The sequence below is a fragment of the Nymphalis io genome, chromosome 13, assembly GCF_905147045.1.
Source record: "Nymphalis io chromosome 13, ilAglIoxx1.1, whole genome shotgun sequence".
In the NCBI taxonomy this organism is placed as follows: domain Eukaryota; kingdom Metazoa; phylum Arthropoda; class Insecta; order Lepidoptera; family Nymphalidae; genus Nymphalis; species Nymphalis io.
Window position 1 is genome coordinate 10,959,476 of NC_065900.1, and position 72,089 is coordinate 11,031,564.

Consider the following 72,089-nt stretch of genomic DNA (forward strand, 5'->3'; position numbering starts at 1 on the left):
AATACGTAAATAGTTTAAAGATAAATAAACCAAGACAATACATAAAAAGTAACAATAATACTTATTCGCAGCAATCTACTACAACTAAATAATGAAGGCAGTTTAAGACTAAATATAAAAGTATCATGTATTCACAAAGCATACAATTTAGTGAGAGTTTCAAATCGTGCTTCATACATTTATTATTTACAATATTTAAATAAAACATGATAGCAATCAAATATATCCTTATAAACGCATTATGCGTCCCTCTTTATTCTTAATATATGTCCTAGGTTCATGGGAATGTTGGTTGTCAAGTTCCGTTATAAAGCCATCGATTAATCTCAGCCTTGCCTTGCAATTCGGTAGTTTTGCGGAACAGTACCATTGCGTGGTGGTGGTTTGTGAAAACGTATAACCTCCAATTAGAATCATGGGCTTTCCGCGTTGTGACAACACAGTCTCGTACTTCACCCCTTCATTTTTATCATCGTCATTATACTCATCAGAGCCAGAATCTATTAAAACAAATATAAAACTAGAAAAGGTTAGGTTACCGTCGGTTTAAAATATTCCCAGACTTTTTGAAATATCAATATTTAAAATATAATTATGTAATAAATAAGTATTTAAGAATTGAGTAAAATAAAACATAAGTATCGTGTAAATATTTAATCATTTAGAATCAGAAGGCATCTTATTGCAGTGATTTATGGTAACTGTTTAAGCGGCTCTTTAGTTTCCAGCAACGGCCTTAAGAGTCAAAATTCATTTCAATTTAAATAATTAAAAGGATTTCTAATTTAAAACATCGTCAATTTACGAACTCAAATCTAATATTAAATCCATAAATAAAACTAATTAAATACAAAGTATGTAAAACGGTTTGCGCTTTTTTTTTTGTAATTTGGTTATGTACTATTAGAGTTTTAGTTCTAATTCATAAACATAACTTATACCTAATAGTCCGTAATAAAAGTAATCGATAGCAATTAAAAAGCTAATATTAGCATACATTTGTTCTTTTTCGTTCAAGTCCATATGTTTGGGTATCGCCCACCCACCAGTTATTTTACCAGCAAACATATATCATCCACATTATTATGTAGTGCTGCTTTCATGGCATGGGGCATGGGAAATAATTCTAGAGTTATATTTTTAAAAGTCCCAATGACTATGAGTGAAGGTGACCAGTTGGCATTATTGGTGCATTTAGCCGTTAGCGTTCGTAATATTTAAATAATAATGCATGATTAATACTCCATTAAAACTAATTCCTCATTAATTTAGCGTGGCAAGAAAACAAAACTTCAAAAGCGAAAACCACAGAATTATATCCTTGAAACCTATGTATATTTAATATACGTATACTATATATATTTAAAACTTAATATATTCATATTTTTTTATAACATAAGATATATTGATTTAATATAATCAGAGAGTCGCAGAAGGCACAAAGCACTATGTAAAAAAATTACCAAAATAATGTTAGTAACATTGAATATGGCTACTTAAGAACACAAATCAGCAACTTCAGACTTTCAACTCGATTATATCTTTAGGAGAACCAAGAATCAGATGATAAATCTTCGTCAGATTTGAGGTGTCCAGTTGTGAACATTTTCATAAACTCATCGATTGATATAAAGTACACCGTACACAGGCCAAAAACATTAATCTTATGAGTCTCAACAACAATTTTCTTGACACCCGTAAAATTATTAAACAAAATCATGCGATTAGATTTTGTTTTCAAATTCAGTAAAATCATTTCAATCTTTTAAAAATTGATGTTCTCTTTTAAAACCTGTAACACTGGCCGGTTTGTGTACGAAATATTTTTTTAGGTTGATGATTGTGGTTATTAAAATAAAGTTCGATGCGGCCTTCCTTATTTAATTTAAGCTTCGCTTTACAGGACGGATGGTGGGTAGAACATATCCAACGATAAAGCCCACTTCTAGCATACGTAAAACCTTCCACTAGTAGGAGATCTCTTCCTCTCTGAGATTTCACAACATCGTATTGCAATGTTCCTAAAAATTAAGGAAATTAAAGTTAAGTATCATGTTTGTGCATTTATATTAAAACTTCTAAAATTCAACGAAATTGCAATAAAGCCCTCTTTGCAATATAGGCCTTTGAATACAAACAAACTTGATATATATTATTTATTAAGAAAAAAAGTACATCATATGTTATATCACCAAAAACATTTAAAGAAAACATCCACTTATCTAGCATTTAGCACTTAAACGCGACGTATTTCTCCATTCTGCATTTGTATAAATTTTTCTTGGAAGTGATTGTGTACTCCGGATATGTTCGATAAGATTCCATCAGGTCGTCGGCTGATCTTCGCTTTGCATTTTGGGTATTTTGTACAAATCCATCGACTGTGGGTTTTTCGGGAGAATGTGTATCCATTTAGCAGAATCAAATCCTTGCCTCTTCTGGATTTTACGAAATCATACTCGATCACGTCTAAAAATAAATTAATGTTACTTAAATATTTATTAGTTATATGTATATATTATATTATATGTATATATTATATTATGTGTATAAATTATATTGTAAAACTGACTTAAAGCAATAAACTTTTTCGAAAAATTATTTTTTCGATTAGACGATTTCACATCAATTGTTGACTTTTTTCAGGTAGACAATTGTGATTAGAAATAAAGTACATTTATTCCCCCTTTATTTAATTAGAAAAAAATATATTTACCATGAGTGAAACATCGAGACACACTGACCACTTTATAACATTGGACAAATTATTTTATGTTATTCAGAGAAATTATGTATCTCATGTTGTTAATGCCACATTTAATGCAAAGTTTCTTTGATCAAACGAATTGAAATAATTATCACTCAATATTTGTTTATTGTTTTATTTAGGATAGCTCTGGGTATTTTGGTGACAATCGTTTACCAAATATTCGATAAACTATTTTTTCTTTATATTAATTAATTATCGATATAATTCATTAAATAAAATAATCATTTTAACTACTTATCTTTATTTTTTTAGTACAAAAATATATTAAAAAATATTCATAAGAACTAGTAGTGATCATGACAAAATGCTAAATCAGTAGTTTGAAGACTAATATCTTTTGGTTACGTAGCATTTACGTGAAGTATAAATTAAGAACTAAATACAAATAAACCATTAAATTTTACACAAACATTTTTGCAGGTTACACAAATGCCTTCCTTACGTTCTCTTATGACAGAATGATACTTGTCGAAGAAGCAGGATGGCCATCTTTATTCTAGTCAAGTAATCATTCACCAGACTACGATTTATCTGAAATGCAAGCTACTACTACTTTTCTTATGGTCGTTTGCGAAGTAAGACGTTGACAAGTAAGACATTGTTTACATATAGCTTTATGTAAACAATGTCTTACTTGTTAACTGATAAACCAAATAAATTGACTCACACAAACTCGCAGCATTTAGTATTTCATTTACTATTTCGTATTGAAAAAAGTCGACTTGAAAAATATAACGTACAAATCGCAGTGTAGTAAACCAGTATTTACAAATTATATATTTAATTAAATCATACACCAACGTCAAATAAAATGTATCTATTTTTTACATTCAGACGATAATATTTTTTATAAGAAACTTATTAATATATCAAGGCTATTTAAATAAATAGTTATTTCCCTGAAACTGAGTTAAATTGTTTTATTTTATATCCTCTTCATTTTCTTTAATACCTGAAACAATGGCCCGTCTTTGTTCGAAATATTTTCTTAGGTTGATGATTGTGGTTATTATGAAAAAGTTCGATGCGATCTTCTTTACTCAATCTGAGCTTCGCTTTACAGGACGGATAGTGGGTGGAACACACCCACCGGCAACCACCATTCATAGCATAAGTATATCCTTCCACTAAAAGGAGATCCTTACCTCTCTGAGATTTCACAATATCGTATTGTAATGTTCCTAAAAATTAAGAAAAAAAAAAGTATTTTCGGTTAAATAAATTAAAATGAATTATAATTTTAGAATAAGAACAAAGATGTCTCAATAAATTATTATATTTATTGGAAATAATAAAACATCACATTTTACACAAACACATTAAAATATCAAACAATTAGATACGAAGTAATTCTCCATTCTTCAATTTTACAAATTTTTCTTTGGAATGATTGTGACATTCTGATATATTCGATAAGGGTCCATCACGTTTTAGACTGATCTTTGCATGGCATTTTGCATATTTTGTGCAAATCCATCGAGTTTTGCATTTTCGTGAGAATGCGTATCATTATACTTTATTAAAGAAAGATTCTTTAATAAAGTATAATGTGATATAAAGGAAGATAAGCTATTAAAGACAATTAAGCTATTAAGTTGTATAATATAAGTTTGCATTTTTTTTTCAAATAAATAAATAACGAATATATCATGTCATCTCGCTCTCATCACTATATCTAAATGATCTTGAATTTATATGCGAACAATTTTTCCATCCTTCATCCTCACGATTTTATCTTGCAAATGATTATGGTTTTCTGAAACATGCGATATAGTGCCATCGAGCAGCCGACTGACCTTCGCCTTGCATTTTGGATATTTAGTGCAAACCCAAACACGTTGCGTTGATTGTGAGAATGTGTATCCATTAAGAAGAATCAAATCTTTGCCTCGTCTTGATTGAACGATATCGTACTCGATCGTATCTAAAACATCTTAGAAATTAAATTTATAGCTTACAATATATTTCAATCTTATCAAGAAATTTAATTTAACAATTAGTGCATTAATATTTTCTGTATTTATATTTTCAATAAATTAATTAAAATATAAAACAAACGTAACATACAATAAAATCGAATATGCCAAACGAATGATGTAATGAATGTTATTGTTATAATGTGCAGATAATATTATATAACAATAACAATTAAAAAAATCAAAATTAAAACGTAATGGAAGTCTAAAAATAATATAACAATTATTATAAAATTATTAAAAAAACACCGATTACAACCATATCGTTTTATTTATATATATACTATTCAAAATTTTTGGTATTTTTAAACCCTACTTTTATATATATATAACAATAAATCAAAATAAACAAGTAAGAAAAGTCACAAAAAACAAGACTCATTAAAATAAAAGTTCTAGTTTATTAATTTATTGGAAAGGAACGTAATCTCAATATAAAGCAACTTAATATCTATTTATAAAGACGGATTATTTCACCGTCAGCTGTTCGAGCGTATTTCCTAGGAGGGTGAGAATGTTCTCTGCATATACTGGTGATTTCGCCGTTTTCATTAAGTTGCAATCTTGCTTTACAATCGGGGAACTTGCTCGAACATATCCAGTAACACTTTCTGATTTGCGAGAAGGCATAACCGTCGATCAAAAGTAATCTCCGACCTCTTTGCGAAATACCAACTTCATATTTTATCTCTAAAGCTAAAAACAGAATAAATCAAATTACAGAATTAACTTCGGCTGTGTTAAGTTACTTTATCGCTGATGTTTGTAATAAGACCTTAAGGATCAAAGATATTGGACAATGTAAAATAACCACACGATCGGCCTAAATAACTGCAACGCAATTCGATAATTACCTTCAGCATCCTCCTTTCGTTTTTTGGGCGGATGAGAATGATGTCTATTGAATTTAATAATTCTTCCATTCTTAAATCGAATGGTCGCGTCACATTTTAAGTTCTTACTCTTACTAGAACATCTCCAATAGTCTGGTCGAACCTGTGTATACGAATAACCTTCTGCGACCAACAATTTTTTTCCTCTTTGGGAAGGAATCAATTTGTAATCTAAATCTGGAAGGTCAGATAAATAGCTATCAAACTGCGTTAATGAGTTCATAATTTATAGAAAAAAAAAACAATTGTATAGGATGAAACTGACCCTGCACTTTTAAAAAATGCAATAGTTTTGAACATTGGATTAAAAAATTGGTATTTATCGGAAAATTAAACAAATTTCAATAAAGTTGTTTACTGAATTTACTTTTATTAAACATCACATTGGAAATTCCCTTCGAAGCTAAATTTTTATGTAGCTACCACTAGTAGTGATCATATATTTAGGTGGTTCGTGAGTATGGGGTGTGGTGGTACTCTTTAGCAATATCCCATCACGACTAACTTTCACTCGAGCTCTACATCCTGCATTCTTTTTCGAACAGTAATAATTATCCGTGTCTTTCATTTGGGAATATGTATAGCCTTCGACCATTATAAGAAATTTTCCACGTTGCGTCGGTATTTTGCGAACACGTTTGCTCTTGTCAAACAATTCTGAAACGAAATTATACTACCAACATTTTGTTTAAATTAACACAGAGATTTTAGAGGTATTAAAATTTGAAAACAACAGCAAAACTTATTACATAATTGATTTATTATATCATATTTTTCAAACAACATACAATCTATTTATGCATTAAGCTAATATCAGGCTAAATCCTACAAATATAAATGTAGTTTTTTACATAGTAGATTAAATAGACATATTCAGAACCAATTTTTTATATATGTTATGTCACAGCAAATATCCATAAAAATAATTAAATAATATTAATTGTGAATTTTTACATAATGTCCATTTGTTGTAATCAAATACTTGGGTGGCGAGTGAGTGTGAGTGGTGATTGACAATGGTGAAATTTTCCCATCCACTAGCAATTTAACTCTGGCTTTACAACCCGAATCTTTCTTGGAACAATAGTAGTTTTTGCTTTGCTTCATTTGAGAATATGTGAAGCCTTCCAACATTAGCAAATATTTACCACTACGGGTCGGTATAAACATATATTCATTGTTTCCTGAAATCACATTAAAGTCACAATTGCAGCGTCTTCATGACATATTGACATTTTGACTAACAATTTCTAGAAAAACTTTGTATTACATTTTATAACTAATATGGTAATATAGTCTCTATCTTTAAAATAAATTGACTAGATAGAATTATATTTATTAGCATAAATGTTACGAATCTGATGGTACGTGGTCACCAACGCCCATAGACATTAGCATTGTAAGAAATGTTACATCGCTTACATCACCAATGCGCCACCAACATTGAGAACTAAGATGTTATATCCCTTGTGCCTGTAATTACACTGGCTCACTCACCCTTCAAACCGGAACACAACAATACCAAGAATTGCTGTTTTGCGGTAGAATATCTGATGAGTGGGTGGTACCTACCCAGACGAACTTGTTCAAAGCTCTACCACCAGTAAAAGTTTTAAGTAACGGTCTTAAAAATAGATATAAAGCATATATATTTCTTATCTTTTATATTATTTTGCATCGGTAAATCCAGTTCAAATTTAAAAATAAAATATTGTATGTATTGTATTTATTACAGATATTGTAAAAGGTTGTGTCAAATTAGAAACAAAAGAATCAAAAATCACCGAAATGTCTTCTAAGCTATTTCTTTCATTTATGCTCGTAATGCTATATTTAATTGAAAAAGAGAAAGAAATAAAAAGAAAAAAAATAGGAACCATAGAAATGATTTCGCCTGTCAAGAGGGGCATGTAAGGGACGGGAGGGTGGAATCTGACATTTTGCTAGCTTTAGATGCGACTGTTCATCACAATGAATCACATTTTCTGAAACGCTGATCAAACTCAAATTAATTGATTTGAGTTTTATCTGAATGACAGCCAATGACGAATGTCTGAATGACGCAATAGACGACCAATAGTATTTAGTCAGATTAGTAAATCTAACTTTGATTAGCGTTGTAATAACTAGAGATAAGTTATAAAAGTGTATCTAAAAGTCACAAAAACATGTTTACACTGTAAATATTGTATTTATTCCACATTCTGAATATATACGGTATGGATAAATATATATGTATAGCAATAAAAAGACAACCATTCAAATCACGTGTCACACGATTCGAACTTTATTTAGAGAAATATCTTTCTTTATTAATTTGATAATCCAAACTATAATGTAAAAAATATTTATTAGGTACATAATTTATTATTTACCTGTTTTAAATATTATAACAATTTTAACAATACAATAACGGCAAAACGATTCTTAGAATAACAACCAGAATTAGCGAAAGAATAAATAGGATCACAATAATTAAAAGAGATCAAAAAACTTTGTTCGTATACTGGAAAAGTAAAGTTATTCATAATATATGTTTAAACTTCATGTTTGTAGACGTGCATAGAAAGCTATTGAATATTTAACAAAAATAAATAAACAATGTTATATTACTACTAAGATTCTAATTCTACTTATCATCATCATATATATATATCATCATGATGAGTATAATATATATATTATACTCATCATCAGATTATTTAAAGATAAGATTTCTATGCGACGAACAAAATTAAATATTTAATTAATATTTATGGAGCTAGGCCTGCAATCCCAAAAGTACTTAACCTAAGTTAACTTCTGTAATAATTTTATTTAATATATTAATTTCTCTTAAAACAGAAGTAAATAAAACAATTTTCGAACAAATTCAACTCGGTAACTCTTACAAACAAACATCGTGACATTTTTCGTTTAGTATAATTTTGTAAGCAACAAATTTAATCGATACAAAATATCAGCAAGCCGACAAGCGATACTCGGACACATAGATAATTCAGGCATGCAACTTAAAATGATGTGCTAAGAATATGTCAAACCAGTAAAAAGTAGTAAATTGTCTATTGGTTCATTTTAATATCATTGCCACATTTGTAATATCACGCCAGAAGACTGTGTATGAGAAGGGTATATACCGGATATATCGGTATCTAGTGAATTAAAATAAGACTAAAGTCTAATAATAAAAGTAATATTAAAAAATATTATATATGTATGAGTTATAACTATGTAGAACCCATAATTATAGAGGCCACAATTACGTACGGATAAAAATAATTATAATAAACGTGTCCTTAAAGAATAACAACGATCATGTATATTGTTTTATCACGTACTTGTACTATTAAGTAAGGTGGCGAATTATTTTACCACGATTAAGCTAATTAAGATAAAATCAAAGCTGTATTCTTAAGTGGATTCCATCTGAACTTTTTATGTATTTCGGTGGTGGATGGTTATGAACTAGATTTTCAATATTTTTAACTACGATGAAATTGTCATCCAATTTCACCTTCGCTTTGCATCCCTTCCCTCTCATAGAACAATAATAATTCTTCGTTGTATTATGCTTTCCGTATGTATAACTATTCAGCATCAGCAAAACTGATTTTCTTGTTTGAATAAATTTATAATCAAAGTCTGAAATAAAAACAGATACCAAATTATATAATATAATTTTTTTGGAGTTTCGGCTGTGCGAAGTTCGGCTTGGATTGTGATGAGAATTCGGAATAAAATAATATAGTCGAATTTTTTTCGCGTATTTTCATAAGTAAAGCTCATCATTTATTAATTCATTAATAAAGTCACCAGCATCAAGAATATGTGCAAAATCTCGGCTGAAAATAGTCAGAACTGGTATAAAATTCAGACGCAAGATTAGACGTACACATAATACCAGATTCAGTTTAATAAAAGCTTGTAAAATATATTATATGAACGGAATGGTACACGATAGGTACATAGTAATAAAACATTCTTCCTATTGTATTATATATAAGTTCTTTAAAAGAAATAAATAAACGATATTACCAGCATACTTAAATACACAATGTATTGAGAACAAGAACAAAAAACAGGGAATAATTCTTCAAACGTGGCAGAAAAGAAATTAAAATTAATATAATTATTTAGTATTTATGGAAATATAGTAAATTTCGTAAATTACTTAACAAAAATAAATTTCTCTAACATTTTTAACTATTTGTTAGATTCTCGTAATGATTAAGGAACTGGTGCACATATCGATGATTTTGTCATGTTTTATATCGATAGGGATTTCAGTTTAGTGTCGTTGAATTTTTGCGTTTTGAAATTCGAAACAATATCGTGGTACTGTAAATAAATATATTTATGGATATGTCTTTGGAAATGAAGATCGAAGTCATCCTAAACGCGAAGACAGTCAATGAGGCGCATATCCAAAACTCTCGTATCTTAGGACTGTATGGAGGATGTATATATATACATATGTATGTGTAAAAATTTAAAAACACTGTCCTAGCTGCATTTATTTGATTAATTATGACACCTTTTTGGCACACACTGAAAAAAGCAACGCTATTAATTTTTTTTAGAATTTACGAAGCTAAAATATTATTTTCGGTGCAATTTTAAATATGTAAAAATTAAAAAAAAAAAAAAAAAAACATATGATCCGCACGTTTTCTTCGTTTGTACGATGATTTTGACCACCAGTTCTAGTTTATGTTAGAATTCATAAAAGCTCCTTGCGTTTATGAATAAACAATAATGTGACAAAATTTTGTTATCTAAAATTAAATAGAAAATACCTGTCAATTTTACTATAATATAATATAAAAACTCGTTTTCGTACATCGTAAGCCCCTGTTATCTTTAAGCGATAGTTAGACCAATGTCCTGAGCTGAGATAGATAGGTTATAACTTAGATAGATAGATATTTAGATAGATAGATAGATAAGATATCTGAGATACTTAGGTATAAGATATGTTCTTAATTTCGAGGCATTTTTCATTTTGACCATTTATGTAATCAAGTAACGAGATTGCAGAAACCTTCCTCATACCAATTGTGGTACCAGATCATAACTGATATCACAAATAGCATTGGAGACAACACTTTAGATATCATCATAATTGAATTTCAACGTAAACAACCGCGTGCTTATAATTATGTATTTGCTATCCATATACATCCATAATGAACTTGATTAATTTAAAATAATCTCTTATCCAAAATAATAAAATATACTCCAACTTAATAGTACTTTCATTCAATAAATTATAAATATTTTTTCCCAATTTTACCGAACTAATAAATGACATTTTATGTCTGTATTTTTAAGTAAATCCCATCTGGATCTTTTATATATTTCGGCGGAGGATGGTTATGAACTAAATTTTCAATATTCTTGATTACAATGAAGTTCTCATCTAACTTAACCCGCGCTTTGCATCCTTTCCTTATCATCGTACAGTAATAATTCTTCGTTGTATTATGCTTCCCATACGTATAACCATTCAGCATCAGCAGATAAGATTTTCTCGTTTGAATAAATTTAAAATCTGAAACGAAAATGACATTTCATATCATTCATTATCAGTTAACGATAAGGTATTATTATATATTTGGTCTTCATGTTGTACGTCTTTGTATAGTCACCATCTTGGTTTTGTTTATGGAACTCATTTTAATAAAAAATTAAAACGACGAAAGATACATACCTACGTCAAACACTACGTCACTATTGCCGTGGACATTAAATAACAAAACAATTTAAAATCAAAATTATTTATTCTATTATTAAACTAAATTATCAAGTTTTATAAGTAAATGATATGTATCTAAATATATGTGTATAAATGAATAATGACTGGATAGTATGTGTAGTAAAAACATAAACACATGAAGAACACATATTTTTAAAACAAAATAAATGTAAAAAAACAATTATTAAAACCTTCACGTTCACGTTCACAGATTAAAAATAAATCATAATGTACATTGATTTATATTATTATGCATATAGTAAGACTGAAATAAAACGATAGAAAATAATTTTCTTTTAATTGTTTACAATATTTATTATCTGGGTAATTAAATAACGGGTAAAATGCATACAGAACACAATGAATTGATATAATTAAATCATACTTTGTAAAGCTTTCAAAGTTATATATTTATATAGGTAACCACACACTTTATTTTATGTTATCACACAATTTCATTATTCCTAGGTATGAAATTATAAGTATAAACTACGCGTAATCTAAGTTAGGTTACGGTAACTAGTAAAAAATAACAAAAACCGACTATTTTTTCTAACCGCAAAAACTGCATCCTAATTCTCATGAACTCGAGCTTTTTGTTTTTTTCATAAAGACTACCCATTTTAAGGTGTATTTTATTAAGTTCTAACATATTCACTTAGATTTCGCTCATTGTATTTAATGTACTTAACTAAAATAAAAACTTGTAATTATATACGTCTTCATTATTATCATTTATTCATATCATAATATTCTGTTATTTGATTTTTGAATGTGTTCGAAGTAAGTTAGTTGTATCCTATCGCCCAATAACAATGTTTCCTATTATTTATTTAAAATCGCGTATTAAATCTGCTAAACAAATTAATATTTTAAACGCATACAAATGTATTTATAAATAAATAATAAATAGTAAATAGTTTGCCGATTTGTATGCGGAATATGCGGATACATTGTACAAATAAATACAATGAATACATTAAAAAAAAGTTATACATTAGTATAAAAGAACCGTTTCACATAATTTTACTTATTATTGTACTAATTCTCAAATTAACAAAGTTCAAACCTTAATTAAGATGATTTAAACAAACAAGTCAAGGGTGTATTTTTATATATAATCCATCTGAACATCGCACGTACTTCGGCGGCGGGTGGTGGTGTACGAAATACTCTTTACTCACAAGTATATCTATAATACCATTTTCTTGAAGTTTCACCTTCGCTTTGCAGCCTTTCGATCTCTTCGAACAGTAATAATTGGTTGATCTATTATCTTTCGCATAGGTATAATTATTGAACATCAACAAATTAGCTGTCCTGGTTTGAATAAATTTGTAATCAAGCTGCTCTGAAATAAAATATATTTCTATAATCACACCTGTTCATTTCAAATGAAACTCCAACTAAATTCATTATTTATTATAATAATAATAAAATGACATTCATTAGGAATTAATTATTAAAGCGATTACATAAAAGGAGGATTATTTTGTTTTGTCGTCATCTAAAAAGTTATTTTCATCATCAAATATAACTTTCCTTTATTGTTCTATAATTCCTTAGATTTTATTGGAAGAGTCATCATATCAGAAGATCGTTATAATAAAATATATAATTTTTTAGTAATCTTTAACATTGTTCAGTAACACCGTACAACAAACTAGAACTATACGACGTTACCATGAAGCCAGTTTTGTTCGTAATAAACTTTCACCAAAATCACACTTATCAACTTATTACACCCAAAAATTCTGAATATTGGATTTTCGTTTTGTTTCATAGAAGTCATTACTACCGTTTCTGAGAAATCAAAAACACATATTTATATAAATAACATTCCTTTAATATTGTTGTAAATATAAAATACATTTATAAATGTTATCCCGATTTTTTCACCACAAGATGATAATTTCATGACGATATTTTCAAATATTCTCCAGATGCCATTTGGTAATATTTTGGAGGAGGATGTAAGTGCTTCAAGTCGTCCATTTTATTTATTACAAAACCACTTCTATCTATTTTTAATCTTGCTTTACAGCCTTTATTTTTCTTTGAACAGTAGTAGATTGGACGTCTTGAGTTCTTTGCGTACGTGTAACCGTTCAACATTAATAATGACGAATGCTTTGTCTTTATAAACTTATAATTATAAGGTTCTGGAAAAAATTGCAATAGGATTTTTTTATATATTTGTTAGTTTATGTTTTATGAGGTTTTAACTTTTAACTATTATTCAAATGTCATATATAATAAGAGATAAATATAATTACTCAGATAAGAATAACGTCTTTTTTGTATAATATTATTAGTACTTTATTTAAAACACTTTTAGGTACAAGTTTTACGAGATAAGATAGCTGTGTAATTGTCAGGACGTCTTTAGACGTTTATTGTTCCATAGAGTTTTAAGAAATATTATTATATAACCTTCACAGCACGTTATCAATTAAAATATAAATATTCTGCCATAATAAGGCATTATTAGAACATTGTTTTGTATTTTGGCAACACTTTTTGTCATTTAATTTAATATACGTATATAAATGTATATGGAAGTATAATTTTTCGAACACGTTTAATAATTAGATAATTACAATCATGATGACAGCTTTATGTATATCCCTGATTCCGTGACGTGGTATTTCGGTGGGGGGTGTTTATGGGTGAGTAAACGTTTAAATATCAATCTTCCATTCACATCGAACTTGACGCCGACTTTACAACCTTGGTCTTTTTTCGAACAATAATAATTTGTAGTGTTGTTACGTCTCGAATATGTGTATCCGTTTACCATCAGCAAATTGCCACCTTGATTCGTTTTAATAAATCGGTAACAATAATCACCTGAAATATACATTACATGTGTTATATTACAAATATTTTTAACATAATTTCATTTAGATCTATTTAGATTAGTTGTATTCCTTATAAGAATTATTTATTTAGAACTTTTAAAAGATTTTTTTCTTATAAACCATACTATAGAAAAATTTCATACGTCCTAAAAATATGACGAGAGTTTTTTTTTTTACTTAATAATAAAACATGCTGTAGACTCATGATTTTAATACATAACTGAAGTTTAATATATACTTGTGTCATTGATACGATAATATTTACATTTTACGAGGAAATCTTAACGTACTCTCCCGTAATTGTCACAGCATACTGTGGGGGTGGATGGTGATGCGTAGCATAGTAGTAAGGTATTACATTGCCCGAAAGATCCAACTTCACTTTAGCTTTGCATCCTTGGTCCTTTTTCGAACAATAATAGTTCGAAGAGCTGCTGTGCTTTGAATACGTGTAGCCCTTGTACATAAGCAGATGTCCACCTTGCCTTGTTCGAAGAAATTTATAATCTAAAAATTAAAAAACAAAAAGGCACTTTTTTTTAAATTACGAATTATAATTAAAGGATATTTTGAGATTGAGTAGAACATCAATTTAGATTTTTATAGTTATTTATTTTTAATAAAATTTTATTTTATTATAAATAAATTGAGACTTATAATATATATGACTAATTAAATATTATATATACAGAATAATCTTAAAAATAGCAGCATGACCTCTGATTCAATAAAGTTTGGTTTAAAATTTAATAAATAACAATGAAAATAAGTACATACATTGTACTTATTTTATAATACTTAGTTGTATTTAATTTTTTTTAATGTTCGTTCATAATGTATAGTGTGAATGTAGCCTTAAATATTTTTCTTAAGATGATAACTTGAAGTAGGTCCCGTTAGGGGTTACAACGTATTTTGGCGGACTATGGTTATGAACACCTTGGATAAATAACATTCTCCCATCAGAACCCAATTTAATCTTGCATTTACACTGACTATCTTTTTTCGAACAATAATATGATTGCTTGGCGCGATTGTTCTGTGAAAAAGTGTATCCATTATGCATTAGCAACCACCCACGCAGTGATGGTATTAATTTATAGTTTAAATCTGGAAATATTATAAACATAATTATCATGATTGGTGTAAACACACATATGACGAAATGTATAACTTACAAAAGGCCGAACATGTTACAATATATAATAAGTATTATGTATTTTTATCATTATTTTCATATACCTATACATTGAAGTATATTATATTTATTTTATTAATATTACTTTAGTGTTTACACTTCCAAACTACTAATATTCTGGAGTCCTAAGCCCAAAGGTTGTCTGGAAGTGGTCTTTCCCTTTTCTTAGCGATAAAACCGCCTTTGCGTATATTATCTTGTTTTGTATCTATAATTGTTTTTAAGTGTTCCATACAATAAAGAGTGTTTATCGAGTTTTTAACTAGAATTATAAATCAATCAATCTATAATTATATTATTACTTGAAGAGAAAACAGATATATATTTTTTCAGCTTATCGCCATCAACTGCTGGACGAGAGCCTCTCCTATCGCAAACCATCCCAAGAGATATTTATCACAGATAAAGTTTAAATGAAGAATGAGTGCCAAAGCTCAAATTTATGTAAGTGTTATAAATACATTATATATTATATACTAATATTATAAACGCGAAACTCTCGTCTGTCTTTTTACGCTTTCACCGCTAAACTACTGAATCGAATTTGATGAATTCGTTTATAAAACGAGTCTGAAACTAAGGAAAAGACAGGCTTATTTTTATACGTAACGCCTGTCCTCCCTAACACTACACGCAGATGAAAACTATTAAATAAAACAACACGTTACTTACTTTCATACCGCAAATACAAAACGCATGTCAAACTTGAAAATTAACATGACGTTTTTGACATTTCCTTGAGGTTTTTTTAATTGTAACAATGACATGATTTCGTCCCACTGACTCATTTCTCATTAGCATTTTACAAAGAACGCAAAAATGATTTTTAGTCAAACAGACGCTTTTAGTCAAACAGACGCTTTTAGTCACACAGACGCTTTTAGTCACACAGACGCTTTTAGTCACACAGACGCTTTTAGTCACACAGACGCATTTAGTCACACAGACGCATTTAGTCACACAGACGCTTTTAGTCACACAGACGCTTTTAGTCACACAGACGCTTTTAGTCACACAGACGCTTTTAGTCACACAGACGCTTTTAGTCACACAGACGCTTTTAGTCACACAGACGCTTTTAGTCACACAGACGCTTTTAGTCACACAGACGCTTTTAGTCACACAGACGCTTTTAGTCACACAGACGCTTTTAGTCACACAGACGCTTTTAGTCACACAGACGCTTTTAGTCACACAGACGCTTTTAGTCACACAGACGCTTTTAGTCACACAGACGCTTTTAGTCACACAGACGCTTTTAGTCACACAGACGCTTTTAGTCACACAGACGCTTTTAGTCACACAGACGCTTTTAGTCACACAGACGCTTTTAGTCACACAGACGCTTTTTTGATGAAATTTCATCATTTCATACATTAATTACTTTGATAAAACAATCTTTACAATTAATTAAACATTCTGGTATGTAATAAGATGTACCTCCTAACTCGTAATAGACCCCGTGTATCAAATACGATTTGTTCTCTGTGTATAAATAATCAATAACCTTAACGGACACGAAGGCATAATTACATTTTTTTTATATTAATATTTTCAGTTAAGAGTACAGGAAAACTATTTATAAAGTCATTTGAATCTAAATTAATACCTATAACGTCAATGTTCAATTTATTTGTCGTGCAAAACGAAACAGATGCGGTGGTGGTCACTAAGCCAACATGATTTTGATTAATCAACGTATGGCCTATTATTAAATCTATGTCGGGTAGATGATATCTCAACTTGTCCATTAGTACAATATTATCAACATTTACTTCTATCTCACATTTACCTAAAGAATGTAATTGACTGCTCCCAAAGCCCAAATTATATTAGAGGGTTTAAGTTGTAGTTTTAATATATTTTTTTTGCTATTGCGAGGGTAAGCAAATTTAATTTGCTGCCTGTATATATGCGCTTAAACCGTGACCTTTCATAAGCAATTATCATACCATACATAACCATACATAAGCAATTTTCTTAAATAAGTCTAATAAAATATCGTAGGTAATTTGTAAAACGTTGCTGACCTTTTGTGTGGGCTGGCTTGAACCGCTTGAAGAAAACCAGCACGTCGCGATGCTGTGCCCCCTGCGATGACAGTACTCGCAGCACGTTGTCGCCTTATAATCCATCGCCTCGTGCCCCGTTCGACGACATGTGTAGCAGCGTTTTGTATCTGCGAGTTCTTGTGTGCTTGAAATAGTATTCGACGAAACACCTTCAGCGCGGCCTCTTCTCCAAGTTGCTTTTCTAGCGGAATTCTCTAGCGGAATTCACCATTTCAATCCACCTCTTATTATACAGGATATAGCATCTTCACCACTAATCTTGCATTTCTTAAGTAATGACATTTTTCCGTGAAAGTACTTAGTCATTGTCTCAGATTCATTTTTCTTTCTTGCCAACATTTCTTCTTCTTCTTCTTCTTCAGATGATATAGACGGATCACTGTTCCTTTTTTAGTTCCCAAGACCAGATGTACGGTCCTGATATATTTTTAGGCCGATCCCACTTCTGAGATGAAACGGAAGGTGAGCCAGGATAGCGAAAGAAGTGTTGTGTTGTTATAAACAATATTCATTAAAGAGGCAGAGTAACCACCCTGTTCAAGTTCAACAATAATTATGATCGTTCATTGTAAATACATCGCTTTTTATACAAAAGTTAAATCATTATAATGTCGGTAGTTGTAAAAATTTTAAAACAACATTAAAACAAAATTTATAATCAAATTAACTTCAATAAATATTAGGTTATTCTAAATTATATACGCGTTGGTCGTAGCGTTGAGTTTAACATAATATAACATCTACCATCTGGTTCTTATTGTTTTTTTGAGTCATGTAACCTTGTTGTGGGTCAATTAACAATACGACCTTGATTATAAGGAGTTGATGTTTAATGTGATTTTATGAAATTATTTTTTAAGTCGCCGTGTCAATATATGAAGACTAGGTGCCTACTTCGTATACTAATATCCACTCAAAATTTACGACTCCCATTTCATTCAAATTTGAATTTTCCAAAAAATAATCCTTAGTGGACGCTTACTTTATATAATAAACGTATGTTCCAAATCGCAGCTGTCTATCCTCGTTGGTTTTTGACCGTGCGTTTATAGTCAGTGAAGACAAATGATTTTGTAAGCATATTGTATTGTCACTGAAACGAATCTCAAAATGTTGTTAAACAAACATGTTTAAAGGGAATTTCAAATGACACTAACGATTTATCAGTTATAATAATTATTAAATATATTTATTACAGAGTACGTAAATTTGCGATGCTTAATTATAATTTCATCTTTCATACATGTATATATGTTTATGTAGTTGAGATCCTCTTTCGCAAGTGGCGTTGGTGATTGGTATCTTTTAGTTGTAACTAAAATCTATTAGTATTTTTTTATTATTGTCTGAATTTTCATTCTTTCACTATATCTCGTTTGAAAGCAGTTTGTAATAACCCACTAACCCGCATTCGTGAAGCATCAATTAAGTTCGTATACAGATTAATGTTAATGCCAAATATAAAAATAATAAAAAATATTTTTTTATACTCAAATTGGATTTATTCATGCTATATTATATTTTGGTGGTTTATCTTACTCTAAAATATTCTCCATCTTTAGTAACAAGATACTTGGGCTGTTCATGCGTATGTTCGACGAGAACTTTAATTAATTTCCCGTCTCTATTGAACTTAACTTGTGCACCACAGCCAGCTTTCTTCTTCGAACAATAGTAGTTACGGCACAGGGCATTCATTCGGTAATATGTATAACCATTTAACATTAACAAATTTTGACCCTTTCCAGATGGTATAAATATATATTCTGAAATAAAAAATCCATGGTTACTGAAATAAATTTATGATTGATTCTTTTGTCGTATTTTTTTTCTATCGGTACACTATTTAGAATTTTTTCCATTTTTGTGAATCCTGAATAAATACTCTCTTAAATTAATTTGGCACTTAAAATGTAATATAAATGTATTGTAATTATGTGCTTCAAAGTTTCTGTACTACCATAGATTTGTATACAAAATAATGTAAAGGTTGAGGGGCCATGAAAAAAATCGTTATATACAGTTATTTTGTTAAAGCGTAACAGCTTAGGGCTATATTAAAGCACGCGAACTTAGACGACAAAATGCGTTGTATATAAATTGATCACGTTGTATAGCAACTAATGAACGACCTCCAAGTTATATTTGTGCGCATGCGACGTTAACATTATGTTTATCCTACAGAGACTATATATCTATAAAATAAAAAAAAAAAAAAACTAAGTTCGACTCGCGTCGTAAGTTATAACGATAGATGTAACATAGGCCAAGATAATTAAAATATTTTTTAAGTGCTGCACCTCAAACGATTGGACCGACACCAAACGGCAATCGTTTTTAGTTCACAATAATTTTAGTTTTGAACTATAACGCAATTAATTAAAATTTCTCTTGCTTTTAGTAACGGTAATATTTTATTGATTCCGAAATATGGGAAACAATGTCTAGTACTGTAAAACGTGCGCTTCGAACGCTTTCTTTATAATGGTGGTTAAAATAAAATTTGTGACGGTATTTAACTAATACTTATATATATTCTTGAATACGCAAGCGCCGTGTTATATAAAAAAGAAAGAACAAATAGATATAATACAGGACACATGTTTATTTTTTATTTTAAGAATAAATAACATATTTATTTATTTTTTGTCACTGCGATTCACACGCAGTATTCGTACGAATCTTAAATCCGATCACATACGTATATTATATGTATATAAAATGTATGTACATATATAAAATAGAATATATATTTTTCAAGATAGTTTTAAAAAGATCCCTTTAAACTTATATTTCAAACTAAAGAATGTAATTGATAATAGTGACAAGTATGCTTTATAATACATGACTAAGCATAAGCACTATCACATCAATCTTTTTTGTAATATTCATTTGGAGAAAAAATAAAATTTATTTCTCATTTACCTCATAAACTCAAAACAAAATTAACAAACACATTCATGTACAAACAGAAAAAATTGTAGAGATTAATCCGAAGAGAATCATTTTAATTAAATTTTTTTTTTTATAAACTATTTTTACAATTTTTTTTTAATTCTAAATTTATAAGTAAACTGACTAGTTAAACATATTTATAATATTCGAACAACATATAGAATCTAGGTACATCTATGTACAGATAAATAAAACTTCAAAATGTTGCCTAAATGTACACATCAAATAAAATTTCAACATTATTGAGCAATGAACATCAAAAAGAGACCACCTTGGAGCTACACTGATCCAATGACAAACACAAAAATAGTGATAATAAACAGTCCATAAACAAAAGAGTTATACCGTAAATACAACAAAAAAGTACATAGACAAAGTTCTCCTCTTTTTGAAGTTGGTTAATTAGATTTCAAAGTGATTTCTTATATTTTTATGTAATTGCCGTAATTATCTTTTCTATAAATAGAAGGATCATGAGTGTGGTATGTTGAAGCTTCCAAAATATCTTTATGGTTGCGATCCATCCTGATAAATGCTAAACATCTTTGGTAACGCTTTGAGCAGTACCAGTTTATTGCAGATTTGTTACGTGCGTCTTTCCAATATGTGTAACCATCTAGCAATAATAAATAACCTTTCCTTGACGGTATATACTCTATACGACCTGAAAGTATTTTAATATTTAATACAATTGCTTTAAATTGCTTAAAAAAAACAATATTTAACTTGCACAATTACCTTCTATGTTGAGAAATCATTCAATGTAAGATTGAGGAATAAAAAAGACATATATTTACATTTTTTATTTGCTTAACACATATATATATATATATACATAAAATTATATTTGAATCGTACTAATAAGTAAATATATTTTATGAATAAAAAAGCATATCATTAATAACATTGAAATATTAAATAAATTTTAATTTCACAGATTTCATTGCAAGAATTTAAAATAAATTATAAATAACCTTATTATACATACATAACCTTATTATATTACATAATAATCCAACCTTCTCAATCATGTATAATCAACCAAGTGTGAAGATCAGAAAATTCATATATCATTTGTACATTCTAACTTAGCGGCCTGAAGTTAGACTATTGATACATTTACAAGTGTAAAATAGTAATAAATTATTTAAATATGTAAATTTAAAGGTGCAATGTATTTATTCCTAACTTTGTCCTACATTACCGACTGCACTCATCATTTCTGTTCCTAATAACTTTTTAGTTTAATGACAATAGGTCGTAACTGGACAATTTATGTCAAAGAATGGCAGCATATCGTCAGCTTATTAATATCGTTCATATTAAACATTACTACCATTTGAACATCAACAGAAAAAGTAACTAAATTTGACATTGTTTTGGGAAAAATCTTTTAGTTCTATTTCCATTAAATCCAGTAGGTAATTTTTTTTTATATTAAATAAAAAAATACATTTTAGAAGGTTCTTATTTTAATACGCTTTTTTACGGCTTTTCAAATAAAAAAAATGTGTACATAGTCCTTACAATATAAAATCTACATATATATAGAATTTGTTCAGCAGTTGATTAGTTAAGCGATGTCTTCTTCTTCTTTCAAATGTCAAATCATTAATGACAGAAAGAGATAAATCAGTGTTTAACTAAACCTTATTAGTTTATAAGTAAGGCCATAAGTGATGAAATATTATGTGATTGTTAAATTGTAATTAATACATGTATCATGTTTTAATATAACATATGTATTATAATTCAAGTGCAAGGTCAGTCAAAAAAAGGACCAATGTCTGTTCTTAAATTATGATATTTAAGTGTTTTGTTCTGACAAAACAATAGTAAAATATATAAAATATTATATACATAATATAAGATTTAGAGAATTTCTTTCGAGGTACAAAGATGTATTGATAATTAATAAAAGTGAAAATGTACATATTATATTGCATCCATATAATTTACAAGATTGAATGAAAAAAAACTGAATAGTAATTTACATTGTGGCAGATGAAAATTTTGATGATATACATTTGTAAATAAAAATTATAAAAATAAGTTCAACGATTAGAAATGAGAAACAAACATTTGTAGAATAAACTCGTATACTTTTGATGTTAATAAAAAAATGAATAAGATACAGTATTTTCACTTTGTGTAAGTCATATAAATTGTGGCTTATTTTTCTTTTTTCTTTAGGAGCGTATTATATAGAGACTAAAGTATTATTTAAGATTGTATTTTAGCAAACCTTTAATTTTATTGTACTTAATAAATAATACATTTGTTGTATCGAATTAAAGTAAAAAAAAATTGAGTAAACAATAGCGCTCGATTAAAAAAACATAAGTGCAACTAATGTCTAGGTACTTACCATACTGCCGCCTTTATGTAAGTAATCCAAACACCGTTATATTTGTAATCACTAGCACTTTCATTCACAAGTAAACACTTACGCTATTTCATATTTTAACACTTTCACTCATTTTTTTAACAAAATGTAGTAAAACACTTTACAAGATTTGTTATACACAAATATAGGTTAGAAAACACAACATAAATCACATTTCTATTTCAACCTTTTCGGCGGTAAGGCATACTTGATATTTGTATTAATATTATAAATCGAAAAAACTGTTGACGTAATAAAATACGTCTTTTAATATTATTTGTAAATAATAAATTTTCAATTTTTGACAATTCTCAAAAACAACTAGTGACGTTGCTTGCGTTACCGTTATCATATTTTACAATACAAGCAGTATCACAGTAATTTCAATATATTATTAAATCCAAAAAGAATAATTGTATATTTAATTGAACATTAAATTTCGAAATAGGTAATATTAATCGTATTATTAATAAATCCTTTCTCATTTTAAATGCAAATATCATTCAAAATATTAAAGTTAAGAGTTTTTGTTTCTAGTGTATTTGTATAATGTGTATCACAAATATATAATAATATTATTTAAAATATAAATATAGACACTAGTTGAGAAATGAAAATAACATGTCGATCGTTTTTTGAAAGAAATTAGCCAAAATCTTTTTGAATTTATGATTACCGTAAAATGACTCGCTTAGTAGAAAAGCACTACGCACATCCCCAATCGTTGACGTTTCTTAACGCTTAATAACCTAAATTAAACATTGTTTATTTTTATACAATTTTTACATATTTTTAAAATATCCTTTATATATTACATTATTATATAGTAAAATGTGATAATTGTTATACCATAACGTTAAGCAATACTATTTTCCATTGTTATTGTATACTGCATAAAGTACTTGAAATGATTATGGTTTTGTATAGTTTTCTTATGTAAACGCATTTTATTTGTGGTATTAAGTATTATTATATGAAAAATATCCAGTTTTTGTGCATGTGCTACTGTGTGATTATAAATTGTGTGCGCTTGTGTTGATAAGTGTAATGGCGGGAAGGACATGAACATGGGAATCAGGTACTGTTTTTAAAAAAAAATACTCTTTTTGTTAGGGTACCGACCATTCCATTCAATCAATGGAAATGTATTTAATCGTATAAAATATGAAGTCTCAAATCTAAATAGTTAAAAGACATAAATAAAAATAGTTACCTTTGGTACAGCCATTTTGAAAACTTTCAAATAGTACAATTAATGGTTGTTCTAAATATTATTAGTAATTATATGTTAAAAGGAAAACAAATTCGATCAATGAATTATTCTTAAACATAATATTAATTATATTTCACAACTATATCAACCGCTAATTAAATTTTATGAATGTTTAAATATGTGAAGTATGATGATTGTGACAATATCTATGAAATTACATCACAAATATAATTTATGCACCCTGACAAGCAATTTTTTTTTAATATCTTATCTGCATATCAGTATCTGAGCTAGAAGGTCAGTCCAAAACATAAGCGAGGAGTGAGAAGTGTCTGAGGCTAAAAGGAATTTATCTAACATCTAGTTTGGATACAATTAATTGCCAGCTAACAATTTTATCTTAACTCTACTATTGGAGCAGTTTATTAAAAGTGAGGTTATGGCATTCAATTTGCTCATTACTCTTTAATCTTTATTAATTTATTATGCAGTAATCAGGAGATCTCTTTCTCTTTTTTAACAATATATATCTAATATATATTGAAAACATTACAGTAGGTATTGTTATTACGTCTTAATAAAATTTGCCTATGTCAATGGTTGACGGTTTCACCTTGATTCTGTTTATTTTGATATTACTCTGCAGGACCATTTATTAAAATCTCTGGACAATAATAAATTAATCCCTAATTGTAATTTTACAGGTATGCTCAGAATTAGGGCAACTCGACCTGACCTGTGGTGAGTAATTTTAATATATATATCTTGTGCAAACATGAAAACCCAGCTATTTATTGATTATTATGTACATTACATAATTTAAAATGATTAATGTCTATTGATAACACATAACCATGATTAAATTGATATGATGATTATTTAAACATTTTATTGACATTGATAAATTAAAATAATAATAAAACATCTTGATAAATCCTTTAATTTTCTATGTTAAAAAAATAATGAATTTGAAATTGTTTTAACATAATAAAATGCTAATAATTTGATGCTAAAAAAATCTATTTAATAATAAAATAATTGTTAGTAAAAATTATAAGGGTACTTTTGGGTAAAGTTTTTTCAATATGTATTAATTTATGCATTACATACAATTTAAAATAAACACAACAACAGAAATTCTATTTTTAAAATATTTTTATGTACTGTGTATCTATGTTAAACTTGTATATTCTTATGGGAGAAGATAATTTGTTAATTGTTAAATTGTAACAGCCATATACAACCATATTTATACATATTGTGGTTTGAGTGTTTTTGTGTGTTGTATATAAATTTGTTCAAAGGAATGAACATTAAAGTTATGAAAATGGATTAAAATATTAAATTACAGTGAATAAGTATAGAAAAAAAAATAAAAATATTTTGTACTTACATGAAAAAATTAGTGAATAAGGACAGTTATATCAAATTGAGTTTAATTACCAATATAAACTGTCAATAAAAGGAGCTAATTTAATTTTAAAACATTATTTTATTTATTTTGATCAGTATTATATTACGCATTCCATTTGTATTGAGTTTTTATATATAACCTTGTGGAAAATCATATTGAAAAAAAAAGGAACTCTTAAAAAGTATTTAATTATAAGCCATGTAAGTGTTTTGGTTTAAAAAAAAATATTTTAATTTATTTATCAGTTGTGAAATATTTTGTATTCAACAATAATGTACAAATTCTTATTTTGCTATTGTAATAAAATTATCAATATTCTTCATCTGCTTAGTATTGATATTGTAATGGGTATCCTTTTCAGAGTTACTTGTTTTGAAAGATTTTTGATAAACATTTGTACAGACTGGAGACTATATTTGAACAAAATAAAAATATAATTATTATATTATATAGTTGTACAAATAAGTTTCCGAAGTTTTTTTTTATCAAAAATTGGGCTTTTCTCGTGAAAGAACGGAACCTCATAGCTTATTCAAAATTTTGTTTATTACTAGTCACCACTTTTCCCTACCACTGATCTCACTGGCAATATACAGATACCGCATCGAAGGAACGCTTTGTCTTTCGAGGCTATTCACGAATCAATCGAATTTTTGGTATCATATGATGCGTAGTGCTGCTTAGATAAGCCATGCGCCATCGATCGGAACAATTAGTACTCGGAAGTAGCAATGTCTGGTGAATAAGGCGGGTGGAGTAGAAATTCCCATTTAAGGGTTTCCAAGTAGATTTTCACTGGTTCTGTAACATGTGGCCGAGTGTTGTCATGTAGCGAAATCAATTTCTCGTGTTTTTACTGATACAGCGGCCGTTTTTTCTTCAGGGCTCGGCTCAATCTTGTCAATTGTGTTTGGCAAAGAACCTCAGTTATGATTTTGTTCAGTTTAAACCAATCATACTACACGACACCAAAGTGGTCCAAATACACAACAAAAGTTTTTTCTATAAATATTCGGCTTGGCTGTTGACTTTGAAGCGTTTCCACATGATCCCCAGGATTTCCTTATCTTTAGGGTAATCATAGTGGATCCATTTTTCATCATCAGTCTATACCATGCAAAAAATCCTTGTGTTTATGTCTGGCAAGCAGGATTTCTCACGTGAAGAATCGGCGTTTAAGGCTTAACAGCTTCAGTTCATATGGGACACAATGCCCTTGCTTTTGGATTATTCCAAAGAATTTTAAGCGATGTGAAATTGCTTGTTGAGTCACTCCTTATTGATGATTTTCTTCCAATAAACTCCAATTCCTTATCTTCGTACACTTGCGGCCTTCCGCTGCCTTATTTGTCTTCGACCTCAAACTCACCGTCCTTAAACTTTTGGAAGCACTCACAACAACTTCTTTCACTTAAAGCAGACTTACCATTTACTTCTACAAGCAAAAAATGCGCTTCTGCTGCAGATTTCTTCAAACTAAAGAATTAAATCAAAAATTCCCGCAAATGACGCTTATTTGGCTCAAAACTAGACATTTCTACGCGAAGAAAAGTATATAATGCTGATACAAATTCGCTAAACTACGAAATCACCACGTTGTTGAATGTCTAATCTTACGATAAGACGATTTACATTTGAACATTTCAACCAAAATTTACGGGTAGAACAATCTTTTGTCAAACGGCGGGAACTTATTTGTACACCTAATACATTATCGATAAACCAAAATATGCAAATAACATTTCTTTGTTGAATTGTTTGTAAATATATTAATAAATATATATATTTTCAATATTAGTTAGTGGTGTTTAATTCTTATCCTCAGCTGGTGTAGCTAATCATATATTGTTCTTATATGGTGTTATTGCTGTGGTAGATATGTTATTTTTTTTTTTATGTCCGGGATGGCAAATGACTCTACTCCACCTGATGGTAAGTGGTAGTAGAGTCCAAACGCGACGACGGCCAGTACAGTCGGGAAGAATGTTCTGTACTAGCCGTCACCGCCTTGCCGGCCCGCAAGAAGTAGTAGTTAGTACGCAGTGGCGTAGCTTGCCCTTGATGGGCCCTGTATCAAAATTAGGTGGGGGGCGATACATCTCAACTGCGGCGATGACCTTTTTTTTACGCGAGTTTAGTGCCTAAACCGTCAACGAGTTAAACTACCTATTCAAATTTATTTTTCAAATGTGTATAATATTATCATTTTTTTCCGGGAAATTTAGCGTAAGGTCTAAGCTACAGGGTATCTTTGATACGGTGGTAGCTACGCCCCTGCTAGTATGCATGGTGATAAAATGTTTTTTTTTTTAATAAACTTTTTTATTTAATTAAACTGGTGACATATTTTCACTACATTTTTTGATACTTATATTTAATTTAACTGCATTTGTTTTAGCATACATCAGAAGAGTATAGCATTTAAAATTTTCAGATGCTCTCATAATTCCTTCAAGGAAACGTTCTAAGAATTCTCACGGTTTACTTTTATATCAGGGTTATACGTATTCAGTGCGGAATTTGAAGAAGTCAGGCACATACTGGACATGTTCCAGTCATCAAAAGAAAGGATGCAAAGCTAATGTAACGACTGATGAATCAAATAAACCCGTGAAAGTTGTCAAGTTGTACACGCATCACAATCATCCTCCACCTGACATCGATTTACCTGAATGTATAGAATATGTTGAGGCCTAGTTTAATTTTAATATATAAGTAAGATATAAAGAAACAAGGACCATATCTTTGTGTTTTGATAAATTCTATGAATAATATATTCTATTTATAAAGTTATTTAATATAAAATTGTTTTATTTATCATCTTTCCTTCTTTTAAACATATATTATTAAGAAACGCAATAATTAATATTGTACGGAAGTGTATGTTTTGAATGTGTTTACGATAAATATTTAGGTGTATGCGCAAGTATTGCTCAAGCATATAAGTTACAGTAATGTAGTAAGTAAATAATCATGAGGAGAAATAAAAAAAAAAATGATGTAATTTGATTACTGTCGACTCTTTCTTTGGGTACAGCCTCTTCTGGTAAAAGAAGGTTTGGGGCGTATTATCTCTCGTGATGGGCACAAGAGATAATACGCCACGGTCCACTTTGAACGGAAGTTGTAATTAGTATATATTATAATAAAATAAAATGTTGCCTATGTCCTTAATCAAATTTTAAGTGAATATTTTTATATTTATTTCGCAGAAATACATTTTATAATGTCAAGGAGAGGTAAACAGTTACTAATCTATGAAAAATATCCATTTGCTAGGAACTGTGTAAGTAGAAACGGAGTGTCATGGAGTTGTTCATCTCGTTGCTCTAGGAACTGCAAAGCGCAAGTGCTATTATCGAACGATGGTGTTTTGACAATTATAAATTCCAATCACACCCACGAACCGCCTGTGTTCTATGTTAATAAAAAGGGTGCTTATGTCCGATCGCAGAAGTCATAAGAGAAATATATCAATAAATATTATTTTATTTTTGTTTATATAGTGTTTTAGGAAAAAGTAGAGGACAGTCTCCTCTTCCCCCAACGAAAAATTTTAATCAAATGAAAATAATATGTTTAAACGTTTCAATAATAATACTTTTTTATTAAACTTTCAGAAGCAAAGTTTATTACTTCGCAAAAAGGAACGACAGTATTCATGTATAAAAAATATATATACGCCAAAAGCAGTTTTAGTAAAAAACGATGGACTTATGCTTGTTCGTCTCGTTGTTCGAAGAAATGTTACGCTCAAATATTATACACTACGGACGGATCTGTTGTTGAATTAAATCCTGACCACAGTCACGATCCGCCTGTTTTCTACGTAAATAGTAACGGTGATTTTATATCAGGTGTTACAAGAAGTAATAATTTTGATGCTCTAAAATCAAGGTTATTTCATCTCTTAAATGAAAGATATAATTAATTTTTCACGAGTTTGAAAATATTATTGTTAAACTACACGCGGGGTGTGATCGTGAAATGATAATGTTTTACATCTTTCTGTATTTTATGATAGTGTAGTTTTAATATACTGGCAACACATACGACTGGTAACAATTTTCTTGGCCGTAGGGCAAGAACATATTTCAAACAATATGAAAGAAAACTTAAATATTATTGTTCACAGTTCAATATTGAATTCGTTCATAATGATTGGAATATATTCTGCCCTATACACATTTATATTGCGAAAATGATTGGGGTTTCCTTTCAATATATTGTCCTTTGCGGTCTACAGTTAGGAAGTTGGCAATGTCACACTCCCATACCTTGAAAAGCACGTAAAGCTGTTTGATCGATCTGCGCCTGCTCTCTCTGATACTAAGGGTAAGAGTGTGCACCCATTCACACTAGTGCACAATAATATCCCTGCAAAAGCGGCTAGCCTTAGAGATTGGCTACTATGGCTGGAATTCAATTAGAATGACTAAATGAATTTTATAAATAAAATAGTACTTGTATTGTTTAACTAATAGATTTCTTCCAAATCCCCAGGAACTTTTTTACTCATTAACGGTCGGAGAGCTCTTAAATTACGTCACGGGAACTACACGTATCGGAAGGGTTATCTTTCTAAAAAAGAAATGCAAATCAAATGGTACTGTTCGTCGAGGACCATGAAGTGTTGCAAAGCTATTGCCTTTACCGACCTAAATAACCGAGTTATAAACGTGTTAGGCACACATAGTCATACAAACCGACACGATTAATCTAGCAAAATTATTGCAAATAATTAAGACTACCTACATTTTAGTTTCTGGTAGAATTTAATATAATAATAATAATAATAATTTTAATTAATATTCTTAAAATGTTTGTTTGTGTTAGTTTTAACATTAAAATTAGTTGGACCTTGATGTAGATTTGTGTATTTATATAAGTTACAAAATAAAAATAAATCAATATTATAAATTGCGTAATTTTATAAAAATAATGAAAATAGTAAAATCCATTGTAGAATACAAAACCTGTTGTAGAACCTTTTATTGTAAGCAGTATTATAGAACTTACGGTCTCATCTTTACACGTTCAGCGGGCGTTTTCGAACCGGAATATGATAAACTGAATACACCTTATAGTGCTACTTAAGCCTCCTTTTATCCTGCACTTTTTCCAAAATAACTTTGTTGCAGCGTCGAAAGAAGTAAACATCGCCATAATCACTTCCACGCCAGATGGTAGTGACGTATTATTAAGTAATTGAAAAATATATCAAACAGCTAATTGATCATATAATCAGTTTCAGATCCAGTATTAATAAAGGGCGATAAGAAAGGGAAGTACATCCTCCTTTACAAAGGTTATTTGTTTACCAGACGCACTAAATCGAAACAAGGTATTGTTTGGAAATGCATCGCTAGCAAATCTGGGGATTGCACCTCGTCGTTGACCACCGATCAAAATCTAAGCGTAGTTTTCACCAGAGGTCAACATTATCACATGAAACCAGATATTGAATCCAAGCAGAAACACGTATATTTTATGACTCCGTAATAAAATAAAAAGTACAAAAATGATAACAGTGTAAATGATATATTATGTTTTTAATTAAAAAAATAGATTCTCGATTGGTTGAATAGAAAATAATTATTCGATGTAACGAATATATTTAAGTAAATAAACTTGTATTCTTAAACCGTAAACAAGAGAACAACTTACCTAAAGTTATACACAATTATTGTCATTCACAGACACACACACCCACTACTGACACTGCCCCAAGGGGTACTATGATACTACGCAGATGAATCTAAGCTATATATGAAAAATGGTACTACTCATTGTATATCCATCTTCCTAGTTACTTTCAATCATCATATCACACAAACATCCTATCATATTACCATCCCAAAATAAGTATTTTTAATTCTGTGTTCGAGTTTTAATAGCGAGTAAACTAATTTTTTTGTCTACCTAGGTTCTAAGCGTTCTAGGTTATAATACTATAGGTCTCTAAGCGCATTAGCAATACAAATTACAAATAATTCTTCCAACGCTAATTTCTTTTAGCAGAAGTCATCATGTAATATCTTGTTTTCAAAACATTTATCCACATTTATCAAAACATTTATCATGTTTAATATCATCATATTAATCACTTAAAATCGATGACAAATACAAAATGCCAATGCGCCTATAAGTTAATTTTTTTTTAATGTAGTATATTAAATGAATATGTTTTATTAAATAAATAAATAAAACGAACATTACGTAATTTTATCAAATAAAACTCCGGGTAACAAAACAACTTTGTTTACAGTTTGAAATGGACTTAATATTGTTATTACAAACTAACTATACTCTCAGATGTTTTTATTTATCATTTTTTTTATATAAATTTGTACACGTGGCGCCCAAGAAGCAGATTTTTTTCTTAAATATTCTATTCATAACTTAACATATTTGAGCTAGTTAATCTAGAACTTTTACTTATCATCTTATCTGCAGTTTTTATGTATTAAGATGTTCATAAAGATTTTTATTTTAAATGTCAATTTCACCTAGTCTTATTGAATATCGAGCTAACCCTCATTACCATTTATAAAAAAATACAGTAAAAATATATTATCGAAGAAAGTAGGCAGCATATTCAATTTACATATTACATACATATAAAAATAATAATTGGTTATAATTATAATATTCGTATAAGTTAGATTATTTTTTTATATACATTTTTTATTTACAAATGTTTTTAGGTTATTGTCATTGTTTTGTTTTATTTCGTACAATTTTTTACAATGATTATAATATTTCATGTAATACTAGTGTTACTTAAATCATAATAGATATAAGTAAATGTAGTTTATCTTTTAATATAATTATAGATAGGTCTGTGTTCTTTTATTTCAAAACTAAAAAATCTACTTTACAAATGTCGAATAAAAAATGATTTTAATTTAATAAATTTATAATACAAAAAGCAAACCTGAATAAATACTCTCTATATAATAAAACCACCCAAAATATTTCAGTGAATGTACCACATCGATAGAATTATTATACCTATATGAATACATCGCATGTTTTATGTTGTGTTTCTGTTTGTTAAAGTATATAAAGTATATATATATATATATATATATATATATATATATATATATATAGTATATAAAATACGCTTTAAAATTGAATAGCTCAATTTGAAACTTTCAATATGGTGTTTCGTATCCTGTATTAGAAAATACTTCCTACTCCCTACTACTCCTTACTATATTTCAAAGCTTTTAATTGAATAAAAAAACCGCGAAGAATCCAAAATATAAACGATATTTACTATATTCTAATAGCAGGATGAGTCAAGATAAATGAACCTTGGATTTACATATTCCATGCGGTTTGAATAAGCAAAGGTCTTGACTTATATATATTTAATTATAATGTATAAATATTCCACGTAGATATCCTATCCACTGTAATTTTATTTTCAAATATCCGATAACAATTTCGCCGACATTCGAGACGCCATTTTTTCACGAATCCATAATGATATCGTAGATTATTTAGATCTCGGCCAATATTATCGTGTCAACAAAATACTTGTTATGTCCTTTATCTTTACTCCCTCTGCTATTGGAATAGGTATCCATGAATCCTATCGAACTTGTACCCAAACAATTTTATCCATTACAGTGAAAGTAGTAACAGCAGTTGATGGAGCGACTTTGCTAATGCTGAACGGCTATGCCTTCACGAATCCCTCTCCGATGACAGGAGGTGAAAGATGGTACTGTTCTGGAAGGATAAGGTGGAAATGCAACGTGTGTTTGCATGTCAACGACGATTATGAACTTGTTTGCATTTCTCATGAACACAGTCATGAGCCACCGTTATACGAAATAACTTCAGGTGGATTGTATTCTATAGCTATTTAATTGAAAACGATGCGATGAAATGTATAGAGTACGGTACTATGGATACAACTAATGTTATGAACTAATTAAATGTTTGCCTACTTCTAAATCATCCTAAAATAATTAAACATTTACTTTTTTTTAATACTAGCCTTTCAATGAATTATAAATGGTAGGATTCTTCATTTGACTCAGTGTGGTTTCTTAGGCGTGGGATCAAGAATAGCAGAAGTTTGGAGCAAAATAGCGACTTTTACACATATTTCAGTTTTTGAGCGTTTTGTATTTAAGCTTTTTAAACTTACAAATTCATTCAATATGTGTTATTATAATTTGTATCACCCACCGTAGCATCTATTGTGTCCTGCGGTGCTATTCTGTAAGAACTCACTTTAAAACTCACCTGCGAAATGTTGACAACCGACTTAGGGTGATATACTATTTTGATGCGCGTATTCTTGAAATGTTATAATCATAGTCAATGTCGCATTTCATTTTCCGACATTTCACGACCGTCGATGTGTTTTCCGGTGTTTGTTCTTACGAAATAGCCTCTGTTGATAACAGTCTAAAACCATTCAAATTTTAGCATCAGGACTCGGGGCTTAGTCGCTTATCTTTGATCCTTAACTCCAATCTTACAAGGCGAAGGTGAGATTTATGCTATAGTAAGTTAAGAAATATTTTTAAGTATAATCTCAGATAATTGTATAAGATAAAAATGTGATCGAGAATTATTGTTGTACAAATTTGACGGAAGCGATATTTTGTGACAATTTATTTAAATATGTTCCTAATTTATTATTAACAAAAGAAATATAGAAAATTGTTGGTGTATATAATAACGTGCATTTGTATAATCATTATGCGTAGTATTCGAGCCTTTTACTGGCTATATAAAATATACATTCTAACAAATATATAAGTAATATTCTTGAAGTATATAAACGACTTTTTTATTATGTTAATTATCATATTATTTACAAATCAATAGGTGAGTATGACCGAACGATTTATAGTTTACATACAAATATATGTAAAATATGAAATTGGTATTATTTTACATTTATTTGTTTCTATTTACTTTGGGTATCCCAGTATAAGTAACTAAGTATGATAAGCGGTTATCTTTAAAAAAAGAGTAATGTACTGATATTAAATATGATCGTTCTTTCCAGGTCTTCTTTTACCTTTGGTAACTGGAAAGAAATTGCTTATGTACGATGGATTTACATTTAGTCGACCGAAAATTTTGCGTAGAGGTGGAAACGGCATCACATCATGGCTATGTACAGACCGAGGAACAAACCGCTGCAAGAAATACGTCCATGCTGATGATAACCTGATGGTCCTCGCTAGCTTTAACGACCACTCTCATCCTCCACCCTGTTACAAAAAAACGGCTAGTGGAAACTACGTAAAATTTGTACCAACAAAATTCCTTAGTTGGTAGATATAATTAAATTTATGTTTAGAAATATTTAAGTGCGAACTATCAAACTAAGATAGGATAACAGCATGATAGACTTAAGCTATGATTATTATCTCTGTTTCGTAATATTGTACGTATGTGTTATTATAATTTGAATAAATAAGAGCACAAATAAATGACTTAGAACGTAAAATAATAACTAGTATTATAAGTTTATTCTTATACACCGAGATTTTGTAAGCTGAGATTAGTAATCATCATAAATGTGTATGACAAATTAAATAATAATTTATTATTTAAAATATACATCGTATCAATTTCTGTCCCTTGACTCCGATTTACAGTATGAAACGAGTCTTAATTTGCGATAAAGGTATGTATATACTTAATAAAATATACTAATATTCGAGAAATATACGCGTTAACCCTACAGTGTACAGCGTGACACACGTGAGTCATACTAAAAAAAAAAACTAGAGGTAAATTTATTTATCAGGTTGTTCAGGTATCTTGGGTGTTAATGAATATATTATAAAAAAAAGAAAACAATACTAAATTTTCGTTGTACCAATATTGTGACATTAACTGACCCATAGGTGGTGGAGTAGATCTGTTCTACTCTTTTATTGCGTCGCTTACAATAAAAGTGCATACAAAAAAGTGGTACATGCGATTATTTCACCACTCGATAGATCTGACAATCATAAATAAATAGCTTAAAGTGCATACAAAAAAGTGGTACATGCGATTATTTCACCACTCGATAGATCTGACAATCATAAATAAATAGCTTATCTATATAAAAGTAAATATTAAGAAGCCAGACTAAATTTTTTACGACCGCAAAACATGAAATGACTCGAATTTCATTTTGAAAATAGCAAAAGCTCTGTGTCTATTTGTTTCGTCACTTACCCGTAAAATATCATCAGGAAATCATAATTGATTTCATATATGTTAGAAGAAAGAAACTAGAAAAAAACAAAAGCCAAAATACCGCTGATAGAAGCTCGGTTTGACGGTATTGATCACTTACCCCTTTGGTACACTTCTAGACAGCGTTGCAAGTTGCCTGCGTGTATTGGAAAGTCTTTTGTAACTTGCCAAAAGTGTAATGTTGCTCTTTGTCTAAATAAAGACAGGAATTGCTTCTTGTCATTTCATAATTGATGACATATATATACATTTTTTTATCCAAAAAACGGTTAAAATTTGCGATACATTATTCTAAATGGCATAACGACTTTTTATAGGTGTAATTTTATTTCGTTACTTCCTTGTATACTGTATCCTACACCATTCTGAAGTTGTTACACATATGGGTCATGCTGAAAAACTTTTATTTTATAGTTAAACTATTTAAATAGTTTTGGTTATATTTTTACATATCATTTTTTGTTAACGTTAATTACGCATTCTTTGAAAATGAAACAATATAATGCACTGTAGGGTTATCATTAAAAAAAATAATGCATCTCCTTCAGACTATCATTTCTTTTCCAGCCGAAATGATTTCATTGACTAATGGAAGGTATCTGCTAATGTACCAAGGATACACTTTTAGTAATCCAAAGTCGATGTTAAAGGATTCTCATCTCCAGTGTTGGCAGTGCACAGCGCGTGGTCGCAACCGTTGCAGGATGTACATTCACATCAACGACAACTTTCAAATTGTTCGTAGCTTCTACCAACACAATCATGGTCAACCTGTGTATTTAAGATTGAAAAACGGTTACTATGCGAAGCGTAAATTGAAATCAAAGATGATTGATTAATAAAATAATTACAACTTTGTTCTTTAACGAATAAAAAGGTTATTTTTTATACTAAATCGAGTCTACACGTTGTAAATATCTATAAGTTTATTTCTTTGAGTTGTAACGTATTAAAATAAAGACTCGCTATTTATTTATTGTTGTTGAATTGCAAAAAAATGCGGTTATTTAGCTCGAAGAGATCACGTAAGACTAGGATTTAAGTGTGGTATTATTTCACTAAAATCATATCAAGATTGGAATTTCACTGTTCAATTCCAAATTCGTTTTCATTAAGACTGTTATATATTGTTTAATTTTAAATATACTATTCGATTTAAATATGAATTCTAAGACAATTTTAATATAAGGGAATGTTAGAATTGGGGGGGTGCTGCGAGGGCTCATTTTATATATTTAGCTTTTGGATATTTAGTCGCTTCATGTCTAGATTAAATTATGATTATTTTTACGTTTATATAGTTTAGCAGCTTTAATAATGAGGACTATTATTTAAAGTTATCAGACTGAAGATTAAATGTTATAAAGATCATATATTCCACAGCAGATACCTATCTAATTAATCTTGATATAAGTATATAATCATAGTTGATAAATTATTTTGACTGTCCAATAAATTACGATATAACATAATCTATTTATATTTCCTTACCCTGATAATATATACATGGCGTAATATTTTATGTTTTATTTTGTATATATGGTATAACGCAAGATATATAGAAATCATTCATTTCATCAGTCATTTCCAGAATAACTTATGCTTTTTAATTCAAATTATAAAAGATATGAATACATTTTACTATTGCTTTCCTTAGATTAGGCGTCTAATTTTATAAACAATAATATATATATTTACAGGGGTACAGTATCAAGTCATCCCGTCAGCCACTGGTAAGAGGCATTTGATCCTTATCAACAATTATACTTTTAGTCAAATAAACAAGGATATAAGATATTGGTATTGTACGAAGAAGCTAACGGAGAAGTGCCTTGCGAAAGTACGTTTAGACGCAAACAGGTCTATTGTACATTCGTATCTCGAACACAATCATCACGCTCCGAAATTTTTCAAAACAAAAGATGGCAAATATTTCAGTATAAAGTAGATTGTACATTACAAGTATTCTTGCACTTGCAACCGTGTCAAATAATCTTTTAATGGAAGATAATTCATAGAGTGCAGTTTGTTTATTACGTTTGTTAAAACTAAACATTTTAGTTTGCTTAAATTTAACTGCTATTATTCAGCTCGACGGCGTCCTTTGATGTAAATTTTTGGGCGCTTTTAAAATTAGGCCAAAAACTATTACCATAACTAAAATAAAATATTTATGATGTATTTAACTTTAATCTGTATCGACAACAGTATTATTATTTGCAACTTATAACATCTTAAATACAATTTTGAGTGTTATATTTTCAATTTTTTAGGCTTGGTCTGATTTTTTTGTTGTGTATTTTTTAATAATTAAATAAAGCTTTTTTTATTTTTTTATGTATTTTATTTATACCATCTCTTATTTAAGGCTGTTAGCTTAGGACCTTATCTTTATTTTTTACGAAGATTTTATGTGCCCATTTTTTTTTTTCTATTATTTTAACGTTATTTTTTTTTTTAGTTACAGTAGTGTCGTTATCGACGGGTAATACCTTTCTCATAATAAACGGGCACACGTTTAGGAAGGAGGTATGTGTGAATGGTGCAACTAGTAGGTGGTGCTGTAACGAGCCGAGTCATGGAAAATGTGATGTTTACGCACACGTGAACGATAAATACGAATTAGTATTAATGGTCAATAAGCACAACCACGCGCCGATACTGTGTCGGATGTTGCAAGGCCGAATAATATAGTTTTTTAGTGCTGTTAATTTCATTGCATGTTATTTTATTGTTTATTCGTATTGCTTTAAGTTTAATACAATTAGTTATAAGTTACATTGATAGAATTAAGGCAAAAGATGCCGTTTTGTTTTAAATTTGCAATATGGATAGATACTAATTTTTTAACTTTGTCACGCAGCCGATTTGTGGAAATGACGTTGGAATTCTAAAATACCTATTGTTGAATAAATAATATTTTAATTAATATTGATGTTTTATTTCAAATCCCTTTGTAAATGATATTTTAAGCATAGAGTGGGTTATCATGGACCGTTGTGTTACAGATTTTGATTTTGATGATACCGAAAACGATGGCGATTGGACGGATGAGAACGTTGCTGTGTTTCTGGAGACGAAGAAAGGAAAGACCATTTTGCAATACGAAGGATACAGATATCGTAAAGCGTACAAAACTAAAAATGGCACACGTTGGAATTGTTCTTCGAAGAAAAATTGTTCGGGCTTCGTTTATTTGAACGATCAAGATGAAATAATAATGACTTCCAAATATCATGACCACGATGCACCTAAATTGGATGATATTTGCTCACTAGAGTCCGCCGAACAGGATTTAGCTGGTAAGCTTGATTGCTTTTGAATACATTTATCATTGAATTTATACTTATATTTTTTAACTAAAAATTAAAGTTGCTATAATGCATTTACAAAATGCCTTTTAATTATTTGTTATTGCTACTTGCTTATTTTTGGGAAAGCTTTAAATTCAATTAATTATTTATTATGTGAATATCTTTCTCTCCACAGATACAGCTGTCGTGATAACCTCAAGGAAGGGCAAGGAGATGTTGCTCTTCCGCAGTTACACGTACCGTAAACAATACGACAAAGGTAACAAGTCCAGATGGGTCTGTTCCACTCTCAAGAACTGTCGCGCGTACGTCTTTACAGACTCGAATAATCTCATCACATCCGCTTTCGAAGAACATGAACACGATCCGCCAAAATACTACCTCAACCCTAATCATCTGCTTGGAGCGCTAAGGGAACCGCTCGTTTTCGAATCCGATTAATCAGAATCTATTTTTAATTTATGAAATTCAGTCTGTTTCATGTCATTCATAGAATATTTATAGCTGCTTTCGATGATCATATCCATTTATTTATTACTTTGATATTTATTCATTTGGTTTAGTTGCTAGCTAGAGCAGCACACACGCTGCTACAGCTAGGCGGGTTGGTATAAAAAGTTAGTTTTTTCCGCCGAGAAAAATCTCAGTAGTAGCCTGGAATCTGGAAGTTTGAAATGTGTACACTCAGGCCTCGGAAAGCCCGTAAAACCGTTGGTACTGCGCTTGAACTCTTTCTGATTTTCTTGAGTTTGCCGTCTCATCGGATAAGGTAGTATTTACGCGCGCACTTGTGCACTATGTGTCCGGCACACTATAGTCTGCCTTGAAGAATGTCACCGTGGCGAAAATCGATGAGGAGGAAATCAACATTTATTAGTGTATAGAGATGTAAACATTACATTATATTAAGAACAGATAAATATAATTGTGATTATATTATGTATTTTATGTTCGATGCTAAGATATTGACATTGTTATTACAGGATAATGAACAAAAAATATATCGTTGATGATATTATAACGAATCAATCATTACTGTTATATCTACATGTATCGAACGATCTAATTATTTGAAAATTCGTGATAAAAGGTATTCCGCATCTTGTTGTATTTACGTGTCATACTTTTTTTTTTAAATATATTAAATTTAGCTTAAGCTAATGATTTGCACTTTTTTTTTAAATAAACGCATTTCCGGTTGGTGTAGTCACTTTATTTTATCTTTGGCTCGAGGAGGATGTAATAAATTTCTTAGTTATTACAGTTATATGTAGGTACTATTATGGATGACTGGTGATTATATGATATATATAAAATTATGGAGGTCTATGATAATTTATATAATATTATATTTTTTAGGTTTGTTACCGTCATTTAAATTTAGAATCTATATTAACCTCCGACCACGTTTTCTTAAGTTATCCAGAACAGATCGCTATATTATTGTTACTTATCATAGCTACTTTGAATATCTTTTCACGCGATGTAAATTAGATATCAAGACTTTATACTCGAGTTTCAGTCGCGATCATTTTGTCAGCTTCCGACCAAGTAAGATGCCAATATGTTGAAACTTCAGGCAAAATAAAAAACGTGAGATCAATATTAAAGCTAATCAATCTTAAAAATCAACGATGAATTTTAAAAAATACATACTAATCCTCATTTTTATGTATGTTTATTAAGTAACGATAAAGAGTGTTTGTGTTTGAGGTTTGTTGTAGAATTCAAATATAAATTTAAAAATAAAATGTATTTTTGCTCTTGTAACAATATTATTATATGCTCATTGGTTAATTATGACTATTCCAATGTTATATGTGGTTATTTAAGTATAATAAAATAAGTATTGACGCATCAACATAAAAAGTATAATACCTACATGTATAATGTACTATTGCTTAATGTTTTATTAATATAAATAAATTATATTAAGGTAGAAATTTTGAATTTAATATTAAACTGCAATATTTCTCTGATAATAAAGTGCTTTCATGTATGTTCGTATTTTATTAGATAATAAGAGCCGATAGACCGCCAATTCCTTGCCCGTCTCAAACAATCCACAAAACGACAATCAACTGAGGCACGAAAATACAACTGACTTTTACATCTTTATTATTAGAAATAACACTAAACTACACAAGCTATTTTATCACATAAGTGTATCAATTGTACTAATTTACTGGTGGTAGGGCTTTGTGCAAGCTCGTCTGGGTAGGTACCACCCACTCATCAGATATTCTACCGCAAAACAGCAATACTTGATATTGTTGTGTTCCGGTTTGAAGGGTGAGTGAGCCAGTGTAATTACAGGCACAAGGGACATAAAATCTTAGTTCCCAAGGTTGGTGGCGTTTGGTGACCACTTACCATCAGGTGGCCCATATGCTCGTTCACCTTCCTATTCTATAAAAAAAAAAAATCTATGTACCTACTTACAATCATTGAAAAACATACGAATATAGGTATCTAAACCACTAACAATTGACTAAAATAGAAACGAACTGTCACTTTCGTAGACACATTATAAAATCTAAAGAATTACGTTAGCGATACTTGTCTGTAAAGCTACATTTACATCATTGTACTAACTTCGTAGTTTCAGGATCGTACAAGTGTGACTGTGGCTTTATGGGTGATACTTTTTTATAGCGCTGTAATTTTGATTACAAGAGGTCATTATTTAATTGTTACATTTCCAATAGACATACAAAAAAATACTCACACATTCACATAAAATTGCATCACACTTAACATATTACATCAAAATCTATTTTTTTTATAATAAATTACACAAGTTTTTAAATTAACTTAATATGCAATTAAAAGGTTGTTTTTTTTCGACAGTCATCGTCATGACTTCAAAAAGAGGGAGACCATTGCTGTTGTACAAGAATCATACGTATTCTAAATTTCCTCATCCTGTTAAATACGGTTGGAGGTGGTATTGCTCGAAAGTGAAGAACTGCAAAGCTTATCTGTTAACGAACGCTGATAACGAAATTCTTGCGGTCACAGGTTATCACAACCACGAGTCTAAAGTGAGATACCCAGTTGCTATTTCTGAATCCCTAGCCTCGTCGATTAACATAAACCGGTAAAATATATTTGTTTATATGCTATTTATTACATATAGGCATATGGACAAAAACATAGGGACAAAAAAAGTAACAAAACGCCGATCTTCCATAACTTGTTCATAGCATCTAATTTGTTTGTTTTTAATATTTTACAAAATAAGACATGTAGCAACTACCCACACGTGAAAGAAATGCAATTTTTTTTAAAACGTTACATATTATAAAGTTTCAATCGAATTCATTAAAATTATCTTATTCTTCCAAAAAAGTTTTCACTTCATGAAATATATATTTATTTGTATTAAACATTCTAGTGTGAAATTATATGGCTAAATATTTAGTTCCAATTTTATTTTAAAAAAATATTAAATAATTTTGTAGTTTTTGATTTGAATAATGTGTAACTTTTTCCCTTTATAAATATAATGAAATATTGTTTTAAGTCCAATACGTTACTTCTATAATATATTATATGTGTTTTTTCTTTTTAAATAAATAATAATAAGTTTATACTACATATTCTTTAAAGTTAACACCAAGTCGAATTATTATTGATTAAATGTTGCTTTTGTTTGTTGTTTATGTTTCAAATATATAAGTGGATTATTTATTAATTTTACTATTGCCATATTTCAACTTCGATACCAATGTATAATTAAATTTAGCGTAGTGATAAATACCAAAAATGTTATAATTATAATAAATATAATTATTTTGTAATATATGTATATAGTCATATATACACATGTTTAAAACGTTGACTTTAAATAAACATTTTTATATAAATTGTATTATTTGCAAATTAGGCCAAATATTCGTACGGTGAAATCGAAATCAATTCGACAAATTGTTAAAAAGCTTTAAAAAAATGGCAATGCTCGTTACTGGAAAAATCTAAGATATTCTATTATAATAAATAATTAGTTTCAATAACATGTAGTTTTATTTTTAATTATAAAATATTATAAACCTTTATGAAATTAAATAATAGCTTGGATGTATTTTTTTTCAATCTTGTTATGTTATTTTAATGATCTTTAGTTTAGCTGTCGTGAGCTCTATATTTTACTGCTTACTGCATGTAATTAATTATATTATGAAAAAAAAACTTGTTTAAACAGAATATTACTAACTAAAGTATCTACTGACATTTTTTCTCCGTAACAAATGAAAATCACGTCGGATACTCTGTTTATTCAATAATCTTATTACTCTGTATCAAAAAACAAGCTATAGCTTATTATTATTTACTGTACAGGTCAATTACTTCGATCAAGACGTGGTCGACCATTATTATTGTTCCGAAATTTTATATACTCACATTCATCTGGTTTCCCTTCAAAATTCGGACATAGATGGCTCTGCACCTCTCATAGATCGAAAACTTGTAAAGCGTACATCTTAACAGGAAGTGACGATTATATCATAAGGGACATAAGGGAAACGCATAATCACGAGAATCCACAATTTCATATATCACGGGATGGTTCTTATCACCCTATATGATAGAAATAATTATGAAATTGCTATTGAATAAGGTAACATAATTATTTGGGATTGGATGTTTCACTGAGTTTTTTTTAATCTATACTTCATGTTAACACGCCAAAGTGAAATATTATAAACTTAAAATGTATATCTTGTCAAGCCTTCTCAAATAACATAAAAAATATAGAAATAATACATAATTGAGTTAAAAATTTCTTTATTGTTTATATAAAAAATATTTTTTTATAAAAATACAACCATCATAATCAAACTATTCTATTGAGCAGTCTTAGTTCTACATACTAGGACTTACCTTAAATTTATTTAAAAAAAAAACAATATTTTTTTAAGAATTTTTATTTTACCCATTTCATTTTTGATTAATTGACAAATGAATGCTATTAAATATTTTAATTTCTTTAGATTCTACTGTAAGTCAGTCTTTTTATTTAAATATTTAATGAAGTATATTAACATTGTAAATAAGTTTGGTTATTTGTTAGAAAAGATGAAATAAAAATGATTTTTACCTCAAATAAACTATATATTGTATTTACATTATAAGAATAATTTGACATCTGTATATTACAATAAAAAATATCTCTACAATACAGAAGTTCAGGTATCGATAATCTCATAACTCTATTACACTGGATAATTTTCATTAACTTTTAACAAGAACACATTACAAATCAGTTTACCTAATCTCTTAACTAACAAGCATTTATTAAAATATGCGAACAACATCAAATAATTATTATTTTATGATTAAAATCAGTTCTATTTTGAAAATGTATTTAAATATAGTACTTAAAGTCACTTTAATAAGTATTAGTTATTACACCATGTTTAATTTGTTTAACCCTTTAGCCCGACTTCATATCTGTTGGCGTGCCCCCAGCGCCCGGCACAGTGAATCGAAACACACAATACAATTTTCTAAAAATAATGTTAGTAATTCTTCTAACTTTGGACATTATTTTTAAGACTTCTAATTAAGAGGCTAAAGTGTATTAAACTGTAAACGATTACTTAGTTAACTATTTACCTAATGTAAACATATTTTTGATAGAATACAGCGTAATTAAATAAAAAAGCTGATAAAACGATCAGTGTTATTTTGGTCGTAAATATACGACTCAGGCGAAATGGGCCGGAAAATATTTGTCGGATTAATTCGACCTAGGCGGTTAAAGGGTTAATATACTTTTTATAAAAATCTTACTCTAAAAAATAGTAGGTATATAATTTGCAGTAGTTACAAAAATGCTACAAAACATTCAGTAAATAATGTACTTAGACAATACAGGTATAGTTGCAGCAGCAAACTAGTAACTTTAATAGTACTGTTGACTGCTAAAATAATCCTATAATAAAATCAGTCTGATTATTGAAGTTTTTCTTATGAACTAATTAAAAATAAATTAAAAAATATATAAATTACCTAGAGGTATCATGAGGTAGAAAATTAAAATCAGTCTTTTAAAATAAATTCAGAAACATAGCTAATCAATACTAAATCAAAATTGATAAATAAACCAGGCTATATACACACAAGCATGAACATTCAGTTTATACTATTTTAAATGATCCATCATTGCGTCTGTAAAATCCGGGTGGTGGATGATTATGTTTGTTTCTTACCCTGTTCACAAATGTCTTCAGCTGGTTAAAAACGGTGGTAACGTCAACGTAGCATCCAGTTTTAGTGCGAGATGTACAATACCATTGTTTTTTTCCATATGCCAGTTTATTTTTTAAGCGGAATGCATATCCATTGTGCACCAAAAGCATACTTCCTTTTCGAGTTGCTATAAAGTTTGCTTCTGAAATTAAAAGAGCCATTAAATATATGTGTCAAATACTAAAATAATATTTACATATAAATTGTTTTATGGATTATAAAATAAAACAAGTTTAATAATTTTAACAGTTTATTGTATATACAAATACAAGAATGTTTAATATATATATTTGACTAATAACAATATTTTGGAATTATAGAAAAATAACATATTCTAGTTTGTTTTTTTAATTTTGTCCAAATATTTACAATATACATAAACAATTGAATGACGCATCTATTAACCTAGGCCACCACAAATTAAACTAAGTTAACCACATGTTACAATAAATTTTAACAATATTTAAAAAACGCGACGATACGATTTAAAGTTACTAGGTTTTTCTGTTTCTGTATTTTTATGATTTTGTTACGACAAAGCCAAAACGAAAACACACGCACGCGAGTGCCATGACGCAACTGAATTCAGTGCTGCCATGTTATCGGTGAATGTTTATGTCTGATATAAATAATAGTACAAATGATTCTTTTTCACTTTTAGTTATTTTATCTCAAAAACTCAATTCATTTCGATAAAAAAGTAATCCAAACTTAATAACACTTAATATTATTAATTAATTTGATTAGTGAAAGCTTTACAATGCTGTAAAAATAAACGAAACGTATGTTTTATTAAATTGTCAAATTTTATGTCAAACATGTGCAGTTGTTTCTAAATTGAGATTTGGGATAATGTTATTTTTTTACTTTATAAAAATTTCTCATGTTTAATTATTTATAGTATAATTACTATTTTTAATTAAATTGTAAATATAATTACTATTGTTTAAGTTAGAGAACTTGAGTAGAGCCAAATATTTAGTGTTTAGAAAGTTAAACTAACATCGTGTGTATGTGTTTTGCTGTTTTCTTTATAATTTTATTTTTTGGTTTAAGTATACCGATTTGTCTTTTGTAAATGTATTAAATAATATTGTGTTAAACAAATTTTCCTAATTCATTAATTATAACAACTTCGCTTACGAAAATCTGATTACATATTTTAAAGTATTATACAATCAATTAAAATTGTTAGAGAATATTTAATCCTTATTGTGTAGTTTTAGAATGTTTAAAAACACTTTTAATGTACAGAATAATAACAAGTAATGTTACAGAATATTTGTTTTATTTTCCTTCCCTATAGATGTACAAAATGAATATAAATAGTCCATTGAACTAAATAAATTATTTTTCAGGTATTTTTATTAACACAAGAGGAAATTCAAAATTATTTATTTACCAGAATCATACATTCAGATTTATGTACAAAAAGGCATATGGAAGCCAGTTATGGTATTGTTGGTATTTCTTCAGTAAATGCTGTCCTGCTAAATTACGGATAAACAATGCAGGTAAAGTTACAGAGACTATTGGCAAGCACAATCATGATCCACCTACATGCTGGATGACACCAGATGGAAAGTCGTACAATCTTCCTCCGCTTCCAGAAAAAAATAACGAAAATGAATAAATTGTACTGTTACCTAATATTAAACCATTGATTAAAGAAATGACTTTTACTGAAAACAGTTAAGAACAAATTATCAATGAGATTTTAGTTATAAATAAATAAAAATATATTATTTAGTTATATTTTTTTATTTTATAAATGTTATGTTTAATATGTTTATATAAAAATAAAATTAATCATTTGGCACTTGAAATTTTAATAATTATGTAAGTGTAATATTTGAAAGATGAAAAAATTGTGTTTTATTTTTGGACATGCCAACTTTTTTTTTAATTGATAACTTTTTATAGTTATCTAACAAAATAATCTACTGAAATTATGTATTATATTATATACTTTGCTTTGATCACACATTGTTTCAATTGGGGTAAACCCTCATTCTAAAATATCTTACAAAATCGTAAAATTTATGTAAGAATAAAATTATATATATTAAGATGAGAGAAATTTTACTTAAAATAAGAGATAAATTTTGTTTAAAAATCTTTTAATGCATTTTCATAACCCAAAGTTTGCTTACATTCAATGTGTAGGTAAACAATCTCATGTGAATTGTTTAATATTGCTTTTATTTATCCTATTTTTAATGCTTAAAAATAATATATTTAAGTGCCTTAACATAAATGTCCCAAACCAAATATATTTTCATAGAAATTCGTAACGCATTCATAGTTATGGCGGCAAATTAATATAATAATGTTTTAAAATTCAAAATGTTCGTATTAAAAAGTCAGTGTGACTCATATTTGTTTTATTTATTAACCTTTCATACGAAGTTTATTATGGGAAAAATACTTGAAACACGTTGTAATAAAGATCAAAATTGCGTAAGTAGTACTTATAAAATAAACAATTTTGAGAGCATTGCAAGTTTATATTATGATTCTTAAGACAGGGGCGTAAAGTTGGATTCATATTGTCAGCTATTGATATATAAGCTGCTATTATTTCTTAATACATGAAGATTGGAGACCAGACAGATCGATTGATTAATATAAACTGTGTCCCATTGATATTCTTGTAACTCGTAGGATCTAATGACAGTTGCAAACAAAATAAAACGTAGTCATTCTTTAGGCTTGCTCAGACTAAGTTTATTTAAATATAACGAGATTAACATATAAGTATGTACCTATTATTTAGTAAGGCGTAATTTTGAAGTCAAGGCTATGTCCCACAAGACAATTCCGGTCTTCACTGAAAGAAAAGGGCTAACTATAGAATATAACCCTACTTGTAGTAACAGTTGATATCCTCCTACTTCGCTAGGACCATTATTAAACATCTAAAATCTTATTACGTACTCTATATATAAATGATTTTTTTTAATTTAAAATGTTTGTAAACGTTACTAGTAACAAATCCGATGCATATCAGTAGCAATGCGTACAGGTGCAAAGTATTATACTTGTTTTTAGTACTTTATCAAGCATGCTTTTGTCATGAGCTAGTGTGTCGGTACCTTAATATCGTTTTACAACAGTTTCATTATGACTCATGCGTCGGTTTCACGATAACAGGTGAACAGGCCACCGATACAAAATATTCCGCTCAATAATTTTAAGTGAAATTTTAAATATATCGCCAAGATATTTATTATATAAATCTGGCTCATGTAACTGTTAGGAAAATGTCAAATCAATAAAAACTACTAAATTGTCAATGGTTTTATCCTAATATCAATACTTGTGAGTGGGGTCTTTGCCGGTAATTCTGTAGTAATTACCTCGTAAATATTGGATATTTAACTGAACCATTAAATTATTAAAAATAATTCACAGTACACAAAATCTTATAAAAAGTACCGTTAAAAAATACATTTTCATTAATTCCGTTATTTTTTTAATAATAAAATAGTTGTTTACGATAGAATCCTAAAGTGCCTGCATAATTTATTGAGAAGTGTTTATATAAAAACCATTATTATCATAATCTGCATAAGTAGGTTTAGTTACATATCTTAACTTTTCCTTTTTTGATACCTATTTTTACTTATGACTACGGAATATTTGTAAGAGAAGAAAAACAATTATAATTTATTGTAATATGTATATACTGAGTTTTATTTTCGTATGGCTCTTGCAGCTTGGCCGCCAGAGTTCACGACATCGCAACGTGGAAACCCAGTGCTGTTATTAGGACCCTACAGGTTTATTATCCATAAGCGCTTTGGACCGAAGATAAGGTGGCAATGTGCAATGCAACGGAGATGCAAATGCAACGCTAAAGCATTCACGATAGAAAATACACTTATAGAAGTAAAGGGTCATCATGTTCATTCATAAAATGTACCTAAAAAGGCATTACCTATCTACTTTTTCTATTTATTTTTTAGGTACCAATGTATTCTAGAAAATCTTTGAATTGCGGTTATTTGTACATAATTGTACGGGGCAATCGAAAGATAATACGTATACATTATATATATATAAGTGTAATTAGTATGAAAAATAACTACAATAGATTGCAATCGCTTCGATGTGACGTCACTTTACTAATAATAGATTATTTCTACAAGTATGCAGGTCTGTTTACACATTTGTATAGTAATAAGTCTTCGCGTCATAGATGATCCTGAATATAGTTTAACTAGTTTCCGCCCGAGTATTCGCCCGCGTGTCAGGGAGAGGGAAACTCGGTATTCTATGCCCTTTTCTGTTGTCCCTTGACAAATTTCATGATGGTTGTATAGTAAAGACATTAAAGCGTAACAACTTATACTAACAACGTAAACTAACAAAGTCTATTTCGCATTTATAATACTACTAGTATAATACAGAATATGATGATTATTTTTTTAGTATTATACTTACTAGAAAAAGCAGCTTTTTGGAAATTCTATGAACATTTACGTATACATTTGTTATTGAAATATTTGAATGTCTATTCCTTTTTGCATTTACGAAAATGTGATGAAAAGAAGTTTTATGAAAATGGTTAAATAAAATGAGCTTGCTCAATTTGTATCCCCTCAATGAATTTCAATTTAAAACGATCGTTTATAACCAGTTAGACGTGATAGTCCTAACAGAACCACTTTGATCTGCTTTTAGTGTTATTGAGAACAGTTTTTTGTATGGTTATCTTGTTCAGTAGATATAGGTATAGATTAATGAATATCACCTAGGAAATCTATGTCGGATACTTATTGTTTGTCTAATTTATTTCGTATTGTCTAATACAGTTATCTAAAAAAATAAAAATACAAAATATAAAAATTGTAAGATGATGTAAAAAAATATCGATATTTTTTTAATTATTGAGATTTGTTTAATAATAAATATTTTAAGTGGAAAATGATCAAAGAGATTAGATATCAAATATATAAGGTAAGTTCAATATAATACCTAAATAAAACATAAATTATTGATTAGCAATTAAAATATTTAAATAGATAAGATATGTGCTTAGGTCTGTAACTTGACAATTATCGTATTTTAATACTGACATTAATTCATCAAGCCATGTCACATTAAAATTACAATTTGCCACTTAATACGCTTAAACGAATTCTTTTTTATTCTATAATAAAATATAAAGAAGATTTAACAACGACTATATATAAATATTAGACTACTTTGTGTGTAAGACAATAAAATAGCCGAATATAACAAAAAATAGGTAACCTTACGTTAATAAGCTGAACTTTAGACTTATAATAAAAAACTGCTTAATTTTTACGTTCTTTTGTATGGCGTTGTCATAATTAAGCATATGATATTAATAATTATGTATTAATAATAATATAAAATGTTGAAGTTCTTACCGAAATAGCTCTCTTCGTGTAAATTGTCATAAAAATACACATTTTGCGATTCAAACAATAATACGACATACTTATTCAAACTAATGGGAATTGATTGTATAAAAATGTTGTTCTATGTAAATAGTTTATGTATTAAAATCTATTTATAATAATAAAGTTCGTTTATATTATAATTATTCAATATTAGAATTACTTGATTTTGAATGAATTACTTAAACTTAAATAAAAATAATACATAGTATGAGGTTATTTTATTTTTATTTTTCCATAGTACCAAGTGTAATAGCATCCAACCTAACAATTCGATAATATTTATATATTTTCTTAGTTTTTCTCGTAAATATTTGCTGTATATGCCGTTATCTATCGTTATAACATCAATTTATGTATATACTTTTATAACAACTTTTAGTTTGGGTACTGGTTAGCAAGTAGGAACTTAAGAACTTTACAAGACGCAATCGAAGAAGTAATTCGAATGATATCAAAAATGCATTACTTTCAAAAAATATGTACTTAATACTATTAGAGAAAAAAGCCAGAATTGGCAATCTCCCTACTTGGCGTTAAAATTAAAACAGATATATTTTAGATATTTTTTATTTGCGTAATTGCTTACGGCAACAGATTTCTTCGGTCAGTGTTTATATTTATTACAGTAAACGCCAAACTTCCGCCATCTACCAGGGGCGAACGCAAATATATATGTAATTTCTGATAGTAATAAGTTTTTAAGATTATATCTGACTGTTATTTCTATTCTATCAACATAGATTTATGTATTATGCATACATGTTTGTTTTTCACAATGTTGTACTTTTACCACTAACGCCATCTAGTTGGTAGTAATACAAATATAAAACTGGAAAATAGTTCCAGTATTTTGTGTTGCAATGCTTTAATCAAACAAATAAATAAAATTATAGATGCTATATTTGGAGTGTCCAAGTGATGAAAGCGAGTAATCCAGATTGGACCATATATTTTTCACATACAAAGAGCTGGCTGTAAATTTAGATGGTGGTGGATTCACGACGAGGATGTAAAGCTGCCTTTTATACTCTAGAGACAATGAAATAGTAAAATTTATTGGGGGCAATAATCATAGCCCAAACAAAATAAATAAATATACTTAATTATTTATATTTGGTAACTTCTAACTAGTTTTGTTGGAACTTAATTTATAACTGCTTTAGAATGCAAAAAAGGAATGCGAATATGTGTATATGATAGGAAAATATTTAAATAATCGTGGAAATCCATTTGAGTACTTTTTGATATAAATTATATTATTGGATTTATAAAGTGATATTGATTATATAATTGAGCACTTTTAATAAAATATTTTAATAAATTTAACTTCGAATTTGCTTAATAAACGCAAAAGCAAATGTCATCAGTGTTAAGTGTCATTCTAAATTCTGACAAGAGTCGGGCGATTAGCATTAATCATTTATTATTTTTCCCCCTTTCATTTAGTGTAACGATGTTTTAAAACTTATGAAATTACAATTACAGCAACGTTTTATAAGTTTTCTAAGTTAAAAAAACATATTATGTAGCAAATATGTTTAATTTCGATGCATTGTTTAGGTTGTTTTCAATAAAAACATTGTATGAATTGCTGTGTTTTGAAGATTAAACGATGAAAATTGGAGACGTTATAACAGTTTGCATTACATTTGATTGTGTTCTGAAGTTTTTATATTTGCAGGCGATGAATTGGTTCAGTGTGTTCCTACAAAGAAAGGTCATCATATTTTGTACAAAGGATATACATATGTTTTCAAAAGTAGACTTCTATGTGGCGCTGAACAGTGGTGCTGCTCATATCGACAGAAGACGGGCTGTATATCTGTTATAAATATGCAAACTTATGGTGTGGAAGTGGTGAGAGATTTCCATAATCATAAGAAGCCAATGTTTTCCGACTAGGACCTTACATTTTATAATCGGTTACTGGTACTATTGTAACAAAAAATGATCCTTGGTGACCTTAGATTTCTTGAATGTAATTATTTACTTAGCAGATCAAATTGCAATAACCTGTAATTTAATTTTAATTAGTAAGAATCAAGCTAAATTAAATGATGCAGTTTTTTTTTTTAAATTAAGTATGTATTTATTGTTTTAGTGTAATTTTAAATATTGTATTAAAATGTTATGCAATTTTTAGTTTTTCATTTTAATATTTAAGTTCTTAATTTTTATATTTTTAATTTATATAGAGTACCTATAATTGTAAATTAATAATCATATTTTATATAAATTAAAAATATATTCATAACTAATTTTAATTATACTATGGATAATCATGAAAATACACATACAGTAAAAATATGTAATAATTAAATTATCTAAGGAATAATAAAATTATTATTCTTTACGACAGTGTATTCACAGGAAAGTTTGAAACTTTTGACAGTTGAGCTACATAAGGAGGGATTTGAGGAAAATGAAATACTCGAAGAGACAGCAGTCACTGATACTGCAAATTCATTGCAAAATGCGGACGAACAAAGTGATCATTAGGTAATTTTTTTAAATTCATATTAATATGGTACAACAATCACATACTTACTCATACTGTTTAATATCATAAATTGAAATTATTATGAGTGGACAGAAAGACCAAAAAGTAACATCACTTTTTAACCATACATGTTATAGAAAGAGAATAACAATTGTCAAAATAAATTAATTTGGATTACTGTACAGCGAATGTTCCTTAATAAATTTGTTTTTTAAATATTCATATCAAATCAATTGATTCTAATAATTTTATTATTATCAGAATTAGACTGGAGTCTCTTATATATGTTAATTACTCTCTATGTACCTATTGGTTTTTTTTTATTTTAAAATAGGAAGGCGGACGAGCATATGGGCCACCTGATGGTAAGTGGTCACCAACGCCCTTAGACATTGGCATTGTAAGAAATGTCAACCATCGCTTACATATCCAATGCGCCACCAACCTTGGGAACTAAGATTTTATGTCCCTTGTGCCTGTAATTACACTGGCTTACTCACCCTTCAAACTGGAACACAACAAAACCAAGTACAGCTGTTTTGCGGTAGAATATCTGATGAGTGGGTGGTACCTACCCAGACGAGCTTGCACAAAGCCCTACCACCAGTAACTTGAAAGCTATCAAACAGACAAGCTCCTTATACATCTTTCTCATGGATACCTTATATATTGAAAAATATTAAGATGATCCCATAGAGATTTATTATTTAAGTAGTTAGAAATATTCCTAACAATAATATAGACATTAAATGATTTGCAGAAAACACTCAAAGACATTTAATGGTAGGTTTACTAATGTTGCACTTATAAATTACAGATAGAAAAAGAAAACTAAGTTGGGTCTGGAATTACTTCTATCAGATAAGTGATAGAGTTTATGTTTGTAAAATTTGTAACTTAGAAGTTATCCAAACACAACGCAATTGTCAACTTCTGAACAAACATATAAAGGGTAACCACTTAAAGGTACACAAGATTGAAGTTAGGAGGAAAAAAGGTATTGCCGAGCTGAAAAAGTTTGAGCAAAATAGCACCTGTGCTGGTGCAATAACCTCAAGGATGAACTTAATTAATAAAGAATTGAATTGGAACCAACTTGTAGAAGAAGAAAGAGTGAATTACAAAAATGTTAATATTAACAAGAAAATTGGTGTTGTTGGTACTTTAACTCCAACATTGGATAAACACTTGGAATGTACCACGGATTATACTGAATTAGGTAAGTCATTGCAGGTACAGCCTGTAAATACCACTTGACTTTACTTCTGTTAAAGGGTAGATTTAACAATAATTCCATCACACTGCTCTTATCTATCCTGACAGTCTGTTTGTCAGTATTTCTTTCAGTGCAGGTTTAATTACGATATTCTCCTAACTGTCAAGCCTAGGATAAATTTTACACAGAATTTTATTTTATTTTTATGTTATATTTCATCTCATTTATAGTTGGATATTGTATCGAAAAAGTATTTAACAATTACGTAGTGACAGTAGTTATAATTCTCACTCTAAAATTATATTTATGGTTTACAAATTATATTAATTTATATATTTCAAAAATATTTTAGTTTAGATAATGATTGCAAACTATTGGTTCCATTCATTTCGAAGAATTGATTTTAAAGTATATATTAGGAATCTGTTAATTTTTTACTGATATTGCTATTTTGAAATAAACTTATATTTTTCATTTATAGATGCTGTCTACTTTATTTCGAAAAGAGGGAATCTTGTGATCAGATTAGGTCCATACACATTTTACAGACAGACATGGAATAGGAAGAGAATAAGATGGTTTTGTAAGAATGCACAGAGAGGCTGTAAGGCGGCCCTCTCAACTATAGATGATAGAATAGTTAGACTTTAAGGGAAACATATTTTTTTTTTATATGCGCCGCGATGGCAAATGGCTCTACTCCACCTGATGGTAAGTGGTAGTAGAGTCCAAACGCGACGACGGCCAGTACAGTCGGGAAGAATGTTCTGTACTAGCCGTCCCCGCCTTGCCGGCCCGCAAATTGTGGCCCGGGTTGTAAGAGGAGGGGAACACGTGATCATTGTCCATGTAAAAAAATGATGATAAAAGTGATTTAAATATTTGTTTAAAGCTTAATGCTTAAATTAGCTATAGAGCTCTTTTTTTTTAAATAACTTATATGATACATAATTTTAAATTCTTAAGACCTTTTTTCGTTACCATTATATAATTTTGTCCAAACAATACTTTCTGGGTGGGTACCATTGCTTGTATAGTACCAGGGTCTTACAGACTACTGGCTGGCAACTGGAATTACAGACAAGAAAAGGAAAATAATATTTAAAATCCATTGGTCTATGGTATGGTATGTATCTTACGATGCTTAAGTTATGGTATTATAACATGGACATTGGGTAGCCATAATTTCGTCAGAGCGTCACGGTAGCATGCGAAAGCGATCCTGTGGCACTCCTCGTTAAAACGGAAAGGGTACCGCTGGTTTTTTAGTGTGTATTCCGATGTTCGGGGCTCACTCGGCGCCTGTGGGGGGAAACGCGTAACGCGTTTTTCCATCGTTAAAAAATAAATCATTTTATGGGGTCTATTTAAAAATAGAAATGCTCATTTCGTAATCATAGTTTTGTTATTATTATATAATCATATATTTGTAAAATGATTTTCAAATAATTGGACAATCTCACTAAAAGTGACACGAGGTTTTGATTATCACATTGATTTAAAGATTCTATGCTATATTATGCTAAAAATGCCCTGCTATGCAAAAAGTGTGGTCCGTGACTAGTAATTAAAATAAGAATTCCAGTCCTTTACTGATATTTCCATTTGCGTTCTGAACTGTATAAAAATATAATTTACGTAATATAGTATTATTAAATGTATTCAAAGTAACTCTTTGCTTAGATGCAAGATTTGCACTTGCAATTAATTATAAAAGAAATCATTACTAAAATTTAATTTACTCAAAGCATTGTGGATAATGGGTACAATTTAATACAATTGCGCGTTATTTTATTAATTTACAAAAAATAGCCAAATCCTTAAATATTGATATATGTTATGTTTTAAGGGATTTTTATGTTAAAATAACATTTACTAGCTAAGTTCTCTCTCAACTTAAGATCCGTTAATATATATAAATGATTAAATTCATGCTTATAATTTGTAACTTAAACACAATTGATATTGTAAAATGTATGTTGTTTTAATCTGTGAAATTATAAAAAGTACTAACAGTATGAAAAGTTCAAAATTACAGGATAAAATTATTAGTTGAAATTCAGGTAGGATTTAAATAGACGTGTTTAATTATAATTGGGGCAGGAAGAATCAGGAAGTGTGCGGTACCAGACGTGAACTACCGGCAAAATGATTGTGGTGAAAATAAGGTAAATTAGATAACAACACTATCACTGTCTTGATTCCACAGATAATAAATAAAGAGTGGAATATAGATTATCAAACATTATTTTCTCATTGTATTGTCATTAATGATAATATTAAAAAATATAAAAAAATATTCTTGTTTTATTTTTATTTTTTATGTATAATGTTTATTTTATATATGCTTATACTATTTTTTACTTATACTAAATGAATAAACAAATGATGAATTATTTAGCGTGAGTAAAATATTATTTAGAAATAAGTTATTTTTTCAATATCTAAACAGCTTCAACATAATATTTTATTTATTTCAGAACAGATACCAGAATGGCTGCCGTTATATTTTGTAAAAAACACAGAGAAGGAATACAGGTGTAATTTATGCGAAAATCTCATTATAACAGATAAAAAATCACTAGAACTATTGGAACACATTAAAAGTCTTCATAAAGAAGTGTACGATCTCCACAAAGACAATCCGGAGTCAACAGTCGGTTTTCAAATTGAATTTCTACAATTTAGTATGTTAAAAGATGATAAAACTCAGCCTGTGATACTAGAGGAGGTTTGTGAGGAAGCAACGGATGAAATAGTTAAAACTGAGAAGTCGGATAGGGATCAACTATTAGGGATGCAGTATGTCCTTGTACCGAGAAAGAAAAAAATTAAACGAAGTTATGGTAAGAATATTTTTTTGTTTCTAATGTATTATTACACAGATCAACATGTTTGTGTATTTCGTATATGAATTAATCTAAAAAACACATCAAGCAATATTTATATTGTGTCAAGAAAAATCAACAAATTGAGTAACTTTTTAAAAACAATTGAATTTCAATAAAAAATGTTGACATCTTTCAAAATTTCTTTTTTTTCACAAATTCTTAATTTATTTATTCCAGAATTTAGTCGAAAACGTAGCTGGGTGTGGAAATATTTTGAACGTTTAACGAGCATTATTTATCGTTGCAATCTTTGTAACGTAGTGTTATCAATAAAGGGTTGCAACACCAACAACATGAACAGGCATGTTAGAACGAGACACCCCAGCATATACAAGTCTGAAGTGGAAAAGAAGAAGGACTTGACGGAAATAGATCAGCTCGACGTGAGCTGGAAGAAAGACGAAGAAAGTGATAAGGATCTTGATGAATCTCTTGGAGAGTCTAACGGTATGTTTCTATTTACACAGATAATTAAAATAGTTAAACAATCCAACCCAGCTATAGATTTGGTGATTCTTATTTTAAATTTGGAAAAGCCAAAAATGATGACTACATATTATATACATGATGATATATAAAATTAATATATTTCACGTTTATCTATATATAAATAGGCAAAGACAAAACATTTCAGATCCTTTTCTCTGCTGTTCGTTAAATGATTTAAAAGAAAAACAACAATAAACAATACAAACAATGGTTACAGTAAATGCAGTAATTTAATATTTTGTATAATTTCTTCCACAGATATGATAAAGCAGCGTCGTAGCTGGATATGGTCATACTTCCGTCGTGTTTCCAACACCCTCGCCCAGTGCAAGCTCTGCAACCGAAACATCTGTCACGGCGGTAACGCCACCGGCAACATGAACCGACATCTCAAGATGATCCACAATAAGACTGCTGGTACGTGACTAATATATCTTACAACTTCGATTCAATTACTCCCTATATTCTCGCATCTCGCTCGCACACTGTCGCTATTTATACTCGCACCAGGTTTGACGACATTTCCAATGTATTTTTTACCTAGTCACGGGTAGTACAAAACAACAGTACTTGGTATTGTTGTGTTCCGGTTTGAAGGGTGAGTGAGCCAGTGTAATTACAGGCACAAGGTACATAACATCTTAGTTCCCAAGGTTGGTGGCGCATTGGTGATCTAAGCGATGGTTAACATTTCTTACAATGCCATTGTCTATGGGCGTTGGTGACCACTTACCATTAGGTGGCCCATATGCTCGTCCGCCTTCCTATTCTAAAAAATAATAATAATATAAGACTTAGAGTCTGACAGATGAATTTGCTTGGTGAAGGAAAATATCGTGAATAAATCTACATATGTGATGAGATTCTGTCCACTAACACGCATTGTAGAAGCGTTATACTGTAATGTAGTATTTAAAATAGTGTCCTACTGTTCGATTAGCAGGCCTGTAAAGCTAATACCGGCAATGATTGCTGATTTTAAAGGATAACTGAAAACAAAACTAGTTTCTCTCTTCCTCCAATGATATAACATGATCGATTATATTCCATTTAATTTATATATCGAGCATACGAAACAAAGGATTATCATCATTAACGAGCTGTTCGTTTTTTATTATCTGAATTTTTATCATTTATATATACTTGTAACGAGTCGCTCGCCTTATTTATTGATGTTTTTTATAAATAAATACTAGGTTTCCCAATTATACTAATCGATCAACAGTACGCACTCGCGATCAATGCGCATGGCGGTAGTTTAATAACGTTTTTGTTTTAACGCATTTATCAATGACATTATTTATTATATGTAGTGTTATTTCCAGACGAACTTAAACATTGCCTTACATTTTTTTTACATAGTAAGATTATAAATATACAAATTAGTCTTATTAATTATCTGTATAAAGAACACATACACCATACCTCTGTATTTTATAGTTGTTATTGAACGGACACCAAACCAACTCGAAGCCTTTGCCCGCTATTACGTGTCGAGTCATTACTGCGTTGTTTTCAGATGACAATAATTGGGTTTGGAAAGTATTCGAGAACGCTGAGGACGACTTCTTCTCGTGTAAGATATGTCAATACAAATGTATGAAATTCGATGACGTCGAAAAAAGTACTAAATGCATTTTACTCCACCTTAAAAACGAACACGGCGTGGTTTCCGGAGACCAGATCATCACGGGCACGGAGTATGAAGTGGAAAATGCTGAATGATGATGATGAATTGTTATATCAATTTAGACTTTAATTCAATGGCGATAAGGTTTTATTTGTTTCGTTTACGTTTCAAACGCTATCGTACCTTTTCATACTGCTCAATGTTTCCTCAGTGTGAGTGTGAGTTCCGTTTCGCATTCATTGTCAATTCGACTATAATGCTGCGGACACACTGCACTAATAAAATCGAACCAAGTTACTAGCGTACTTAGTTCGAAGAAATTGTGCGTCAAATAAAATAAAAAAGGTATGATCGTGATTAGAAATCGACACAGATATATATAGTAGTTATTATTTTTAATATACTTTCATCGGAACTTTAAACGGCGAGGTATCTCTCTGTTTAGCACTTGAAATATTATTTAAGTTGTTTTATTTTAAATATATTAAAAGTATAGTTTTATATAATTATATAATAAGATCAAAATGTAAGCGTCCTTATTCTCTGCGCAATAAAGGTGATTTTTAGTGTTCATATCTAATGAATTCGGTGCACACTGTAACATAATGGGTTATTGGAGGAGAAATTTTGAAAATAAAAACTATTTTAAGTTTGACTAGTTTTATTTATACAAACATCGAATTACACAAAGATAATATACGAATAATATAATTTGGCAATATCATTGATCACTATACACAGGTAACTTACTTGTAACACAACCGCTGGGAGACGTACGAATTGTCCGTGGAGGTAGACAGGTTATATACATAGAACTAATATTATGTAATATCAACACGATATTTATGTATTACAAACGATTCGTTTTGAAATGTTTGCTCCTATTATATCGACCTTATCATAAAACTTATTGTATGTTCATTGTTCAAATATTTAATCTGTGCATATGATATTTTGTAAATATTTATTGAAATTAAATATATTATTTAACAATTTGTTTCATTCTTGTATATAATTAGCTTTATAAGTGGGGCGATGATATGAATAATCTTTGTTGTGATATTATTATAGTAATAATATATTCGATATAAGTTTCTTACATTATATAATCAATTGTAAATAATCGAGTCGGATTATAGGCTGTGGCTTCAAACTTTGTAAGTATGTGACTAAATTTAAAGATATTTATTATTTCAGCAATAACATGTTTTTGGAGATCTCCTAATCAATTTGGGTAATCTTTAAAATCTCTATAATCCTACAGAAAATAAGCAATTATGTTTTCAAATAAATTATAAGTAAATATCTGTTTCATTTCAAATCAACTGCTTTAATTTCATATGTATTTTTCAATACTTCTATACGAATAAAATGTACTTAATACAATTACAAAAAATACATGATATTTTTAATAAAGCTGAAAATAAATCTCAAGTCATAGTATTTTTAGTTATAATTTTGTGGATGTTATATATTATTAACTGTTTTATGTTTTCCTCAGCCGAAATGATAACAATGGTGAACGGAAAGAAAGTCATGTTGTTGGACGGTTTTACTTATTATAAGAAAAATAAAAGCGGGAAATTATTCAAGTGGGCGTGTACAATGTCGGCGACATGTAAAGCTAATATCAAAATCGACGAGAACCAGATCATAAGGGACGGGAATCTGCAACATTCACACGAGAAAAAGATTCTAATGAAGGTGTCCTCGGGAGAATACATTCGACTGTAATCGTCAGGTACATTTATATATATATGTTTAATGTTACAGGAAGGCGGACTGATAGGCGGGCAACCTGATGCTAAGCGGTCACCATCATATACATTTGCGATGTTAGATATATTAGCCGTTTATATTGGCATTGCGCCACCAACCTTGGGAACTAAGATGTTATGTCCCTTGTGCCTAAAATTACACTGGCTCACTCATCCTTCAAACCGGAACACAACAATAATAAATATGTTGCTGTGTGACGGTAGAATATCTGATGAGTGAGTGTCTACCCAGACGGGCTTGCACCAAGAAAATATATGATTTACTTTGTAGAAATTTAGTTTTTTTTTATTTTCAAATTAAAAATTTACGCAAAAATATAGTAGCTTCTATTAATATTAAGGGATGTTATATTTATTCTTTGTTATTAAATTGAAACTAACGATAAGATCTGGCTGACAAAATTTGAAGAGACATGGAGCGAATCTTGGCATTATTTAGTTATTTATATAAACATTAAAACATAAGCGTGCATACTTAACATGTAAGAAATGGTAAGGAAAGGGTAAACGAGAAACACTGTTCTATACTTACAGATCAAACAACGCTAAATGCATTAATTTTTTTTAAGCATAACATTTTTTATAAGCATCGTTAGTCCACTTCTTTAATATACTAACTCGCTGACTTTCGCAGGTGTATTTGTATTGATGGCGAATATGAAACGACGTTTCTACTACAAAGGTCAGTTGTACTACAACAAGAACAAGAGCCTTCGATGGGATTGTACCTCGTACCCGAAGTGTAAAGCATATGTCATACTAGACGAAAACACGGTCATTCGAGAAAATTCTTGTCACCAACACGGTAAGAGGGTTCTGTCGAAATCCGAAAACGGTACGTACAAAGTGAAGAACACGCGATCCACGGAATACTTATAACAACAAATATACCAATATTTGTATGAAAGTCCATATATTTTGGAATGTAATGTATAAATGTGGTTTTTTATTTTTTTTTGTGTTTACGTTACGTCGAATGCGTTCTTATTTAATCTGTTATGTAATCTATATAAAAAACTTAGATTTTTTTTAGCAAACATAAAATTGTTTAGTCACATGCTTACAATTTGTCTGTCGTTTTTTTTTTTGATACAATCAGTATTGTCTGAGATGTTCGATATAATCTGTACCATATGTAATTATATAATAACTACTTATATATCTACCTTTTTCATTTAATACACAATCTATTCTACTTTAAAAATAAATATGACGCATTAACATATACATTTTCCTACCTCTATTACATATAATATTTTATACATAACATGAAAATTAATAAAACTGCTTGTCGGAACAAGCACACCCTGTATTTGATCCTACTACTCAAATTGATAATCCTTGTCAAATAAAAAAAAAAATCAGGTTGTCCGAAGAACATTGTACAAAAATAATATTCTTGCTCCCTTGATTCGATATTAGTATTCTTTATATATAATATATTTTTTACTATACGAGACGAATCAATTCGAGGGAAGATACATATATATATATATGTGTCACAAAAATAATTCATATAACATCGGTCACTTTATATTTGAGAATATATTTAAGTACAATCTATTTCGGACTTATATAATAATAAATATAAAAATATATTTAATAAAATAAACATTTTTATCAATAACTATTCGATAAATTAGCTGTTCTCTGCTACTATGTATCTGATAAATTACACACTTATGTAAATAATATAAGAGCTGTGGTATATTAGAGAGTTTTATAAAATTCGATTGTTCAATTAGTTGAGCTTAGATTCATATTGGTACCAAACATAGAAATCATGTATACGCGCTAGCATTTGGCATTTTCTTATTTGGCAAAACATTCAGAAAATATATACATACATAACAATTTTATATACCACATTTCTTTGTATATAGTATAAGTTTCACATTATTGGACAAAATTGCTTCGAATTAAATATTAAGAGGTCAATCATATTCGATTTAAAATAGACATTCACAAATAATACATTATTAAAACAGTATTATATTGTACCTTCTCAAAATTAAATTTAGATTATTTAAGTCGAAAAAATCTTGAAACCCTGTCAAAGATTTTCATCGTTGGTATACTAGAATAAGATTCGTCACATATTATCTATGTAAAAATATATTGGTATATATAATATATATTTCAATTACATGAGGAGTAAAGTTACCCAACTCTAGATTTATTATTCTATGCTATTTGCTAATAGGACTACAAACAGTTTATTAAACAGTAACAGCCTATGTATGTCCCACTGCTGGGCTAAGACCTCCTATCCCTTTTTGAGGAGAAGGTATGGAGCTTATTCCACCAGGTCCGCCACGCTGCTCCAATGCGGGTTGGTGATTAATATATATTTATTCATACAACTCGACTACTTAAATCCACTTTAATTTTTATAACTACTATGATACGATAACTTCATCCACATTCAAATGGCAAATTTTTCACGAATCCGTAATGAATACCATAGATTATTTTAGATATCGACCAATGAAATGCACGCCCGCTCAAGGTCTATATTGTTTATTTATATTTACTTTCGCGATTGGACAACACAAATAGTGTCAAACTGTACATTTGTCTTGATGAAAACTTTGTACTATTTTTTTCATTTTGAAAGTTTTGAAATAATTTATATATTACATCTTACATTTACGATCGAGAATATTAATTTTATAGCTATAATCATATTTTCTAAATCAATATATTCATTCTTATAATAATAATAATGATATTAAAAACAATTCAAACCATGTCATGGCAGGGTGTAACAAGTTAGTTCTTGTTATACAAGTCAGAGAAAAACTCTGTCATAGACAGGAACGTAAAATATAAATCTCACAATTTTACAAGTATTTCATGTATACAGAAGAAAATATATTAATTCTAAATTATGTTAATATTTTGGCTTAGAATTAATTTAACTGTATACCAAGTTAAGTCTGTAAAAATTCAACTCTAAATGTTATATATTGTAGGAAAATATATTTGTAGATGGAAAACTAAATATGGGTAGAGGTAAAAGGTAATTTGTCTAAGCGTTTAAATAATTCCCAGAACCGATAAAGATTTAATTTAGCTTGGAGGTTTCGGGCCGCAGTTGTGTGTGCTCTGTATATAGACTATCCTGCCTCGGTATGTGTGGAGGGCGGCTTTACACCAAGGACCTCTGGAGCACCTCCATCTGATCTTACCGTTCCTAGCGCAGCCGTTAAACCTGAACCTGTAGCCGCCGACATTGATGCCCATCTTGCCCTGCTTACTGAGGCAGTAGGAGGCGAAGCAGTCAATACCAGTACCGATCAAGCCAACTGTAAGGAAAAACTGCGTTAGGGACTGCTTTTTAATGCTTGGACCTATGTACTAACACATAATATATAGTGAGACATTAAATTTAAGTATATTTATAATCTATATTCAATGATATATATTTTCTTTTATTATAAAAATATTGTCATTGAATTGCATTGAACTCTGATTCCTTGAGAGAAACTGTTGAAAAATAAAATAATTATTAAATATGTGTCACATCTTTAATTTAAACAAAACACTTACATTTATTATAAAAAAATTGTATTTTTTAAAAGAAGTGTTTAATAAATTTTTTTTTATTTTTTTTATTCACAAATAATATTCGATTCCTATTTCAACAACAATAAACTTTTTTTATTTAATTACATAATAAAAGAGATTATTACAGATGATATAATAATTTACTAGACGAATTGTTCGGTGCATAAATCTGAAATAATCTTTCGAAAATTTATTAATAATAAAGCTGCATTATTCTAAATAATAAAAAAATGGCACATTATTTAGACTATTGTAAACATAACTTTAAAATTATAGTATTGACTTAAGCTACATCTAATTTTGACTTTTGACATCTTTACAGTTCGCTTTGGTCTCTCCAACCGAGGGCATCTTGTGGTGCATGTCGGTGATCACAAGTTTATCAAACACGAGTGCTATAAGAAGAAGATAAGGTGGACTTGCAACAAACGCATCCAACTGGGCTGCAGGGCGAGCCTCACCACCCACAACAGCGTCATCGTTAGATCCTTCTTGGAACACAACCACATTTAACATCGTATCTTCTTCCAAAGACTTACTAATTAGATTATCGTGTTTAAGGAACAGTATCCCTATTTACAGGATTTAACTTATTGTTATTACAATCAAAGAACGCATTTGCGATAATTTTGATATGACTTTTTAACAATCTTAATTTTATATAAGCACTTTTTAAATATATTTACATTGTTAAGAATAAAATTTATTGGCATTTTATATTAAATTGTGCCAAACTGAGACCATTCCTCCATTTCACACTGTGCCTAACAATTGAGGATGTAAGTGCCTTCTATCATGTTAAAGCTTAAGATAAATATTTAGATAAACTGTCGTGTCTATGTTATAGCTTAAATGATATGTAATATTATATTAAAAGTATTTACAATAAATATTATAAGTTATGTAATGTTTAATATTTCTTCCTTTATTATAACAATATCAGAAGGCTCAATATATTCGATATCGTGGAGCTATTCTGTAAGAACAGCGTCAACTCTATCCTGAAATGCCAAAAAGTAAATATGCGATATTCAATTCAATAAATATAGCACTTCAAAGATCGTCGTCATCACTATCTGCTCACATCAATCCACTGCTGGACATAGGTCTCATGTCTGGTGTTTAGTACACCAGACATGAGACTTTTTTCTCACTGTTCTGTGCTAAACGGATCCATTGAGACCAGACATTTTTTTCCATCTAAACTGACTGTCTCTCCGCTTCTCAAGGTCACTCCGTGACAGATCAGGTATCCCTCCCCTCTCCACTTTTACCTCGTGACACGCTTCCTACGTTTTAGAAGGCTTATCTTTAAACGTCTATGTATAATAGTATGATTCCCGAACCGGTATTTGAACATTTTACGGTCGGGTTAGGTTAGGGTTGGTACAGATATTTACTCATTTCTTGTAGCTTTTCAGCCATTTAATATACAAAATATATTTTAACTTGAATATAATAATGCCAACTGTACCTAGTGTTCAACTCTTATGCATATTTTAAATTTTAACCTTATATATATAAAAAATAATTCTTGTATTTGTTCGTATTTTATGCGTTCACGCATCGTGACTTGATTGCACCACTAGCGTGGCATTTCTGACATAGTAACATATTTGTAGCGTTCGCGCCACAAAAAAGTCGTGTGGAATTATTGCTTATAAAAACATTTACAGGGGAATGGAGGGTTACCCAAGTTATAAATAACTTATTTTTAACAGACTGTATCTACATATTCTTAAAATTAAGCATTACAAAATCTGTTGCATTGTCTTATTGCGAATATTGATAGGAACAAAATACGTTTGTAAATGGACGAGTATATAACTACACTATGTTTAACGATCATATACTATATACAATTTATATATTCTTGATGAACTTTTATAAATCGGACTAGAATATAACTATACGATACCTTAATAATAATTAAATTAAAAGTTAAAAATGGCTTTTTATGTGAGAATATAATAACTAAAGATAAAATTCTTGTCTTATTTAAAAATCGTTAATAATTAAAAAGCATGTCATTTTCAATCGCGTGCACGGTTCCATAGCCAAACATAGATGGAACACATAATGTAAACATGCATTGCGATTCTTCAAGAAACTTCTCGAATTTTCTGAAACGTAATTAATTATGGCAAGAGTTCATTTCAATCACTTCCTCCGTCGATTATGGTAGATGCAAGTGTGATATAGCCTTTCTTCGTTTTTAACGATTTTTCCATCCAACGTCCTGACTATAGCCCTGCATTGCCTTGTGTTCCTGTATTTGCAGTACCAGAGCTGCATTCGTCTCTGTCGATACGCATTGTGTGGTCGGTATAGGAACCCGCAGTACATTAGTTTCGGATAACCGCCCCCGTATATTATTTCAAGTTCTGAAAGGAAAATTTGAATTTAGGCTAACGTGTTTAAAAAATAAGGTTGAAATTTCATATATTTCTTCAATATATGCTTGTGATTTGAATATGTATGTATTCCTTTATTGGATTGTTTTAGTACTTTAATATATAAATAATTATAATTTTATTTATAATAATTTCGTAATGAAAACATCACTATTATATATAAAATGTTTTAATGACAAAAAAAAAATTATAACAAATAAGTTTATAAAAAATGCTATTAGGAAACCAACATTTACCAATAGGGTTGGCAATAGGGTAGCTGAGAGTCTATATCATTATATTGATTTTTATATCCTGCTGAAGAAGGGTTCGAAGGTTTTTATTTCTATCTCGAATACTGTTTGCAGGCACTTTTTTGTCGACTTTCAATTGTTACCATTGCAAAGGAATTAGTCTTACAGCCTTTGAATTAATAGTTGAGGTTGAAATATTAAAAAATATTGAATAGTAGATTTTAGTAAAATGAACCAATTTATATTTTATTCTTTAAATTATTTTAGTGGCAGTTTAAGTTGATCTAAATATCTATTTCTACATAGCTATATGTACAATGGGGCGTTTTGACACTATGATTTTTTTATTTTAAAATTATATTAAACATTTCGTTTCAATTGTTACTAATAGTCATTTAAATTTAAGTTAATAAGTTAAAAAGTTAAGCATTATTACAACGATACAATACAAGTAAAAATGTATGTAAACAATCACATATAGATAAAAAAAAGTATTTTATACTAACAATATTCTATTAACGGCTGTTACAGCAATACATTAACAGCCAACATGTCTTAAAACACGCTGAACATAGTGATATATTACATTAATGTTAACATTTCCTTAACGATGATTCCTTCCATACAATTAAACATTTTTAATACATAAAAATGTTTCACATTAAAAGGAACTACATTTTTTTTTTATAGAATAGGAAGGTGGACGAGCATATGGGCCACCTGATGGTAAGTGGTCACCAAACGCCCTTAGACATTGGCATTGTAAGAAATGTCAACCATCGCTTATAGCCAATGCGCCACCAACCTTGGGAACTAAGATTTTATGTCCCTTGTGCCTGTAATTACACTGGCTCACTCACCCTTCAAACCGGAACACAACAATATCTAGTACAGCTGTTTTGCGGTAGAATATCTGATGAGTGAGTGGTACCTACCCAGACGAGCTTGCACAAAGCCCTACCACCAGTACATATCTTAATATAAAATTATTTAAAGATAAATCTGCTAATACAACTGAAGTTACTGCTTCCTCTAACTTAACCTATGATTTCGTTTACTACATTGTATATAATATAAAATATAAAATTTATAAAAACATCGACTAAAACCATTTCATCATTCGACATAAGAACGTGATACAAGCAAGCTATTCGAACAATTAGTTAATATATACGTGTAGTATTAGTATATAAATCAATGATTATGGAAGTTTTTAAGTTTCTTGATGACGTCTCCAGACGTGATTGCAATTGCTCGGCACCGATTGAACGATTTGCAACACCGCCATCTAGTGCGACCACCTCTACCATCATAGTGCCTCATGAAGCGATGATTTCCAATCATTAGAACCCTTCGACCTCTCATCGTCACATATCGAGCCCCGAAGCCGGCTGAAATCAAATCTATTTTTATATCATAATTGAAACATGGAAATAATTCGTTTTTTATTATATACCTTTAAATTAGACATATATTTAAGAGGGATATTTTATATCAGTGGCGTTATGTCAATAACAATCAACAGTTTTAGTCAAATCAATTTGTTGAGGCATTCCGTTGTTTTTTCTCTAACTCTGTGAAATTATTAAGACTAAATATTTAATTAATTAATCAATACCTTTTTTTTAATATATATAAATGTCATTGATTTTTACGTTGTTATGTTTGTATTTGAAGCGTTTCAAATTCAGTCAATTGATATTTTTTCGAATAAAATAATATGCCGTGAGAACATTAAGCTAAAAAATAAATGGGAAGCTGTACGAGAAAGGCTCAACATTAAAAGAATAAGATGGCAAATATACAAATACAGCATATTAATAACTGAACATGTTTTTTGTACCTTTTAGAGAACTATATTTTTTTATGTAAGATGAGCAGGAGGCTCACCTGATGGAAAGTGACTACCACCGCCCATGGACACCTGCAACACCGGAGAACTTGCAGGTGCGTTGCCGGCCTTTAAGGAATGAGTAGGCTCTTTTTTGAAGGTTTGTATGACATATCATTTCGAAAATGTCGCCGGAGAATGCTGGTTTAGAGTTATTGTTCGAGGCAGGAAATGCCTTAAAATCGCGGATTTCTAGACACCGATATTTATTTTTATATCTTCAAACTAGTCTTTGTCATAGTTACAGCAACTTTTGGGGAAAATAATAGGATTGATATTAAAAGTTATTTTTAATTAAAAAGAAAGGCTCAAATTAATTCAATATAACAATTCTCAAATTAAAATTAATATTGTTTAAGGCTAACTTACACCATTTTATATTATCTACTAAAGCATATTACAAACAATAAATTCAAAATAGATCTAAGACTGTTTATAAACAAGCTTTTATTTACCTAATTCACCTCAATCAGTTAAGTTGAACTGAAAGTCAGTGGCAGAATTTGACGCACACATATTATTAGATGTTAAAAAAAAGCTTGTAAATATGTCACTATCATTTGCTCCAATTAAAATTTCATTATTATTATTAAAATCTTATGAATAGCCTAATGTAAAAACTTAAAAATAAATTAAAGTAAATTATCGATTTCATATGACTGTGGAATGGTTGATAAAATATTGTTTAGTTTTCGTTCAACATCCGGTCGCTGAGAGAATATGACCCTGACGTCTGTCACGTATTGTGTTACACTATAACAATAAAACTTAAGATAACATTGTATGAATTTAAAAATATATCATTTCTTAAAATCACAAATTTAATTGTAATAAAATATGTTTTTTGAGTTTTTAATAATATTTACCTTGTAATGATTTTTGGAAATATTATTATTATAAGATTTACGGTCTTAGTTATAAACCTTGTTTGGCGGGTGATTAGTTAAACAATGCTGTGTCTTACCTTCTTATTCAAATGTCAATTAAATAAAGATAAAAATATTGGAATCTTGTTTAGATTCCAATATCGCTAGGTTTATAAGTTAAAAATGATATTCTATGGTGAATTTTATTATTCCTTTCAATCACGACTCTGACAGGTACGCATCATTTCATTTAGACATTAGCATAAAATACATTTAAATTAAATTGAACGAAAAACCTGATAAAACGGTACACTATACTGTTAACATTATATTATAGCTATGTATTATAAATTTTAACAAGACTAATAATATAATATCAGTTCTACTAACACATTACTTTATATTGTAAAGATTATTTTATCGTTAAAAATACTGGTGTGAAATACAATTACAATTATTGTTATCAAAACTATTATTTTGAAAAAAAAAAACTACTAGCCGCGTATAAACTATTAAAAAAGACTACTATTACATTTTCTCACTACTGTCGTCAGCCATCTTATTAGCTAATAAGTCATCTATAGGAACATCAGATATATTCATGTTTAATGTTTTATCTATTTCTGAGTTTGAAGATAAATCTTGTTGAACTTTCTGCTTTAGTTGTTCTGCTTCATTTACTGAACTATTCCCAACGTCAGTGACGTTTATAAAACAATTTTCACCGCTACTGTCATGGTTTGATTTGTCATCCGCTTTGAACAAATCTTCTAGTGATGTAGTACGAGTGATAACGGGCACTGTGTTCTTTTCACGTTCTGTCATCGTGAAAGTGTTTTCTGTTTCACAGAAATTGTTTCTAAGTGGATCTTCTTGCTCACTCAATTCTTTCTCATCTAATGTTGTTTCTGCTGGTGTATTTGGTGCGGCGAAGTTGAATGGTTGGGAAAGGGATAGATTTGCTTGTTTAGATTTCTCGATTTCCATTTCTTCACCGTCTGATAATATTTCGATGGGCGCCTCGTCCCTCACGACTTCGATGACGTCATCATCTGAGCCGTTATCAATCACCGGATCACTCATTACCGTTGTAATATAGTTCAAGTTATTATTTTCTGAAACTAAAAGAAAAAAATATTATAGTAACAGTAAACGATTTTTCTGAAGAAATAATTCGCAGCTATGTCTTAAAACACTATGAAATAATAAATATGCATATCCAACAAAATAAACAATTACATCAACTTATATTTCAATATTCAGTTGACGATACTAGAAATAAAAAAATTACATTTACAAAGTAATCCTCATCATGTAACGTTCACATCTAAGCAATTAATTGATAATGAAAAATATCTTAATATTTATCAATATTTTAAAATTATTCATAAGAATAACTTTAAGAATAAATAAAGTCATAAACATAATTTTATTTAACGGTAAACATATTTGTATAAAAAAACTGCGGGTAGGTAAATAATACTGAGTGTTATAGGAACCTACTTAAAAGAAGTATATATTTAAAATTTAGATAATTTTGAATATTATATTACAGATTAAAAAAACTTTTATTATTATTAATTATTGTTCTTATAATTTAAACCGAAGTTGTTTAATATAATTTTCTGTGGTAAGTAAAAAAGCAGCACATAAAAACGCAATATTATATATATATGATAGGAGATGAAACATTGGTCGAGTCTAGACTCCAAAGTCTCGAACATCGACGTGTGGTTGCATCACTTTCAGTCTTCTATCGGATACGTTTCGGAGAATGTGCACTGGAATTACATGAACTAATTCCTTCCGCCCCCTTTTACTATCGAACGGCTAGGCAAACGAGACCAAAGCGCCATAGGTACACAGTGGAAATTCCTCACCTACGTA

General features: G+C 29.3%; 2 protein-coding genes and 4 long non-coding RNA genes across 6 annotated transcripts in view; 3 read left to right on the forward strand and 3 right to left on the reverse strand.

The window, feature by feature from the left end:
- Positions 1 to 640: 640 nt before the first annotated feature.
- LOC126772760 (uncharacterized) lies at positions 641 to 2,471 on the reverse strand. Its single transcript, XR_007669692.1, has 2 exons — positions 2,237 to 2,471; positions 641 to 2,021 (listed from the first exon to the last, which is right to left on the reverse strand). It is a non-coding gene; the product is annotated as an uncharacterized LOC126772760 (long non-coding RNA).
- Positions 2,472 to 13,257: 10,786 nt separating this feature from the next.
- On the reverse strand, positions 13,258 to 23,196 carry LOC126772757 (uncharacterized). Its single transcript, XR_007669689.1, has 4 exons — positions 22,849 to 23,196; positions 14,546 to 14,762; positions 13,995 to 14,244; positions 13,258 to 13,556 (listed from the first exon to the last, which is right to left on the reverse strand). It is a non-coding gene; the product is annotated as an uncharacterized LOC126772757 (long non-coding RNA).
- Positions 23,197 to 46,070: 22,874 nt separating this feature from the next.
- LOC126772759 (uncharacterized) lies at positions 46,071 to 47,041 on the forward strand. Its single transcript, XR_007669691.1, has 2 exons — positions 46,071 to 46,302; positions 46,651 to 47,041. It is a non-coding gene; the product is annotated as an uncharacterized LOC126772759 (long non-coding RNA).
- A 6,075-nt stretch (positions 47,042 to 53,116) lies between these two features.
- LOC126772756 (uncharacterized) lies at positions 53,117 to 55,398 on the forward strand. The gene is made up of 3 exons (XR_007669688.1): positions 53,117 to 53,223; positions 54,042 to 54,443; positions 54,922 to 55,398. It is a non-coding gene; the product is annotated as an uncharacterized LOC126772756 (long non-coding RNA).
- A 970-nt stretch (positions 55,399 to 56,368) lies between these two features.
- Positions 56,369 to 60,105, forward strand: LOC126772722 (uncharacterized). Its single transcript, XM_050493250.1, has 5 exons — positions 56,369 to 56,608; positions 56,921 to 57,286; positions 57,509 to 57,778; positions 58,079 to 58,237; positions 59,340 to 60,105. The coding sequence occupies exons 2-5, from the start codon at positions 57,130 to 57,132 to the stop codon at positions 59,543 to 59,545; spliced, it is 792 nt and encodes a 263-aa protein (XP_050349207.1). The 5' UTR covers positions 56,369 to 56,608; positions 56,921 to 57,129; the 3' UTR covers positions 59,546 to 60,105.
- A 9,533-nt stretch (positions 60,106 to 69,638) lies between these two features.
- LOC126772738 (uncharacterized) overlaps positions 69,639 to 72,089 on the reverse strand; it is a 3,318-nt gene continuing 867 nt past the window's right edge. The window contains exon 2 of the mRNA XM_050493271.1: positions 69,639 to 71,323. Within this exon, the coding sequence (XP_050349228.1) occupies positions 70,731 to 71,285 (555 nt within the window). The 5' untranslated portion in view covers positions 71,286 to 71,323 and the 3' untranslated portion in view covers positions 69,639 to 70,730. The remainder of the gene's footprint in view (positions 71,324 to 72,089) is intronic.

Bases quoted from the DNA above. Each gene is read 5' to 3' on its own strand.
- LOC126772722 (XM_050493250.1), top strand. From the start codon at position 57,130: ATGTTAAAAGATGATAAAACTCAGCCTGTGATACTAGAGGAGGTTTGT. The intron at 57,287-57,508 runs GTAAGAATATTT...TATTTATTCCAG, and splicing joins AAAAATTAAACGAAGTTATG to AATTTAGTCGAAAACGTAGC. The intron at 58,238-59,339 runs GTACGTGACTAA...CGTTGTTTTCAG, and splicing joins GATCCACAATAAGACTGCTG to ATGACAATAATTGGGTTTGG.